Here is a 71,612-nt window from a genome sequence, read left to right as displayed (position 1 = left end):
TCTTTTGGAAAAGACTTTGATTTTGCGTGCCTATTATTCCGGCTGCACCCTTAGGCGACTTTTGCATGGGGAGTCTTTTGGAAAAGACTTCGATTTTGCGCACTTGTTGTGCTATTTCGGCTGCACCCTTAGGTGACTTTTGCACGGAGAGTCCAGCTGCACCCTTAGCGACTTTTGCACGGAGAGTCTTTTGGAAAAGACTTCGATTTTGCGCACTTATTGTGCTAGTCCGGCTGCACTCTTAATCGACTTTTGCACGGAGAGTTTTTTTGGAAAAGATTTCGATTTTCCGCACTTATTGTGCTAGTCCGACTGCACCCTTAGGCGACTTTTGCGTGGAGTGTCGCACGCGAGGGTAGTCAGTCAGCGCTGCCCCTCGCGGTGACTTCGGTGTGGTCGAATGCCGAAGACCATCGATGCGGTCTTTTTCGACATGTTGTGTCTTAGTTTTTACGGGGGATTTTTGCGGGTATATTACATGGCTCCGCCTCATTAAAAACCTCACCCCCAGGAGGAAAAGAGTGCGGGCCAGAATGATACTGTTTGGTGAATTACAAGGGCGTGTTAGCCCTGAGGACTCAAACAAAAAATTTGCGGAGATTATCGATATTCCAAGAATGCTTTAGGTCCTCGCCGGATGGCGTTGTTAGTCTGTACGCGCTGGGGGACGCCTTCGTCTTGACGATGAAAGGACCCTCCCACTTTGGCTCCAGCTTGCCTCGTGACTCTGTCCGAGTTATTCGGACGAGTACGAGGTCCCCTTCGTCGAATTCTCTTGGGACGACTGCGCGGTCACGCCAGGCCTTCGTTTGAGCTTGGTATTTGTTGAGAGCCTGTAGGGCGAAGACACGGTCTCTGTCGATGAGGTCTTTGGACGTTGGTTCGTCTACGTCGAGGACAGTTGAAGCGCTTGTCCGTGGTGACCCATGTTTGATTTCCTACGGGGTCATGGCCTCCGATCCGTATAGCAGGCGAAAGGGAGTGAATCCAGTCGCCCAGCATTCGGTCATGTTCAGCGCCCAGACTGCTTCAGGTAGCAGGTCGGCTCATTCACCTTTCTTGTCGTCGAGAAGCATTTTTCTTGATGGCAGTGAAAATCTTGCCGTTGGTGCACTCCACGACACCGTTAGATTGTGGGTGATATACTGAGGTGAAGGCAATCTTGGTGCCAATGGAGAAGCAAAAGTCCCTGAAGTTCTGGCTATCAAACTGTTTGCCATTGTCGATTGTGAGCTCTGACGGGACTCCGAATCGGCAGATAATGTTTTGCCAGAAAAATTTTGGGGCAGTCTTCGACATTTTTGTGAATACTGCCCTTGCCTCGATCCACTTGGTAAAATACTCGATGACGACGAAGGTGAACTTGAGGTTCCCTTGGGCCGTGGGTAGTGGCCCGACAATGTCTAGCCCCCAGCGCTGAAGTAGCCATGTGTGGGCGATCAGCTTTGTGACTGCGAGGGGTTGCCCGAACGGGGAGAGAACTTCTGGCAGGCTTCGCAAGACCTCGTGACTCGATTTGCGGCGCAGATTATAGCGGGCCAGTAGAAACCTTGATGGATCACCTTGGCAGCGAGGTCCCTGGGCCCTGAGTGGGACCCACAAGTGCCGCTGTGGACTTCGCGTAGGATCTAGAGGCCTTCGGTCTCTGTGACACATTTGAGCATGGGTTGACTGATCCCTTTCTTGTATAGTTGGCCCTCAATAAGTGTGAAGTCCCAGCTTCGGTGTTTGAGGCGCTTGGCCTCGTTGACATCACCTGGATGGTAGTATCCTTGCAAGAACAGGGTTATTGGGGCCCGCCAGTCTTCGGCCATGATGAGGTTGACAATGCGATGGCCCTCGGCGTTGGTGGTTATTTGCAGACCCTTTGGGTTGCGGACGGCTGGTGTGCCAATGACGTGGTAGAACACGTCGGAGGGCAAGGCTTCGCCTCTGGCTGCTGCTTTGGCTAACATGTCGGCTTCTTCGTTCCTAGCACGGTCTGCATGCTGCAGGGTGAAACCCTTGAATTGTTTCTCAAGACTGCGAACGGCCAAAAGATACTGCAGAAGTGCAGGGTCTTTTGCTGAATAGTCTTTTTTGATCTGGCCAGCAACGACTTTGGAGTCTGTCTTGATTATGCAGGTGGTCACACCGAGTGCTTTCAGCTTGCGAAGGCCCAGAATAACGGCTTCGTATTCTGCTATGTTATTTGTGCACCTGTCGGATTCCAGAGCGAAGCTGAGGCGTGCTGCGTATCTGTGCTTGACGCCGGTGGGTGATGTGATAATTGCGGCCACGCCTGCCCCCGCATGGCACCATGCGCCGTCACATTGGATGGTCCACACCTTCTGAAAATCGCCTAGAGGGGGGTGAATAGGCGGAATCTGAAAATTACAAACTTAAGCACAACTACAAGTCAGGGTTAGCGTTAGAAATATAAACGAGTCCGAAAGAGAGGGCGAAAAACAAATCACAAGCAAATAAGAATGGATGACTCGGTGATTTGTTTTACCGAGGTTCGGTTCTTGCAAACCTACTCCCCATTGAGGTGGTCACAAAGACCGGGTCTCTTTCAACCCTTTCCCTCTCTCAAACGGTCACTTAGACCGAGTGAGCTTCTCTTCTCAATCAAATGGGACACTAAGTCTACTACAAGGACCACCACACAATTGGTGTCTCTTGTTTTGATTACAAGTGTTATGGAAACAAGAATGAGGAAGAAGAAAAGCAATCCAAGTGCAAGAGCTCAAAAGGACACAAAAGTCTCTCTCTCTAGTCACTAATTTGTTTGGAGTGATTTCGGACTTGGGAGAGGATTTGATCTCTTTGTTTGTGTCTTGTATTGAATGCTATAGCTCTTGTATGAGGATTGAAGGCTGAAAACTTGGATGCATTGAAGTGTGGTGGTTAGGGGGTATTTATAGCCCCAACCACCAAAAGAACCGTTGGTGAGGGCTTCTGTCGAATGGCGCACCGGACAGTCCAGTGCGCCACCGGACACTGTCCGGTGCGCCAGCCACGTCACCAGGCCGTTGGGTTCCGACCGCTGGAGCTCTGACAATTGGGGCCACCGGACAGTCTGGTGGTGCACCGGACAGGTCCTGTAGACTGTCTGGTGCGCCTTCTGACGCCTGCTCTGACTTCTGCGCGCGCAGGCACACACTGTAGCGCATTTATTGTTCTTCTGTAGACGACCGTTGGCGCGAAGTAGCCGTTGCTCCGCTGGCACACCGGTCAGTCCGGTGAATTATAGCGGAGTGGCCTCCTAAATTCTTGAAGCTGGCAAGTTCGATTGAATCCTCCCTGGTGCACCGGACACTGTCCGGTGGCACACCGGACAGTCCGGTGTGCCAGACCAGGGCTGCCTTCGGATGAACTTTTCTCCTTTTATTTGAACCCTTTCTTTTGACTTGTATTGGTTTGTTGTGAACCTTTGGCACCTGTAGAACTCATAATCTAGAGCAAACTAGTTAGTCCAATAATTTGTGTTGGGCAATTCAACCACCAAAATTCATATAGGAAAATGTTTGACCCTATTTCCCTTTCAATCTCCTCCTTTTTGGTGATTGATGCCAACACAAACTAAAGCAAGTATAAAATGCAGAATTGAACTAGTTTGCATAATGTAAGTGCAAAGGTTGCTTGGAATTGAAACAAATATACTTATTTCAATAGATATGCATGGATGGTTTTCTTCTTATTTAAAATTTTGGACCACTCTTGCACCACAAGTTTTGTTTTTGCAAATCCTTTGTAGAATTCTTTTTCAAAATCATTTTGCAAATAGTCAAAGGTACATGAATAAGATTGAAAGAAGCATTTTTCAAGATTTGAAATTTTCTCCCCTGTCTCAAATGCTTTTCCTTTGACTAAAACAAAACTCTCCCTAAATAAAGTACTCCTCTTAGTGTTCAAGAGGGTTTTGCAAGTTTTGAAGATACTACTTTCTCCCCCTTTTTGAACACAATAAGATATCAATTTGAAAAACTTCATTTTGAAAATTCGGTGGTGGTGCGGTCCTTTTGCTTTGGGCTCATACTTTCTCCCCCTTTGGCATGAATCGCCAAAAATGGATACTTGTGAGTGAAATATAAGCCCCTTTTCAAACTTTCTCCCCCTTTGGCAAACACAAAAACATGAGTGAAGATTATACCAAAGTGGAGAACGATGCGGAGTACCGGCAAATACAATTGGAGTTGAGTGGAAGCGCCTTCTTTGCCGAATACTTAATTTCCCTTTCAATATCTATGACTAAGCATAATAATACACTTGAAAACATATTAGTCATAGACATAAAAGAGATATGATCAAAGGTATATAAATGAGCTATGTGTGCAAAGAATTAATCAAAATTCCTAGAATCAAGAATATTTAGCTCATTCCTAAATTTGGTAAAGTTTTTCTCATCTAAAGGCTTGGTAAAGATATCGGCCAATTGACCTTTGGTGTTTATATAGGCTATCTCGATATCCCCCTTTTGTTGGTGATCTCTCAGAAAGTGATACCGAATGGCTATGTGCTTAGTGCGGCTGTGTTCAACGGGATTATCCGCCATGCGGATTGCACTCTCATTGTCACATAGGAGAGGGACTTCGCTAAACTTGTAACCATAGTCCCTAAGGGTTTGCCTCATCCAAAGCAATTGTGCGCAACAATGGCCTGCGGCAATGTACTCGGCTTCGGCGGTAGAAAGAGCTACTGAGTTTTGTTTCTTTGAAGTCCAAGACACCAGGGATCTCCCTAGAAACTGACAAGTCCCTGATGTGCTCTTCCTATCAATCTTACACCCTGCCCAATCGACATCGAAATATCCTAATAAATCAAACGAGGATCCCTTGGGGTACCAAAGACCAAACTTAGGTGTTTGAACTAAATATCTCAAGATTCGCTTCACGGCCCTAAGGTGAACTTCCTTAGAGTCGGCTTGGAACCTTGCACACATGCATATAGAAAGCATAATGTCCGGTCGAGATGCACATAAATAGAGTAAAGATCCTATCATCGACTGGTATACCTTTTGATCTACGGATTTACCTCCTGTGTCGAGGTCGAGATGCCCATCGGTTCCCATGGGTGTCTTGATGGGCTTGGCATCCTTCATTCCAAACTTGGTGAGAATATCTTGAATATACTTTGTTTGGCTGATGAAGGTGCCCTCTTGGAGTTTCTTCACTTGAAATCCTAGAAAATACTTCAACTCCCCCATCATAGACATCTCGAATTTTTGAATCATGATCCTACTAAACTCTTCACAAATAGATTTGTTAGTAGACCCAAATATGATATCATCAACATAAATTTGGCATGCAAACAAATCATTTTCAATGGTTTTAGTGAATAAAGTAGGATCGGCCTTGCCGACTTTGAAGCCATTAGTGATAAGAAAATCTCTTAGGCATTCATACCATGCTCTTGGGGCTTGCTTGAGCCCATAAAGCGCCTTAAAGAGTTTATAGACATGGTTAGGGTACTCACTATCTTCAAAGCCGGGAGGTTGCTCAACATAGACCTCTTCCTTGATTGGTCCATTGAGGAAGGCACTCTTCACGTCCATTTGGTAAAGCTTAAAGCCATGGTAAGTAGCATAGGCAAGTAATATACGAATTGACTCAAGCCTAGCTACAGGTGCATAGGTTTCTCCAAAATCCAAACCTTTGACTTGTGAATACCCTTTGGCCACAAGTCGTGCCTTGTTCCTTGTCACCACACCATGCTCATCTTGTTTGTTGCGGAAGACCCACTTGGTTCCTACAACATTTTGGTTAGGACGTGGAACTAAATGCTATACCTCATTCCTTGTGAAATTGTTGAGCTCCTCTTGCATCGCCAGCACCCAATATGAATCTTGAAGTGCTTCCTCTACCCTGTGTGGCTCAATAGAGGAAACAAAAGAGTAGTGTTCACAAAAATGAGCAACATGAGATCGAGTGGTTACCCCCTTATGAATATCTCCTAGGATGGTGTTCACGGGGTGATCTCGTTGGATTACTTGGTGGACTCTTGGGTGTGGCGGCCTTGGATCTTCATCATCTTCCTTGTCTTGATCATTAGCATCTCCCCCTTGATCGTTGCCCTCCTCTTGAGGTGGCTCATCTTCTTGATCTTCTCCTTCATCATCTTGAGTCTCATCCTCATCTTGGGTTGGTGGAGATGCTTGCATGGAGGAAGATGGTTGATCTTGTGCTTGTGGAGGCTCTTCAAATTCCTTAGGACACACATCCCCAATGGACATGTTCCTTAGCGCGACGCATGGAGCCTCTTCATCATCTAATTCATCAAGATCAACTTGCTCTACTTGAGAGCCGTTAGTCTCATCAAACACAATGTCACAAGAAACTTCAACTAGTCCAGTGGACTTGTTAAAGATTCTATATGCCCTTGTGTTTGAATCATATCCTAGTAAAAAGCCTTCAACAGCCTTAGGAGCAAATTTAGATTTTCTACCTCTTTTAACAAGAATAAAGCATTTGCTACCAAAGACTCTAAAATATGAAACATTTGGCTTTTTACCGGTGAGGAGTTCATATGATGTCTTCTTGAGGATTGGGTGTAGATATAACCGGTTGATGGCATAGCAGGCGCCGCCTCGGCCCAAAACCGATCCGAAGTCTTGTACTCATCAAGCATGGTCCTTGCCCTCTCCACTACATTTTGTTGTGGCGTGTAGGGAGAAGAAAACTCATGCTTGATGCCCTCCTCCTCAAGAAAGCCTTCTATTTGTGAGTTCTTGAACTCCGTTCCGTTGTCGCTTCTTATCTTCTTAATCCTCAAGCCGAACTCATTTTGAGCCTATCTCAAGAATCCTTTCAAAGTCTCTTGGGTTTGAGATTTATCCTGTAAAAAGAATACCTAAGTGAAGCGAGAATAATCATCCACAATAACTAGACAATACTTACTCCCACCGATGCTTATGTAAGCTATCGGGCCGAATAGGTCCGTGTGAAGGAGCTCGAGTGGCCTGTCAGTTGTCATGATGTTCTTGTGTGGATGATGAACACCAACTTGCTTCCCTGCTTGGCATGCGCTACAAATCCTGTCTTTCTCAAAATGCACATTTGTTAGTCCCGAAATGTGCTCTCCATTTAGAAGCTTGTGAAGATTCTTCATCCCAACATGGGCTAGTCGGCGATGCTAGAGCCAACCCATGTTAGTCTTAGCAATTAAGCAAGTATCGAGTTCAGCTCTATTAAAATCAACTAAGTATAGCTGACCCTCTAATACTCCCTTAAAAGCTACTGAATCATCACTTCTTCTAAAGACAGTAACACCTATATCCGTAAAAAGACAGTTGTAACCCATTTTACATAATTGAGAAACAGAAAGCAAGTTGTAATCTAAAGAATCTACAAGAAAAACATTTGAAATAGAATGGTCAGGTGATATAGCAATTTTACCCAATCCTTTGACCAAACCTTGATTTCCATCCCCGAATGTTATAGCTCGTTGGGGATCTTGGTTTTTCTCGTAGGAGGAGAACATTCATTTCTCCCCAGTCATATGGTTTGTGCACCCGCTGTCGATGATCCAACTTGAGCCCCCGGATGCATAAACCTACAAAACAAATTTAGTTCTTGATTTTAGGTACCCAAATAGTTTTGGGTCCTTTGACATTAGATACAAGAACTTTGGGTACCCAAACACAAGTTTTTGATCCCTTGTGTTTGCCCCCAACATACTTGGCAACTACCTTGCCTGATTTGTTAGTTAGCACTGTAGGAAACGGGTGACGCCTAAGAGGGGGGGTGAATTAGGACTTCTAAAACTTTTACTAAACTAGGCCACAATTAAATTCCTAGAGCAAAACCTATGCAAATAATCAAACTAGAATGTGCAAACTAGGTTTTGTCTAAGTGTTGCTATCTCTACCGCAAAGGCTAAGTTTCAATCTACACTAGATAAGTATGAATACAAGATTGAAACTTAAATGCTTAATATAAATGCGGAAACTAAAAGAGCAAAGTAGAGAAGCAAACTCTCGTGGATGACGCCGATATTTTTACTGAGGTATCCGGAACCACGCAAGGTCCCGACTAATCCTCGTTGGTGCCCCTACGCAAAGGGAAGCCCACGCGAGGGCCAAGCACCACGATCGAGTAACTCCGTAGAGAGCCACGAGCCTTTCTCCATGCACAAGTGGTGCTCCGCTTTCGGCTCCTCGCGGACGCTCCCCGTTGTCTCCACTATCGAGCTTCCGGCCGAAACGCCGCGGGCCTCGTTCCCTCCGGTACACGGTGGCGGCCGTGACACAAACGCGGTTGTCACGGTCTCGCAAGACTCTCGCCCCACTCGGTACAATTACAATGACTCACGCAAGAGCCGAGGGATTGTGTGGTTTTACAAAACTCACTCAACTAACTAGGGTTCACCTAGAGCAAGCGCTAAAGCGGTCTAACTAACCTAAGCACTTCGCAAAGCACCTACGCTAATCACTGAGTGATTCTATTAAGCACTTGGGTGTTTGAGCACTTGGAAATATGCACTATGTGTCTTGGTATGTTGCTTGGGCTCTCACCCTTGAGAATGGCTGGTTGGGGTGATATTTATAGCCTCCAATCCCCAAACTAGCCGTTGGACAGAAAGCAATAGCTTTCTGTCGTCGGGTGCACCGGACAGTCCGGTGCACCACCGGACAGCCACTGTGCAGTGTTTGGTGCACGCCACGTCAGCCGACCGTTGGCGCCTGTAGCAGTCGACCGTTGGATCCGACCGTTGCCATCTGTCCGGTGCACACCGGACAGACCGGTGCTACAGCCAGAGAGCGCCTGTCTGTGGCCTCTCTGCACAGACTGTCCGGTGCCACACCGGACAGTCTGGTGCACACCGGACAGCACTGTCCGGTGCGCCACGAGGCGCTTGCTGACAGCCCGCTTCTTGGGTCTCTTCACAGATTTCTTTGGGCTTCTTTTGTTCTTGAGTATTGGACTCCTATGCACCTTTTTATGTCTTCTTTTGAGGTGTTGCATCCTCATTGCCTTGGTCCAATTCTCTTCGCATCCTGTGAACTATAATTATAAACACTAGCAAACATATTAGTCCACAGGTTGTGTTAATCATCAAACACCAAAACTCAATTAGCCAAAAGGCCTGGGGTCCATTTTCCTTACAATCTCCCCCTTTTTGGTGATTGATGACAACACAACCAAAGCAAGCAAATAATACAAGTATTTGAATTAAAATATGCAATCTACTTGCTAGGGTGCATGTTTGTCCCTACAATGTGATATTATGGACTTAAGCCTCCCCCTAACTCCATAATTCACTTACTTCCTATTTTTGGACCAAATAACCAAAACCACTTGAAAAACCATTTGTAGATATAAAATTTTAAATTGGTGGTGATTGGTGTTTGATATGGTTTTCATTGCTTTGGTCCCTAAACTTCTCCCCCTTTGGCATCAACCACCGAAAAGGAAGACATTAAAAGCATGTAGGAAGTAAATAAAAGCTTGCCCTCATCAAGAATTCTATCAAATGATACCACTAGAAGGATATTAAAATAAAACCACATGAATGATACCAGTTGAAAGAATTACTCCCCCTAAATGAGTGTTCTCTTTAGAAAGAAGTTTCTCCCCCTTTTTAGAGACGAAGAAATACTCCCCCTGACATAGATCCTCTACTTAGGAAAAAGCATGTGAAAATTAGAGGTGCAAGACATGATTTTTGAAAAGACTAACTTCCCTTATGCATAGGTAACAGAATATGAGTTAAGTACTTATGCATTTTTAGCAACATGGAAGCATATGATATGAAATATAGTCTAATCAAATTTTGGAGAAGACATGTAAATGATACTAGATATATTCTCAAAAGATACCAATTGAAAGTCAATGGCGAGCTTGAGAGACATGAGAGTTCTTGGAGATTTTGCAGTGGAAGATTGTTGTCTTTCTCCGGGGACCTTATTTTCCTTACAATGAGACTATCATAAGAAATAGACTTGAAAAGGTGTTAGTCTCAAAGTATTAGATTATAGAGTAACCTCCCCCTAAAGGTGTGCATACAAGTTTTGAATACTTGTAGGAGACATGCACTTTGATTTGATATCAAGAGGGGCAAATTATCCATAATCCGAACTTTGGCACATATAAGTTAAATGATACAACTTGTAGAAATCAAAAATTTTCAATTGATGCATCATTTACTATGGAGTGATATAAAAGCTATGTGTCGTGCTTTAACTGAACATTTTAAACCATGTAGGTTTGCTTAAGTATATGAATTGAAAACAAGCAATCCTACCATATGATTTACCTAGTATGCATGATTTTAAACAAAAGTACATAACAAATGTAATACTAGGTAAGAAAGGTAAACTAGATACAAAGTAAATAGATACTCATATCTAAAAACAAGAGATACAATAAAACTAGTTACCTTAGTCATGGGTGGGAAATTTGGGTCCAAAATTTTCACTAATCCACTTGGCAATAAACTTGATCCAATATGATGTATCCCATGATATACATCCCAACTTTGCCAAGTCTCCAAATTTCCCGAAGACCTTCGGTCCACTCACTTCCCTTTCGGGATCCAAACCTTCTTGGTGCTTTTCATGGTTGAAATTATCTCCTTTGGCACCCAGATGCGCTTGGTCCCTTTTCCTTTGTTGGCTTGCTTGTTGGCCTTGATTGCTATCACCTTTCCATTCTTTTTCTTCTTGATCAAATATGGTGTAGCATCCTTTTTGTTCACCTTTTTTATGTAGGTGTTGGAGATTTTGCTTGATGGCTTTTGCTTGAGCTTTTGCCTTTGTTTATCCCCGGTCATCGCCTTGCATTGGAAATACTTGTGACCTTCCATGTGGCATAGCCTACAAATCACAGTTTCTCCCTCTACAGGCTTGTTCACTCCCGCAGTGGTGTTATCCTATGGAGGTTGGATTTGTTTGGCTTTGCCTTTCTTGTCATACAAAGCCTTACCAAGGCGAGCCACTTCTTGCTTTAATTGTTCATTTTCCTTTGCAACCTCATCCGAACATGTCTTTACAACAATATTCTCAACTACTTGGTTGCAGGGGTTAGAATCATCAATTAAATCAAAGCAGGAAGTAGAAGCATCTTTCTTAATTATTTCAGGTATTTCAAATAAAGATGATGCTGGGGTGCTACCAATGTTTTCTAGCTTAGTAGTTAGCTCATTATTATGTATGCTAAGAATTTCCATTTTCTCTAGCAAATTTTCAATAGCCTCTTGAGAGCTAGCTAACTTAGCCTTAAGTTTTTCATTCTTTTTAATAAGGCTATCATCGGTAGCAGTGGATGGAGCACTAGATTCTAATAGCTCAATTTTAGTTGATAGCTCACTATTTAAGTTTGCAAAAGTTTCAAATTTTTCATGCAAACCTTTGTAATCATTTTGAGAGCTAACCAACTTATTTTTCAAAGTTTTAAGTTGAGCTTTTTGCTTAGTGCAAACATCCTGGAAAAATTCTACGGCTTCCGCAAGCTCATCTACAGAGGGCTTTCCCTCACCTTCATCATCACTACTACTTTCATCACTAGAGGACGGAATGCTTTTGTTACCTCTTGTCATAAGGCATTTGTGTGATGACCGTGATGAGCGTGATGAGGATCGGTAGCGGCGTGTCCTTGGAGGTTCATCTTCACTTGAAGAATCATCCCAAGTTCTAACACTTGTTAGCGCCTTGCCTTTGCTCCTCTCCTTTTTGGGTTTGGCCATATTTGGACAGTTGTCCCTGAAGTGGCCCTTCTCCCCACATGCGAAGCATCCTCTCTTCCTTTGCTTTTTCCTGTCAATATTAAAGAGAAGATCCTCGACCTGTAGGGGCACATCCATTAGATTAATCTTGCGGATCATCCTCATTACTTTTCCGACGCGTCAGATTGTTTCTTCGTCCTCGGAGGATGATGAGCATGGTTGATTATCTTCATCATCATCACTTTCTTCTTTTTCCTCATCTTCACTTGAGGAACTTGGAGTGGGAGCCTTCTTTTTGCCCTTCCTTTCATCACATGCAAAAGCATATGGTCTTGAAGAAGTTGGCTCCTCTCTCCGACTCATTTTTCGCGACATCTCAAAAGCCGCGATTTTCCCAATCACAATGGTCGGGGTCATGTTGCTCAAGTCCTCCATGTTGTGAAGGATGGTGATGATGCTCCCATATCTTTGTTGTGGTAGCAGGGAGATACTCTTCCTCACAATGTCTGCATCACCTAGCTTATTAATGCCAATAGAATTGAGCTCATTGATAATTAGATTCAAATGAGAATACATGTCTCTAACAAGCTCATCATCTTTCATAGCAAAAGTATTATACTCATTTAAGACTAGGCAATGTTTTTGCTCACGGACATTGGAAGTGCCGTCATGGAGCTCATGCAATTTTAGCCAAATCTCATTAGTAGTTTTCAAGGTAAATACTTGATTAAAAATATCCATGCTAAGAGATTCATACAAGCAATTTTTGGCTCTAGCATTTAAATGAATTTCTTTTTCCTCACTCGTGGTGGGTTTCTCGGGATTCTTGAGGGGTTTCATCCCATCATGAGTGACTCTCCAAACACCTAGATCAACGGCCTCTAGGTAACAAGCCATTCTAGCACTATAATATGGGAAGTTAGTGCCGTCGAAATGTGATGGCCTATGGGTATCCATCCCTTCCTCTAAAAAGCGTCGGCTCTTTTAGCGGTGAAGCTAAAATGTTTCAAATGAGCCAAACCGGGCTCTGATACCACTTGTAGGAAACGGGTGACGCCTAAGAGGGGGTGAATTAGGACTTCTAAAACTTTTACTAAACTAGGCCACAATTAAATCCCTAGAGCAAAACCTATACAAATAATCAAACTAGAATGTGCAAACTAGGTTTTGTCTAAGTGTTGCTATCTCTACCGCAAAGGCTAAGTTTCAATCTACACTAGATAAGTATGAATACAAGATTGAAACTTAAATGCTTAATATAAATGCGGAAACTAAAAGAGCAAAGTAGAGAAGCAAACTCTCATGGATGACACCGGTATGTTTACTGAGGTATCCGGAACCACGCAAGGTCCCGACTAATCCTCGTTGGTGCCCCTACGCAAAGGGAAGCCCACGCGAGGGCCAAGCACCACGGTCGAGTAACTCCGTAGAGAGCCGCGGGCCTTTCTCCACGCACAAGTGGTGCTCCGCTTTCGGCTCCTCTCGGACGCTCCCCGCCGTCTCCACTGTCGAGCTTCCGGCCGAAACGCCGCGGGCCTCGTTCCCTCCGGTACACGATGGCGGCCGTGACACAAACGCGGTTGTCACGGTCTCGCAAGACTCTCGCCCCACTCGGTACAATTACAATGACTCACGCAAGAGCCGAGGGGTTGTGTGGTTTTACAAAACTCACTCAACTAACTAGGGTTCACCTAGAGCAAGCGCTAAAGCGGTCTAACTAACCTAAGCACTTCGCAAAGCACCTACGCTAATCACCGAGTGATTCTATTAAGCACTTGGGTGTTTGAGCACTTGGAAATATGCACTATGTGTCTTGGTATGTTGCTTGGGCTCTCACCCTTGAGAATGGCCGGTTGGGGTGATATTTATAGCCTCCAATCCCCAAACTAGCCGTTGGACAGAAAGCAGCAGCTTTCTATCGTCGGGTGCACCGGACAGTCCGGTGCACCACCGGACAGCCACTGTGCAGTGTCCGGTGCACGCCACATCAGCCGACCGTTGGCGCCTGTAGCAGTCGACCGTTGGATCCGACCGTTGCCGTCTGTCCGGTGCACACCGGACAGTCCGGTGCCGACTGTCCGGTGCCCCACCGGACAGACCGGTGCTACAGCTAGAGAGCGCCTGTCTGTGGCCTCTCTGCGCAGACTGTCCGGTGCCACACCGGACAGCACTGTCCGATGTGCCACCAGGCGCTGGCTGACAGCCCGCTTCTTGGGTTTCTTCGCAGATTTCTTTGGGCTTCTTTTGTTCTTGAGTATTGGACTCCTATGCACCTTTTTATGTCTTCTTTTGAGGTGTTGCATCCTCATTGCCTTGGTCCAATTCTCTTCGCATCCTGTGAACTATAATTATAAACACTAGCAAACATATTAGTCCACAGGTTGTGTTAATCATCAAACACCAAAACTCAATTAGCCAAAAGGCCTGGGGTCCATTTTCCTTACAAGCACATAAGAAGCATCAAAAGTTTTGAATAAAACATTATGATCATTTGATACAGTAGGAGTTTTCTTCTTAGGCAATTTAGCATGAGTGGATTGCCTAGAACTAGATGTCTCACTCTTATACATAAAAGCATGATGAGATCCAGAGTGAGACTTCCTAGAATGAATTCTCCTAATTTTGTGTTCGGGATAGCCGACAGGGTACAAAATGTAGCCCTTGTTATCCTGAACCATGGGAGCTTTGCCCTTAACAAAGTTAGACAATATTTTAGGAGGGGCATTAAGCTTGACATTGTCTCCCTGTTCGAAGCCAATGCCATCCTTAATGCCAGGGCGTCTCCCACTATAGAGCATACTACGAGCAAATTTAAAATTTTCATTTTCTAACTCATGCTCGACAATTTTAGCATCTAATTTTGCTATATGATCATTTTGTTGTTTAATCATAGCAATGTGATCATGAATAGCATCAACATTAATATCTCTACATCTAGTACAAATGGTAACATGCTCAACAGTAGATGTAGAGGGTTTGCAAGTATTTAACTCAACAATCTTAGCATGCAAAATAGCATTCTCGTCTCTAAGATTGGAAATGGAAACATTGCAAATATCTAAATCCTTAGCCTTAGCAATTAATTTTTCATTTTCAATTTTAAGGCTAGAAAGAGAGGCATTCAATTTGTTAATCTTAGCAATTAAATTGGCATTATCATTTCTAAGACTAACAATTGAATCATCACAAACATCAAACTTTTCAACCTTAGCAATTAATTTTGCATTTTCATTTCTAAGGTTGGAAACAATGTCATGGCAAGTGCTTAGCTCACTAGTTAATTTTTCATTTTTCTCTACCTCCTGAGCATAAGCATTTTTAGTTTTAACATGCTTTTTGTTTTCTTTGATAAGGAAGTCCTCTTGGCTATCCAAGAGATCATCCTTCTCATGAATGGCACTAATCAATTCATTTAATTTCTCTTTTTGTTGCATGTTAAGATTGGCAAAAAGAGTAAGCAAGTTATCCTCCTCATCACTAGAATTATCCTCATCACTAGAGGTTGCATATTTAGTGGAGGATTTTGATTTTACCTTCTTCTTCTTGCCGTCCTTCGCCATAAGACACTTGTGACCGACGTTGGGGAAGAGGAGCCCTTTGTTGACGGCGATGTTGGCGGCGTCCTCGTCGGAGGAGGAGTCGGTGGAGCTCTCGTCGGAGTCCCACTCCCAGCAAACATGGGCATCGCCACCCTTCTTCTTGTAGTACCTCTTCTTTTCTCTCCTCTTTCTCTTCTTGTCGTCGCCCCTGACACTATCACTAGATAATGGACATTTAGAAATGAAATGATTGGGCTTACCACACTTGTAGCAAACCTTCTTGGAATGGGGCTTGTAATCTTTCCCCTTCCTTTGTTTGAGGATTTGGTGGAAGCTCTTAATGATGAGCGCCATCTCCTCATTATCGAGCTTAGAGGCGTCGATGGGGACCCTACTCGGTGTAGAGTCTTCTTTTTTCTCCTCTGTTGCCTTGAATGCAACGGGTTGTGCTTCGGGTACGGAGGAGGAAGCGCCTTGCTCGATGATCTTCTTGGAGCCTTTGATCATCAATTCAAAGCTCACAAATTTGCCTATGACTTCCTCGGGAGACATTAGTTTATATCTTGGATCACCACGAATTAATTGAACTTGAGTGGGGTTAAGAAATACGAGTGATCTAACAATAACCTTGACCATTTCATGGTCATCCACTTGGTGCTCTCGAGGTTGCGCACTTGATTCACCAAGGTTTTTAGCCGGTTGTACATGGCTTGCGGGTCTTCTCCTTGGTTTAGCATGAAGCGACCAAGCTCCCCCTCGATCGTTTCCCTCTTGGTGATCTTTGTCACCTCGTCTCCTTCGTGCGCCATTTTGAGCACGTCCCAAATCTCCTTGGCACTCTTCAATAATCCTTGCACCTTGTTATACTCCTCTCGACTTAGAGAGGCAAGGAGTATTGTGGTGGCTTGTGAATTGAAGTGCCGGATTTGGGCAACTTCGTCCGAATCATAGTCCTCATCCCCTACGGATGGTACCTATACACCAAACTCAACAACGTCCCAAATACTAGTGTGGAGTGAGGTTAGGTGATGTCTCATTTTATCATTCCACATGTTATAATCTTCAACGTAAAAACCGGTGGTTTGCCTAATGGAACGGAAAGCAATGGAGTACGTTTAGAAATGCGAGGGTAGCGTAGGGGAATCTTACTAAACTTCTTATGCTCATGGCGCTTAGAAGTTACGGACGACGCGTCGGAGCCAGAGGTGGATGGCGACAAAGAATCGGTCTCATAGTAGACCACCTTCTTCATCTTCTTCTTTTTGTTGCCACTCCGATTCGACTTGTTGTGGGAGTGTGATTCTCCCTTTCCTTTGGAATCGGACTCCCTTGACGGAGCCTTCCCGAGGCTTGTAGCGGGCTTCTCGCCGGTCACCATCTCCTTCTTGGCGTGATCTCCCGACATCACTTCGAGCGGTTAGGCTCTAATGAAGCACCGGGCTCTGATACCAATTGAAAGTCACCTAGAGGGGGGTGAATAGGTGAAGTCTGAAAATTACAAACTTAAGCACAACTACAAGTTGAGGTTAGCATTAGAAATATAAACGAGTCCGAAAGAGAGGGCGAAAAACAAATCACAAGCAAATAAGAATGGATGACTCGGTGATTTGTTTTACCGAGGTTCAGTTCTTGCAAACCTACTCCCCGTTGAGGTGGTCACAAAGACCGGGTTTCTTTCAACCCTTTCCCTCTCTCAAACGGTCACTTAGACCGAGTGAGCTTCTCTTCTCAATCAGATGGGACACTAAGTCCACTACAAGGACCACCACACAATTGGTGTCTCTTGTTTTGATTACAAGTGTTATGGAAACAAGAATGAGGAAGAAGAAAAGAAATCCAAGCGCAAGAGCTCAAAAGAACACAAAAGTCTCTCTCTCTCTCTAGTCACTAATTTGTTTGGAGTGATTCCGGACTTGGGAGAGGATTTGATCTCTTTGTTTGTGTCTTGTATTGAATGTTATAGCTCTTGTATGAGGTTTGAAGGCTGAAAACTTGGATGCATTGAAGTGTGGTGATTGGGGGGTATTTATAGCCCCAACCACCAAAAGAACCGTTGGTGAGGGCTTATGTCGAATGGCGCACCAGACAGTCTGGTGCGCCACCGGACAGTCCGGTGCGCCACCGAACAGTCCGGTGCGCCAGCCACGTCACCAGGTCGTTGGGTTCCGACCGTTGGAGCTCTAACAATTAGGGCCACCGGACAGTTCGATGGTGCACCGGACAGGTCTTGTAGACTGTCCGGTGCGCCTTCTGGCGCCTGCTCTGACTTCTGCGCGCGCAGGCGCGCACTATAGCGCATTTATTGTTCTCTACAGACGATCGTTGGCGCGAAGTAGCCGTTGCTCCGCTAGCACACCGGATAGTCCGGTGTTACACCGGACAGTCCAGTGAATTATAGCGGAGCGGTCTCCTAAATTCTCGAAGCTGGCAAGTTCGATTGAATCCTCCCTGGTGCACCGGACACTGTCCGGTGGCACACCGGACAGTCCGGTGTGCCAGACCAGGGCTGCCTTCGGATGAACTTTGCTCCTTTTATTTGAACCCTTTCTTTTGACTTGTATTAGTTTGTTGTGAACCTTTGGCACCTGTAGAACTCATAATCTAGAGCAAACTAGTTAGTCCAATAATTTGTGTTGGGCAATTCAACCACCAAAATTCATATAGGAAAAGGTTTGACCCTATTTCCCTTCCACCTTCTCTGAGGGCTCTTCTTGCTGCTGTGCCGGCCTTGTCCAGTCGACGATGAAATCTGCGAGGACTTGCGACTTGATTGTTGTCCTAGGCTCGAAGGTGATGTGGTATTCAGAGAGTTCGGCTGCCCATTTGGCGATACGGACGGACGCCTCCGGATTTCTGAATAATTCGCCGAGTCCCCTGTCCGTGGTGACCCGCACCTTGAACGCTTCGAAGTAGTGGCACAACTTGCGTGATGCCATGACGACTGCGTAGGCATTTTTTTCCAACTCCGTCATGTTGCATTTGGAAGTCGTGAGGACTTTGGAGACATAATAAACTGGACACTGCCGAGTTGTGCCCTCTCCGTCCTGCTCTTGGACCAACGCTGCGCTGACTGCGTGTGGCGAAGCTGCGATGTAGAGCAACAAAGGTAGCGAGGGGTCGGGGCTTGTAAGGGTTGCCAACTCTGACAGGTGCTGTTTGAGTGATGCGAAGGCTGTCGCTTGCTCTAGTCCCCATGCAAAGTCTTTTGCACCGCGTAGTGTCTTGAGGAAAGGTAGGCTTCGCTCTGCGGACTTGGAAATGAATCTGTTGAGGGCGGCCAATCTGCCTGTCAGGCGTTGGACGTCTTTGGTTGACTGCGAAGGCATCATGTTGATGATAGCCTAGATCTTGGTCGGGTTGGCCTCGATCCCACGGTGTGACACCAGGTAGCCCAGTATCTTCCCCTGGCGAACTCCGAAGACACACTTTTCGAGGTTTAGGCGAAGTCCTGCTTCCCGCATGTTCGCGAATGTTTCTGCGAGGTTGGCTAGATGATCCTCTTTGTTTTTGCTGGCGATGATGATGTTGTCCACATACGTGAAAATGTTCCGACCTACTTGGCTCTTGAGCACCATCTTGGTGAGGCGAGAGTAGGTGGACCCAGCGTTCTTTAGTCCCTCTGGCATTCTGACGAAGCAATACGTGCCGAAGGGCGTGATGAAACTGGTACTGGCCTTGTCTTCCTCCTTCATATATATTTGGTGATAGCCAGAGAAGCAGTCGAGGAGTGACATGACTTCGCATCCGGCCGCACTATCGACGATCTTGTCGATCCGAGGCAGCGGGAAATTATCCTTGGGGCAGGCCTTATTGAGGCTGGTGAAATCGATGCACATCCGCCACTTGCCACTCTTCTTTTGCACCATGACTATGTTAGCGAGCCACGTAGGGTAGGCGACTGGTTCGATGAAATTGGCCTCAAGCAGGCGGTGTACCTCGGCTTTGGCGGCTTCTGTTTTTTCATCAGACATTTTGCGTAGCCTCTGCTTCTTCGGTCGCACCGAAGGGTCGATGCCCAGACTATGTTCGATGATAGTGCGACTGACTCCAACCAGGTCGTGGGCAGACCAGGCGAAGACGTCCTTATTTCTGGAAAGACAAGAGATGAGTCTCTCCTCGTCTTGCGAAGTTAGGTCTTTGTTTATGATGACCATTTGCTTGGGCGTTGCCTGGTCAAGGGGAACTGTCTTCGTTCCATCGTTGCTCTGCAGCTGTGCCTTTTCATGCTCGTTGGCAGTTGGGCGGGTAGCCTCGGGGACTTCGCGCTGCGTCGTAAGACATTGTACGTTCCGTTGCCCTGGAACGAAGTCTCTTTCAATGTTGTGCGCGGTCTGCTGGTTGCCATAGACTGTGATCACGCCTTGCGGACCCGGGATTTTCATGCACAGGTAAAGTCCATGAATGGCCGCTTCAAACTTGTTGATGGAGCCCCGACCCATTATGACGTTGTACGGGTATACCATGTCGACGATGTCGAAGGTGACCTGCTCACTTCGTGCATTGGGTGCTACACCAAAGGACAAGGGTAGCTCTATCTTGCCCACAGGAAAGGTGCCCTTGCCGCCGAAGCCATATAGGGGGTTTTCTGAAGGCTTAAGTAAATTGTGGCTGATGCCCATGCGGTAGAAGGCGTGGAGGAAAATGATGTCCGCCTGGCTGCCGTTGTCAACTAAGACTTTGTGCAGGTCCCAGCCTGCCACACTGCAGTTGATTACCATGGCGTCAATGTGGGGTGCGCTGCGCAGGTCGACATCTCTGGCGTCGAAGGTCAGTGGCACGTGGGACCACTTCGTTTGCACGACTAGGCCGGTGACGGCGACATGGTTGATGCTTCGGTAGTGGTCCCTCTTCTGTTGCTTCGTATCGAAGTCGACGCTAGACCCCCAGTGATCATGTGAATGACTCCACAATACGACTGATCAGCGAAGTCTTCTTGTTTTGGTGCTTGGGGGTGATTTGGGTGGTGGATGTTTGGCTGATGTGGGTGCGGAGGCGGTAGTGGAGGTGGTACGACCTGTACCTCCTGGTGGTTTTGGTATGCGTGGTTAGGTGAATGATGAGCGGGGCCATGGTTGTATGGTTGTGGGAGGTGGTGTTGATATGTGTGCGTGACAACTCTTGGGTTGTCGGTTGGTTGCGCCCGAGACATCCTGTCCCTGGTGGCCTTCGTTTCCGGGCAGTCCCTCGTTGGGTGCGCGCAGTCTTCGCCGTGAAACAGGCAGTAAAATCTGCACGGCTGCTGTGCCCGTCCTAGGCCCCGACCACGGGTGCCATTGCCGCGGCCCTGGGGGGATAATCTTGACGGCGAGGGACCTCACCGGCGGGGTGCTGGTTGGCAATGTTATGCACCTGCTGCTGACTGCGGCTGTCCCGACCGGAGTCTGACTCCGAAGGTCTTGTCCATGTTCGGCTGGACTGTGGAGGGTCCTTGGGTTTCCTCTGGGACTCGACCTTGCGCTGGTGGAGCTCTTCGGATCTGGCATATTTTTCAAACAGCTGATAGAGCTCTTGGAGGTTCTTGGGTGGGTCCCTGATGCAGTGACTGTAAAGGACGCTAGCCCGAAGGCCACTGATGGCGTAGTGAATGGCAATTTGGTCGTCGACTGAAGGCAGTTTTGACTTAAGAGTCAGGAACTTGCGGTAGTACTCCCGCAGGGTTTCTTTCTCCAGCTGCTTGCAGAGTGACAGTTTGGCCAAGGCATCGGTGTCTAGGCGGTACCCTTGGAAGTTGAGCAGAAATTTGTCCCGGAGACTTCTCCAGGAGTCGATGGACAACGGGGGCAACCTGGTGTACCAGGTTAGGGCCGGACCTTCGAGGGCGATGATGAAGGACTTGGCCATCGTGGCGTCATCCCCTCCGAATGATGCGACACCGACTTGATAGCTCATGATGTACTGTGCTGGGTCGGTGCTGCCGTTGTACTTGGGGTAGGTCCTTGCCCTGAAGTTGGCGGGCCATGGTGACACTTGCAGTTGCGGCGCCAGGGGACTCCGCTCATCAAGGTAGTTGACGCCTTGGAATGCTGCGGCGTGCGGGATGAAGGGTCCGCGCTGAGGAATGAATAGGTCTCCGACTGGCACACGCTGTTGGAGGGGCGGGCCGTGCTGCAAATCATGTTGGCCTTCACGCTGCATGAGCGCAATCTCGTTCTCAAGTTCCTGAGCCCTCTGCTCCTCGTCTCGTATCATCTGGCGCACCTTGGCCTGTGCGGAAACACATTGGCACTTGGCCTCGAGGATTTCTTTCTGCTTCTGGAGGTTGCGGTTCTTGGGCCCACAGTTGTAGCTGTTCTTCTGCTGAAACGCCGATGACTTCGCCGTCCTCTGTGGCGTCCTCGCCCTCTAGCAGAGCAAAGCCTAGGGGTGGTTCTTGTGGCTGTCCTTCGGAGCTGCAGGTGCGGAGGCTGCCCTCGGGAGTTGGTTGGTCGTTGCGCTGTCTCTTGTTGATAGCGTCGTCTTCGCAGGCTTCTTGATTGGTAGTGTCTGCAAGGGCCTTGCCCTTTTCTCGGCTAGCAGCGCCGCCTTCGCTGCTTCGTCAACGGATGGGGCTGCCTTCGAGCTAGCTCTCTTGGGTGCCATCGCGGGTGGTTTGTTCGTAGCACGAACGGTGGGCGCCAAATGTTGGAACTTGCTCTCCCGGGCAAGATGATCCAACAGGGGAGTGAAAGGAATGCAAACAAGGTTTTAACTTGAGATGGTGATTGCTCTATTAATCCAGCCTCTCAAGGGCACTGTACGGGGGTATTTATAGGTGCTTGAGCGCCCAACGTCTTGATGTAAGGACGCATGTGCCCTCAGGCACCTGGACTATCCCCGGAATATTCCCATAAGGGAGGGTTACAGACTGTCATTACAGAAAAGCCATTACAAATCAGGCTCGTAACACACTTCTCCGTGCGGGGCCTGTTACAATGGGCCGAATCCCACGTGGGCCTCCATGTTGGGTAAGGACGAGGGAAGGGGCAACTCCGTCGTAGGCCTTCGTCTTGCAGTGTAGAGGATGAAGGGTGGACCTCGCCGGTGGACCTCGTCGGTCGTTTTGCTTACGTTGGTACAACGAGGTTGACGAAGGCTTGGAGCGAAGGGTAGCGTCTTCGCCTTTGCCCCAACAGCTCAACCTTCTCAAGATAACCGTGATCACATGGTGAAGAAGCTTGAGACGGGAACAACCGTGGCATACACTAAGTCCCTTGAAGAAAATGTCAAGGACTTGAGGATTGTCAAGAGGAAGGAACAAAAGATGAAAATCAATGTCTCCTCCAAAAGCCTCAACCACGCCTCCATAAAAGGTAACATCCAAGGTAATGATCAAGCCACACTTCACACTAAGAGAAGTAAGAAGTGTAGTGAATGCTTTGAAAAGGGGCACTCGATTAGGTTATGTCCCTATATTAAAAATGACTTGATTATCAACAAGGATGATAAAGTTTGTTTTAAATGCTCCAAGAAGGGACACTTATTTAGAACTTGTCCTCATATAAAAAAAGGCATAATGTTAGAAAAGAAAATATTCACTAACCATGTAGCAAGCAAGAAACAAGGAAGGAAGAAATCTTCAAGACTTGAAGATCGCCTATGCTACATATGCCGAAAGAAGGGACATCAATGCAAGGATTGTCCCATTGGTAACACTTCCACTCCTATCTTGTTAATTAATTCTCTTGTAACTAGGCAACCCAAAATTGCAACTTGTGTTAGAAAGGTAATGAGTTTACCTAGTGCTAACACAAAGGACGTTTGGGTTCCTAGATCTTTGTTGACTAACCTTGATGGACCCATCAAGAGATGGGTACCAAAATATGCTTGACTAGCTTTGCAGGAGAAGGAGATGATATGAAGCTTTGGGGGTGCTTGAGAGAGTCAATTCAATTAACTCAAGCTATCAATCTTCAATGATCCATATATCCAAGATTGACCTAAAGTTATTTAAATTTATTATATTCAAAACACATATCATCTCGGAAAAGATATTGATGTTGTAGAAAATAAAAAGAATTACCCTGTGTGAGAAAGATCAAGACCTACAACATGGAGGAAAGCCAAAGGATGGTAACAATTATGTTTTAGGTGCACACATCTTAAATTATGTTTTCTCATGTGTCTTGTGTAGTCACATAGAAAAAGAAGCACTTTAAATGTCCTTAAAATTATGTCACCATTCTTTGAAGAAATTCCTCTCATATGGTAGATTGCATATTCATCATTTTTATTCTATGGCAATCTACATGCTTTAAATTATTGCAAGATCCTCATGGCATGTTTTACACTATTTATCATATTATTGCCATGATTCTAGATATATAGAGATATTCCAATTTCTTAAAAGAATAAAGTGTCATGTAAGGAATTCAAATCCTTAGGACACTTATAAAAGGAAAATTCTCTCTATAACTAGAATAGTGAGACTAATGCTTTTATATAAGTAACCTAAGTAGTCTCACTTGTAGAGAATAAGTTTCTCTTTGGAAGTGTGTAATCTAATATAAAAGGAAAAATTAATCCAATGATTTATGGTGTATTTCTACTTGCTTAAATTGAATATGATTCTTCTACATTTATCGCTCTCCATATTATGAACTAGAGTTGTTCCATAATCTTAAGAAAATATTTATGCTTGTTTTATGAGTTAAAATTGAGCACAACATCATCTATAGGATAATCTAGCTTCATGCTATGAAGTTTCCATGTTTAGTAATCTATCTTTTCATTCCTTATCAAAAATAATTACAAAAATGGAAACTAGTGATTGTGTTACTAACGACGTATCTCTTGAGCTTACCTATGAAAATCGACAAAAGAGAAAGTACACAAGCCTCAAGGGTTGCTCTTCACCTAAAGGAAGAAAGGTAAAAGCAAAGGTATGGAACTCTTTTTCCCATCATTGGTTATTTGCTCTAAATTATCATATTCTATCCATGTGAAGAATAGATTCTTTATTGGACTTAAATTAACTAGCATAATGCGCTTGTCCATTAGAATCTATTTCATGCCTTTGCTATACATGTTCTCATATTGATCTGCTTCTAAGTAATGATTAATAAAATCAATATGAAGAAGTAAATTTCCTATGATTGATCAAAATGTTTAAAAGGTGCATATTCCTCTTTTCTAATGATGTGCACTATCGTTAAGGAATTTACTTCATGTATATGTGAATTATGGATGATGAATTATGTTTATTTCCTATCTAAAGAAATCATCTTTCATTATATACTCCCTTGTGCTATTAACATCTTTCTTAAGTATTTTCAATAAGTTTGGAAGGAAAAAGAAGCCACTGCAAAGGGAGGACTCTCAAATGAAAGAGGAGGACATCAAGAACAACACCACCTACTTCTACAAAACAATTAGTGGTGTGGTTGTGAGTATTCTAAATCCTTTTCATTGTGAGAATATCAGGCATAAGTTGTTTATTGCAAATCTTATAAGCCTTGATCAATATGTACAATGCTTCTCCCTACACGTCTCTAAAATAAATGCATCTATTCATCTCATTCAAATTCTTGATGCATATCTCTAGGGGGAGTCTATTTCTGTATCTTGATCATGTTGAGACCAACACTTTATCTTAGTAATCTCATATAGTCTCATGTTTGAGAATAACTTTCTCATGAAGTATGCTACTACATATCAATCCAACATGTTAAAATAATGTAAGTTTTATCAAGGATTGTTGCCTTCATTACTAAAGTAGCATATTTATTGAATTCTCCTATATTTACCTAATGCATATGTTGTTCTTTTGATCACATCTGTTATTTGTTTGATCATTGAATAACTTCAATCAACACTTATGTTTCTTAGTGCCGTCAATCGATATCTCTCTTGATATGCACTAAGTTAAAAGGAAAATTCATGATACATTTATGCAATTTGTGATCCATTTGATATATGCTAACAATGACTTGGAGAAGGATCACTAGTTGTAGAACTCTCTCTTGTGCAAAAATATTTCCATATATTGTCTTGAGTATAGGTCTTAAGCATCTAAGACTAAGGACAAAGCACAATGAAGAGAGCGTCTCTATGTGAAGGTACAAAAGGGTAAAACCACTTCATCTCATTTATACATGTACCTAAATCTTCCTTGTATATACATTCTTAGAATATCTTGTATAAAAGGAAGAGAAAGCATGTCCATGCATTATCCCTGCTTCATACCTAGTTTAACCTCTTAAAATTTCATTCCTGCATTAATGCATCTTTGTTGAAACTAGGTGAAGTAATTTTATTGTCAAAGAGCTTAAAGCTTAACCTTGTAACGAGGATAAGCTACCTTTGTTTCAAAGGTGGATGGTCCTTAAGTCTCTTTGAAATCCTTAAGGGAAAATGCTTAAGATGTTTATAACATGCTTTCATAAGTGCATAAACTATCATGAGCATCACACTTATACTATGACACAACGCACTACACATTCTCTATGATATAGAATTGTTCTCATTAACCTAATTATGTGCAATTGGCATTTAAGGCCAAAATATGTACTTCTCTCCATGCACATACTTAGGGGAAGCAATCTATGTTATATAGAACTATGATTATGCTTAATTGATATATATTTTGATCATATCTCTTTATGTCTATGACTAATGTGCTTTCAAGTGTAATCTTATGCTTAGTCATAGAATTGAAAGGGAAATGGAGTATTCAGCAAAAACGACGCTTCCACTCAACTTCATTGGTATATGCCGGTATTCCATATAGTTCTCCACATTGGTACAATCTTCACTCATATTTATTTGTTTACCATTGGGGAGAAAGTGAAAGGGCTTATATTTCACTCAAAAGTATCCGTTTTTGGCGATTCATGCCAAAGGGGGAGAAAGTATGAGCCCAAAGCAAAAGGACCGCACCATCACCGAATTTTAAAAATGAAGTTTTTCAAATTGATATCTTATTGTGTTCAAAAAGGGGAGAAAGTATCTTCAAAAATCTGTAAAACCTTCTTGAACACTAAGAGGAGAATTTCATTGAGGGGGAGTTTTGTTTAAGTCAAAGGAAAAGCATTTGAAACAGGGGGAGAAAATATCAAATCTTGAAAATGCTTTTTTCAATCTTATTTATGTACCTTTGACCATTTGCAAAAAGCTTTTGAAAAGAATTTTACAAAGAATTTGCAAAAACAAAACTAGTGGTGCAAGCGTGGTCCAAAGTTTTAAATAACAAGAAGAAAAACATTCATGGATATCTAGTAAAAATAATATATTGGTTTAACTCCAAGCAACCTTTGCACTTCCTTTATGCAAACTAGTTCAACTCTGCACTTATATATTTGCTTTGGTTTGTGTTGGCATCAATCACCAAAAAGGGGGAGATTGAAAGAGAAATAGGGTCAAACCTTTTCATAAATGATTTTGGTGGTTGAATTGCCCAACACAAATAATTGGACTAACTAGTTTGCTCTAGAATAAATGTTCTACAGGTGCCAAAGGTTCACATCAAACCAAATACAAAGTCAAAAGAAAGGGCTCAAAAGAAATGAGCAAAGGAAACCGAAGTGCTCTCTGGTCTGGCGCACCAGACTGTCCGGTGTGCCACCGGACAGTGTCCGGTGCACCAGGGAGGATCGACCTCAAACTCCTCAGCTTCGGGTTTCTCAGGCACAGCTCCGCTATAATTCACCGGACTGTCCGGTGGGCCACCAGACTATACGGTGTGCCAGCGGAGCAACAGCTATCTGCGCGCAACGGTCGACTTTGACAGTGAACAGTGCAGCACAGTGATCGCAGCAGAAGTCAGAGTAGTTGGTCAGAGGGGCACCGGACTGTCCGGTGCCGCATGAGGACAAAGCCTCCAACAGTCAACCAGCTCCAAGCCCTAACGGGAGGATGACGTGGCGGCACACCAGACACTGTCCAGTGGCGCACCGGACAGCATCGCCAGCAGACTTCTCCAACGGCTACATTTTGGATGGTGGCTATAAATACCACCCCAACCGGCCACTTCAAAGTGGGGGAGCCCAAGCAACATTCCAAGTCATCTAGTTGACATACTCAAGCCCTCCCAACCACCTCTATTCATTGATCCATCCTATACACAAGATTTAGACCACTACAACCAACACAAGTGTCACAAAAGAGAGAGCAAGAAATAGAGAGCTACTCATTTGAGTTTAGCACTAGTGCCTTGTGAGATTTATTGAGAGATAGTGTGTGCTACATCTTTGTGTTCATTTGCGCGTGGAGTTTTGACTCCCATTGAACTTCCTCCAAAGTTTTGGAGGCTTGTAAAGCTAGCAAGAGACACCAAAGAGTGTGGTGATCCTTGCGGGATCTTAAGTGATCCTTGAGAAGAAGAAGAGCTCGCTGGTCTTTGGTGATCGTGGAGAGAGGGAAAGGGTTGAAAGAGACCCATCCTTAGTGGACTCCTCAACGGGGACTAGGCCTTCGAGGGCCGAACCTCGGTAAAACAAATCACCCGTGTCTCGTATGCTTATTGCTTGTGATTTGTTTGTTCTTTCCCTCTCTAAGTTTTCTTGCACTATTCTTTGCTAATATTATTTGGTATTACTTCAAGTTAAATTCTCATTTAGTGAAGCAACACCTTGTAAGAAAAGAACTTGAGTTATTGCTCTTCTTATCTAAGCCCTCTTGCTTTATTCTCATAGATCTTCTAGTTGCATTGATTTATCAATACCGCATTATTTGAAAGCAATGCTCTTTACAAGCAAAGGACTTAGTTTTTATACTCCGATAATTGTGCATCTTGTTCTAACAACTAATCAAGGGATCTAGTTGGGAGATAAAGTTTTAATTTTCAGTTTTCACCTATTCACCCCCCCTCTAGGCGACTTTCACGAACAAAAAAAGAGGGTGATGCACTCATGGAACTTGAAGTAAGGAAAGTCGATGCAATATAGCGCAATGTCTAGATACAACAGAGGATGTTGCAGCTGAGGGAGGAAGATGAGATAAACAAAACATTGGAAAACTGCCACCTCGGGTATGTGGCTATTACATTGAGAGACAAAAGAAGATTGCTATCAGGACCTCCAGCAGTGAGGGTAATGGTCAAGAATGATGATTGTTATGATAATATGTTGAAGTTGGTTATGTTGAGTACTTTTATCGAACTTTTAGCATTACTCAAACTTGTTGTAATTAAACTATGTCGTTGTCAATGTGTTAAGTACTTTTATCGAACTTTGCATATTTGTCGAACTTTGATATAATTGAACCATGCTATCGTTGATCATTAGTGTTTAGAAGAGATGATTGTTTATGACATGGTTTGTTGGAAGTCAATTTTTTTATGTTGTTCATGGAGATTACACCGTTCCTGTTGTAAATATTGATGAACAACATTTTGACTTTTGTAATGGGATTTTATCAGTAAATCCCGCATCTTAGACAAATATTGATGTAACCACTATTCTCCTTTTGAGAAGTTCAAATCTCGATATATGGTTGAGTTGAGGGTTTTTGCCTTTAGCATTTTCGAGAATTTGGTTACTTATTTTCACCCTATTTAGCGCATTCAGGTGATAAACTATAGGGGAGTGGCATAATCATAGTTGGGCGCGAGATTATAAAGGCGAGCGATCCTTTGACGACGACATGGGAGTATCAGTTGCAAGGGTGGCAGGCATACAAGAGCAGTGATTGCCACATACAATTCAGTACATTGTTTCACTTGCCCAGTAGGTACAACATGCTGAAGAAGTGCACAAACAACATCAACTAACAGATGCATCTGCTGTACTTTGCTTTGTTGTAGTGCAACAATGACTCCGAACATGTGCAACATGAATGGGAGCATCTACATCTTAGCTAGTTTCCCATCCAAGTAGTAGTACATGAACACTACCTGCATCATGTTTTACAAAAAAACAAATTCAAATTCAGACCATAACAATTGCATGTGTTAGTGTAGAAGTAATTACATTGACTGGCCTATTGTCCACCAAATTGATTCCAAACATGGTCGACGAGTTCCGCTTGTAGGTTATTGTGTGCTTCCCTGCTTTGAATGCACAAGTATTTTTTAACCAAAATTTGAACTTCTAGCTTGTTTTTGTTGGGGGAAATACCATGGGCCTAAGGCTTGATCATAGTCCTTAAGCTAAGCTGATCCATGTCTCTCTCGTGATCGATACTCATGTTGTGTAATATTACAACACAGTCAACAATGTTTTTGAGGTTTACTTGATCCCATACCCGAACAGGGCCCTTCATCACGACATACTTCGCTTGTAGGACCCAGAAAGCATGCTCCACATCCTTCCTATATTGTGTTGTTTCTTTATGAAATATTTATGGTTGTTACCCAAGGAGGGTAAATGCCATTTGCAAGGTAGTACCACATGTTATATTAATATCCATTTACCATAAAGTTTACAACAGGCCCTATCCCTCTAGCTAGAATATTGAAGACAAGAGACCGATGGAGCGTGTTTATGTCATTATGAGAGCCAGAAATACTAAAGAAAGAATGCCAAATCCACAAATCATATATGGTTACAACCTCTAGTATAATGGTTGGTTTCTTGTAAGGGTCCCTGTACATACTATAGATGTCCAAACGGGCGGCACGGCCCAGCCCGAGCCCGACTCGGCCCGGCCCGTTTGAGCCCGGCACGGTTAGGCCCGGCTACTTAATCGTGCCGTGTCGTGCCGCCCGACGGGCCCAAACCTCTTCCCGAGCACGGCACGGTGTAGGCCCGACCGTGCCGGGCCGGCCCGAATAGCACGACCCATTTAGTGGCCCGTGCTAGCCCGAGCCCGCGTCGATCTGGCATCCCTGCACGACACCACGGGCAAACAGTGGGACTTCCGCCACGTCTACCGCGGCTGGAGCAAGTTCGTCAACGCCAAGCTGCTGGTCGCCGTAGTCCATGATGTGCACCTTCTTCCTCCCACGGCTGTGCACCTTCTTCTTGCAGATGGCCAGGTTGGAGACGCCGCCGTGAGCTGCTGGGTCCCCGTGCCCGCGAGCCGCGCCTCTAGCCCCTCGGCGAAGCAGTGCGCTAGCCTATGCGTGGTGTCTCCCCTCGGCGAGGAGCGCTGAGAGCACCTAGAGGGGGGGTGAATAGGTGATCCTGTAACACTTAAAACTTAGGCCACAAAAACTTGGTTAAGTGTTAGTGCAATAACCGCCAAGTGGCTAGAGAGGAATCTTCAACAAAACACAATAACCAACAAGAGATCAATCACAGAGATGGCACGGTGGTTATCCCGTGGTTCGGCCAAGACCAATGCTTGCCTACTCCACGTTGTGGCGTCCCAACAGACGAGGGTTGCAATCAACCCCTCTCAAGCGGTCCAAAGACCCACTTGAATACCACGGTGTTTTGCTTGCTTTTCTTAAACCCGTTTGCGAGGAATCTCCACAACTTGGAGCCTCTTGCCCTTACACTTGAAGTTCACAAAGAAGCACGAAGCAAGGGAGGGATTAGCAACGCACACAAGACACAAAAATCAGAGTGTCACCACGCACACAAGTCGCAACAAGAGCTCGCAACGCAACCCAATGAGTTCACAACTCCACTAGAGCTCTATATGCTATCACAAAGAAACAAATGCGCGGAATCGAGGTCTTAGTGCTTAGGAATGTTGTAAGAATGCTTGGTATACTCCTCCATGCGCCTAGGGGTCCCTTTTATAGCCCCAAGGTAGCTAGGAGCCGTTGAGAACATTCCTAGAAGGCAGATCTTGCCTTCTGTCGACTGGCGCACCGGATAGTCCGGTGCACCACCGGACATCCACTATTCACTGTCCGGTGCAGATTGCTTTCCTTATTTGCCGAAGCCGACCGTTGGAGTCTGAGAGCCGTTGGCGCACCGGACACTATCCGGTGCACACTGGACAGTCCGGTGCACCAATGTGACCGTTGGCTCGGCCACGCGTCACGCGCGGAATCCTCGGCCGACCGTTGCCCCGGCTGACTGTTGACTCACCGGACAGTCCGATGCACCACCGAACAGACCGGTGAATTTTAGCCGTACGCCGTTGATGGTTTCCCGAGAGCGACGAGTTCGCCTGTGAACGGCTCACCGTACAGTCCGGTGCACCACCGGACAGTCCGGTGAATTATAGTCGTACACCGCCGTCGAAGTCCCGAGAGCAGCCTGTTCGCCCGAGCCAGCCTGGCGCACCGGACACTGTCCGGAGCACCCAGACTGAGCAGACTTTGGCTGAACAAAGCCATCTCATTTTCAATTCAACTTTTCCTGTTTCCAGCACTTAGACACAATACATGAGTCCATAAAACAATGTACTAAGTCTAGAAACATACCTTTTAACATGATTTTCACTTTGTCCACCACTTTGCATAGATTAGCATAAAAGCACTTGTGTTGGCACTCAATCACCAAAATACTTAGAAATGGCCCAAGGGCACATTTCCCTTTCAATCTCCCCCTTTTTGGTGATTTATGCCAACACAACATAAAGCAACTAGAATACGTGCAATATCAATGCAAATGAAAACTCAAGGTTGTTTTGAATCCTATTTGACATATATGGATCACTCTATGCCACCACTTGGTTTGTTTTTGCAAATCAAACTCAAATTCCTATCTCTAAGTCAAATCCACTTGTAGAGACATAAAGAGAGGTAATCCAAAGAGATTGATCAAGAATCTCAAAAACTCCCCCTTTTTCCCATAATCAACACTTCTCCCCACAAGAGGCCAACTTTTGACAAAAAAGACAATAAAAGAGTTTTGACAAACCAAAAGCTCTAATCTACTATTTTCAAAAAAATTTCAAGTGGTAGCTGATCCATCTATTGCTTTGGCCTTTATTTTCTCCCCCTTTGGCATCAAGCACCAAAACGGGATTAATCTTGGCCCTTAAACCCCATTGCCTCACCAAAATCTTCAAATAAGAACACAAAGGCAATAAGAGTACATGAGATGAACTTGGAATAAGTTACCCTCTCATCGGAGTGCAGTGGAAGTCTTTCATGGTCCAAGTCCACCTTTTCCCTTTCAAACCTCCTTTGAGACTAAAACAAGCAAACTCAAGCATATGGTTAGTCTCAAAGGGTCAAGTTGTAGCACAACTCCCCCTAAATATGTGCATCATTTGCACAAGGACTTGTGAGGTCCGGGGAGAGATTGTACAACTTGAGCACCATAGTAAGCAACAAAATGCATAAGGAACATGATCAAAGGCATAAACACATGTATGCTATAAATCAATCCAAGTTCCGCGAATCTAGGACATTTAGCTCACTACGCAGCCTGCAAAAGGTCTTTTCATCTAAAGGCTTAGTGAAGATATCGGCTAGCTGGTTCTCGGTGCTAACATGAAACACTTCGATATCTCCCTTTTGCTGGTGGTCTCTCAAAAAGTGATGCCGGATGTCAATGTGCTTTGTGCGGCTGTGCTCAACAGGATTTTTCGCTATTCGGATAGCACTCTCATTGTCACATAGGAGTGGGACTTTGCTCAGATTGTAGCCAAAGTCCTGGAGGGTTTGCCTCATCCAAAGTAGTTGCGCACAACACTGTCCTGCGGCAACGTACTCGGCCTCAGCGGTGGATAGGGCAACGGAAGTTTGTTTCTTAGAGTTCCACGACACCAGGGACCTTCCTAAGAATTGGCACGTCCCCGATGTACTCTTCCTATCGACCTTACATCCAGCATAGTCGGAATCTAAATATCCAATCAAGTCAAAGTTAGACCCCTTTGGATACCAGATCCCGAAGCAAGGCGTAGCAACTAAATATCTTAGAATTCGCTTCAAAGCCACTAAGTGACACTCCTTAGGATCGGATTGAAATCTAGCACACATGCATACGCTAAGCATAATATCCGGTCTACTAGCACATAAATAAAGCAAAGAACCTATCATGGACCGGTATGCTTTTTGATCAACGGACTTACCTCCTTTGTTGAGGTTGGTGTGTCCGTCAGTTCCCATCGACGTCTTTTCGGGCTTGGCGTCCTTCATCCCAAACCGCTTTAGCAAGTCTTGCGTGTACTTCGCTTGGGAGATGAAAGTGCCGTCCTTGAGTTGCTTCACTTGGAACCCAAGGAAGTAGTTCAACTCGCCCATCATCGACATCTCGAATTTCTGCGTCATCACCCTGCTAAACTCTTCACAAGACTTTTGGTTAGTAGAACCAAATATTATGTCATCGGCATAAATTTGGCACACAAAAAGATCACCATTGCAAGTCTTAGTAAACAGAGTTGGATCGGCTTTCCCAACCTTGAAAGCATTAGCAATTAAAAAGTCTCTAAGGCATTCATACCATGCTCTTGGGGCTTGCTTAAGTCCATAGAGCGCCTTAGAGAGCTTACACACGTGGTCGGGGTACCGTTCATCCTCGAAGCCAGGGGATTGCTCCACGTACACCTCCTCTTTGATCGGCCCGTTTAGGAAAGCGCTCTTCACATCCATTTGGTACAACCTGAAAGAATGGTGAGCGGCATATGCTAGCAAAATACGAATTGATTCTAGCCTAGCCACAGGAGCGAACGTCTCCTCAAAGTCCAAACCTGCGACTTGGGCATAACCTTTTGCCACAAGTCGAGCCTTGTTCCTTGTCACCACCCCGTGCTCGTCCTGTTTGTTGCGGAACACCCACTTGGTTCCCACAACATTTTGCTTGGGACGAGGCACCAGTGTCCAAACTTCATTGCGCTTGAAGTTGTTGAGTTCTTCCTGCATGGCCAACACCCAGTCCGGATCTAGCAAGGCCTCTTCTACCCTGAAAGGCTCAATAGAAGAGACAAAGGAGTAATGCTCACAAAAATTAACTAATCTTGAACGAGTAGTTACTCCCTTGCTAATATCACCCAAAATTTGGTCGACGGGATGATCCCTTTGGATCGTCGCTTGAACTTGGGTTGGAGGTGCCTGAGGTGCTTCTTCCTCTTCACTTTGAACATCCTGTGCTCCCCCTTGATCATGCGCCTCCACTTGAGGTACCTGTTCGTCATCTTGGGTTGAGGGATGCACCATAGTTGAGGAAGACGGTTGATCTTGCTCCAATTGTTCCTGAGGCCGTACATCTCCAATTGCCATGGTGCGTATCGTGGCCGTTGGAACGTCTTCTTCATCTACATCATCAAGATCAACAACTTGCTCTCTTGGAGAGCCATTAGTCTCATCAAATACAACGTCGCTAGAGACTTCAACCAAACCCAATGATTTGTTGAAGACCCTATACGCCTTTGTATTTGAATCATAACCTAATAAAAAACCTTCTACAACTTTGGGAGCAAATTTAGAGGTTCTACCTTTCTTCACAAGAATATAACACTTGCTCCCAAATACACGAAAATAAGACACATTGGGTTTGTTACCAGTTAGCAGCTCATATGAAGTCTTCTTGAGGAGGCGGTGAAGGTAGACCCTGTTGATGGCGTGGCAAGCCGTGTTCACGGCTTCCGACCAAAAGCGCTCGGGGGTCTTGAACTCTCCAAGCATAGTCCTCGCCATATCGATGAGCGTCCTGTTCTTCCTCTCTACCACACCATTTTGCTGAGGTGTGTAGGGAGCGGAGAACTTGTGCTTGATCCCCTCCTCAAGGAACTCCTCCACTTGAAGATTCTTGAATTCGGACCCATTGTCGCTCCTTATATTCTTAACCTTGAGTTCAAACTCATTTTGAGCTCTCCTGAGGAAGCGCTTGAGGGTCCCTTGGGTTTCAGTTTTATCCTGCAAAAAGAATACCCAAGTGAAGCGGGAAAAATCATCAACTATAACAAGACCATACTTACTTCCTCCTATACTCAGATAGGCGACGGGTCCAAAGAGGTCCATATGAAGCATCTCCAAGGGTCTTGATGTTGTCATCACATTTTTGGTGTGATGAGAGCCTCCCACCTGTTTCCCTGCTTGACAAGCTGCACAAGGTCTATCTTTTTTGAAATGTACATTGGTTAGACCTATCATGTGTTCTCCCTTTAGAAGCTTGTGGAGGTTCTTCATCCCCACATGTGCTAAGCGGCGATGCCACAACCAGCCCATGCAAGTCTTAGCCATTAAGCATGCATCTAGACCGGCCTCTTCTTTTGCAAAATCAACCAAATAAAGTTTGCCGTCTAGTACACCCTTAAAAGCTAGTGAACCATCACATCTTCTAAAGACAGACACATCTATATTTGTAAATAGACAATTATATCCCATTTTGCATAATTGACTAACAGATAACAAATTATATCCAAGCGACTCAACTAAAAACACATTAGAAATAGAGTGCTCAGATGAAATAGCAATTTTACCTAACCCTTTTACCTTGCCTTGGTTCCCATCACCGAATATAATTGAATCTTGGGAATCCTTGTTCTTGACGTAGGAAGAGAACATCCTCTTTTCCCCCGTCATGTGGTTTGTGCATCCGCTGTCGATAATCCAGCTTGAACCCCCAGATGCATAAACCTGCAAGGCAAATTTAGGCTTGGGTCTTAGGTACCCAACTCTTGTTGGGTCCTACAAGGTTAGTCACAATTGTCTTAGGGACCCAGATGCAAGTTTTATCACCCTTGCATTTTGCCCCTAATTTCTTAGCAACTATCTTCCTATCCTTTCTACAAATAGCAAAGGAAGCATTTAAAGCATGATAAATTGTAGAGGGTCCATTCATAACTTTCCTAGGAACATGAAGAATATTCTTTCTAGGCACATGATGAATATTTTTCCTAGGCATATCTCTACCATGCATATAGGAAGAACTGGAAGCAAACATAGAATAAGAATCATAGGCATGTGAATCAAAAGCATTACAACTCCTATGAGACTGTCTTCTATCATTGTACATAAAAGCATGGTTCTTTTTAGTACTACTTGCCATAGGGGCCTTCCCTTTCTCCTTGGCGGAGATGGGAGCCTTATGGCTCGTTAAGTTCTTGGCTTCCCTCTTGAAGCCAAGCCCATCCTTAATTGAGGGGTGTCTACCAACCGTGTAGGCATCCCTAGCAAATTTTAGTTTATCAAAATCACTTTTGCTAGCCTTAAGTTGGGCATTAAGACTAGCCATTTCATCGTTTAACTTTGCAAAAGAAGCTATGTGTTCACTACAAGCATCAATATCAAAATCTTTACATCTATTGCAAATAACAACATTTTCTACACAAGTTGTTGATTTACTAGCTATTTCTAACTTAGCATTCAAATCATCATTAATGCTCCTTAAGCTAGAAATTGTCTCATGGCAAGAAGATAATTCACAAGAAAGCATTTCATTTCTTTTAACTTCTAAAGCATGAGATTTTTGTGCTTCTACAAATTTGTCATGTTCTTCATACAACAAATCCTCTTGTTTTTCCAAAAGCCTATTCTTATCATTCAAGGCATCAATCAATTCATTGATTTTATCTACCTTGGTTCTATCTAGGCCCTTAAATAAACATGAATAATCTATTTCATCCTCATCACTAGATTCGTCCTCACTTGAAGAAGCATAAGTAGAGTTTCGAGTACATACCTTCTTGTCCCTTGCCATAAGGCATATGTGACGCTCGTTGGGGAAGAGGGATGACTTGTTGAAGGCGGTGGCGGCGAGTCCTTCATTGTCGGAGTCGGAGGAGGAGCAATCCGAATCCCACTCCTTTCCTAGATGTGCCTCGCCCTTGGCCTTCTTGTAATTTTTCTTCTTTTCCCTCTTGCTCCCGTGTTCCTGGTCACTTTCATTATCGGGACAGTTAGCAATAAAATGACCAATCTTACCGCATTTGAAGCATGAGCGCTTCCCCTTGGCTTTGGTCTTGCTTGGCTGTCCCTTGCGACCCTTAAGCGCCGTCTTGAAGCGCTTGATGATTAGGGCCATTTCTTCATCATTTAGCCCTGCCGCCTCAACTTGCGCCACCTTGCTAGGTAATGTCTCCTTGCTTCTTGTTGCCTTGAGAGCAACGGGTTGAGGCTCATTGATTGGACCATTCAGTGCGTCGTCCACGTACCTCGCCTCCTTGATCATCATTCGCCCGCTTACGAATTTTCCAAGGACTTCTTCGGGCGACATTTTGGTGTACCTGGGATTCTCACGAATATTATTCACCAAATGAGGATCAAGAACGGTAAAGGACCTTAGCATCAATCGAACGACGTTGTGGTCCGTCTATCGCGTGCTTCCGTAGCTCCTTATTTTGTTGATAAGGGTCTTGAGCCGGTTGTATGTTTGGGTTGGCTCCTCGCCCCTTATCATCGCGAATCGTCCTAGCTCGCCCTCCACCAACTCCATCTTGGTGAGCAAGGTGACGTCGTTCCCCTCATGAGAAATCTTGAGGGTGTCCCAGATCTGCTTGGCATTGTCCAAGCCACTCACTTTATGGTACTCGTCCCTGCACAAGGAGGCTAACAACACAGTAGTGGCTTGTGCATTTCTATGAATTTGTTCATTAATGAAAATAGGACTATCCAAGCTATCGAACTTCATTCCACTTTCCACAATCTCCCATATGCTCGGATGGAGAGAGAACAGGTGACTACACATTTTGTGGCTCCAAAATCCGTAGCCCTCTCCATCAAAGTGAGGAGGTTTGCCAAGTGGAATGGAGAGCAAATGAGTATTTGTACTTTGCGGAATACGAGAGTAGTCAAAAGAAAAGTTCGAATTAACCGGTTTCCTTCTCTCGTAGTCGTTGTGGTCGTCGTCCTTTTGGGAAGAAGATGACTCGTCGCTGTCGTCGTAGTAGACAATCTCCTTGATGCGCCTTGTCTTCTTCTTCTTCCCATCTTTGCGTCTATGGCCCGAGCCTGAGTCGGTAGGCTTGTCATCCTTCGGCTCGTTGACGAAAGATTCCTTCTCTTTATCGTTGATCACGATACCCTTCCCCTTAGGATCCATCTCTTCGGGCGGTTAGTCCCTTTGTGAAGAGAACGGCTCTGATACCAATTGAGAGCACCTAGAGGGGGGGTGAATAGGTGATCCTGTAACACTTAAAACTTAGGCCACAAAAACTTGGTTAAGTGTTAGTGCAATAACCACCAAGTGGCTAGAGAGGAATCTTCAACAAAACACAATAACCAACAAGAGATCAATCACAGAGATGGCACGGTGGTTATCCCGTGGTTCGGCCAAGACCAATGCTTGCCTACTCCACGTTGTGGCATCCCAACGGACGAGGGTTGCAATCAACCCCTCTCAAGCGGTCCAAAGACCCACTTGAATACCACGGTGTTTTGCTTGCTTTTCTTAATCCCGTTTGCGAGGAATCTCCACAACTTGGAGCCTCTCGCCCTTACACTTGAAGTTCACAAAGAAGCACGGAGCAAGGGAGGGATTAGCAACGCACACAAGACACAAAAATCAGAGTGTCACCACGCACACAAGTCGCAACAAGAGTTCGCAACGCAACCCAATGAGTTCACAACTCCACTAGAGCTCTATATGCTATCACAAAGAAACAAATGCGCGGAATCGAGGTCTTGGTGCTTAGGAATGTTGTAAGAATGCTTGGGATACTCCTCCATGCGCCTAGGGGTCCCTTTTATAGCCCCAAGGCAGCTAGGAGCCGTTGAGAACATTCCTGGAAGGCAGATCTTGCCTTCTGTCGACTGGCGCACCGAACAGTCCGGTGCACCACCAGACATCCACTGTTCACTGTCCGGTGCAGATTGCTTTCCTTATTTGGCGAAGCCGACCGTTGGAGTCTGAGAGCCGTTGGCGCACCGAACACTGTCCGGTGCACCAATGTGACCGTTGGCTCGGCCACACGTCACGCGCGGAATCCTCGGCCGACCGTTGCTCCGGCTGACTGTTGACTCACCGGACAGTCCGGTGCACCACCGGACAGACCGGTGAATTTTAGCCGTACGCCGTTGATGGTTTCCCGAGAGCGACGAGTTCGCCTGTGAACGGCTCACCGGACAGTCTGGTGCACCACCGGACAGTCCGGTGAATTATAGCCGTACACCGCCGTCGAAGTCCCGAGAGCAGCCTGTTCGCCTGAGCCAGCCTGGCGCACCGGACATTGTCCGGTGCACCACCGGACAGTCCGGTGCACCCAGACTGAGCAGACTTTGGCTGAACAAAGCCATCTCATTTTCAATTCAACTTTTCCTGTTTCCAGCACTTAGACACAATACATGAGTCCATAAAACAATGTACTAAGTCTAGAAACATACCTTTTAACATGATTTTCACTTTGTCCACCACTTTGCATAGATTAGCATAAAAGCACTTGTGTTGGCACTCAATCACCAAAATACTTAGAAATGGCCTAAGGGCACATTTCCCTTTCAACCGCGCCCTGATCTTGCCCAGCAGGTCCGCGGCGCTGGGGCGGTTGCCGACGGCCACAGCCTGCGTGCAGTGGATCAGCAAGGAGGAGCGACGAGCCCACCATGGAGGAGCGAAGACGGAGAGGCCGAGAGCGCAGAGCCGGAGCGAAGACGCGAGATCGCGAGAGCAGCGGAGAGGAGCAGGCGAGTGGTGCGCGACGCGTTAGGATTACGGCGGCTGGGTTAGGGTTACGCCCGCTGGATTTATGCTGCTGGGCCGCTGGGGCGCGCTGTGGGCCGTGGCCGGCTTAGGCCGCTAGGGCACTGTGGCCGCTGGGGAAGTGGGCTAGCCACTGTAGCGGGCCGGTTTCTAAGCCCACCAAATATCGGGCCGTGCTCAGGCTAGCCTAACGGGCCGAGATGGCTGTCGAGCCCGGACCCGAATTAACTCGTGCCGTGCCGTGCTCGTGTCGTGCTAAAAACTCGTGCTTCGTACCGTGCTAACGGGCCACGTGCTTTCTGGACATCTATAGTACATACCGTGCCAAGCCGTCGAACATTACTCCTACTCTCAGTTGCATGCAGTCTATGCTCCTGACCATGCCTAAGAACCCACTTTGCCCAGCCTTTGCCAGTAGCTTACCAATGTGTTGGTCGTTGCAGGGCCTAAGGTAACGTTCCCCAAACAATGCCACAACTGCCCTTGTGAATTGCTGAATTGTTTCTACGATTGTGGATTCCCCCATTTGAAATACCTCATCCAATAATCAGTCATGCTTTAGTACGAATAATCACCTGCAAAAGATATGCAACATACTTTAGTACATTAATCACCTGCGAAAGATATTGACGTCATATATAGGATTATCGTCGAAATAATCAGTCATCAACTTTAGATGCCCCACAAATCGGTCTATGTGAACCACTTGATGGCCAACAGCTGAGCCACTGTGAGTCTCAACTTCATCATCGTCTTGCTGCGATATATGAACAATTGTAAATTTGATGGTTTTAACAAAACTGCCACCTCCACAAAGATAAACGCATCCTGTCAAACTTTAGCGACAAACTATCCTTGTTGGAAGAGCTTCTAGCTAGAAAGTGATCTTTGCATGCCACGTGATTTCCGGTGCTAGATTCTCCTTGATTATCTCTCATTAGCAAGGTTCCACGGGATAGCGACATTTTCGCACGCACAACCATTATGTAGCGTCAGAATAAGGTTCCTTTGATTTCTTAACTGATATGCTGAACATTATTATTAGAATCTGGTGAATCCAAACACGCCCAAACTTCGTGAGGCTCTCAAGAACCGAACGCTTCATTGAATAGTTATCAGATTCTTCCCTTCCCTTCCCTTTGTTGCAAATAACATTACCCAGAGCTTTTTTTTCTTCCTGTACTCCTACTGTCTACTAATGATACTGCTTAATTAAGCCCGAATAACATGGTGATGGAGCAGAACATTCGACTGCTCCGCATGGAACCGACGTGTGGGCTGCTCTTAGAGCGTTCTTGGCTTGCACACGATGGTGGAATGCTTCAAGATGTGGAGACTGAACTGGCCTCCCTTCTCGGTGGTGTCGACCTTGTCCTGCCCGGGCGGTGGGAGCAGCTCGAAGTTCTGGACGAGGCGGCCGATGGTGATGCCGAGGATGGGCAGGGCGAGGATGATCCCGGGGCAGCTCCTGCGGCCGACGCCGAAGGGCAGGTACCTGAAGTCGTTGCCGTTGGCCTCGACGTGCTTCTCCTCCTCGAGGAATCGCTCGGGCCGGAACTCCTCGGGCCGCCTCCAGCTGTCGGGGTTGTTGGCGAGGTACCAGGCGTTGACGAGGATCTTGCTCTCGGCGGGGATGTCGTAGCCGCCGAGCTTGGCGTCGTGGAGGTTCATGTGCGGCACCAGCAGCGGGATGGCCATCCGCAGCCGCAGCGTCTCCTTGATCACCGCCTGCAGGTAGGGGAGGTTGTGCGTGTCCGGCTCCGTGATCTGGTGGCCCGGCCCGAGCACCGTGTCCAGCTCCTGCCGCAGCTTCTGCTGGATCTCCGGGTGGTTCACCAGCTCGGCGACCGCCCACTCGATCGACCACAGCGTGGTCTCGATCGCTGTAGACGACAAACACAAACTTAGTCTTGACTCTTGGAAGCATACGAGCATGGCGCGGCGCGACAGAAACTTTCAGACTTAAATTTCAGCGACAGTCTTTGTCATACTAAACCTGAAGCGAGGTTAACTTAGTCTGAAATATAATTTACCTGCAACGTTAATGTTCTCGACGATGAAGAGCACGTTGTCCTCGTTGATCTCACCTTTTTGCTGTGCCTCCAGTATGTGATCAATGGCGCACTTGAGCCCGTTGCTGTCCGTGGCCTTGGTGCTCGCCAGCTTCCTGCAGAAACACGCAAGCGGAAACGGACAACCACCAAGTGAGCACATTACAAGCCCACCCAGTCGACAAAGAGAAGCAAACGAAACCAGAAGAAATCCTTGAAGAGCCAGGTGTAAGTATGTAACTCACTTCCTCTCCTCGAGGAAGAAATCCTTGAAGAGCTTGAGGCGGGTCTCCTTGACCTCCTTGCAGACCCTGAGGTAGCCGCGGAGGAACGGACGGAGGATGGGGATGAAGTCGCCGTAGTTGTACTCGAAGCTCTGCGCGAGGCGGCTGCGCTCGCCGTTGAGCGCCCTGAGGCGGAGGAAGAGCGGGTCGTCCATGCTCTCGAAGCGCCGGTCGAACATGATCCGGTATATGTTGTTGTACATCATGAGCTGCAGGCGTCGGCGGAGCACGATTCCGTCGGTGGCCGCCTTGGGGTCGAGGCGCACGTCGTCGACGACGGCGGCGGCCTCGGCCTCCCAGCCGTGGCGGTACTGCTGCACGACCTTGTTGGTGAAGAAGGGCACGGTCATGATGCGGCGCATCTTGCGCCAGTGGTCGCCGTACACGGTGAACACCATGTCCTGCCCCTTGTCCGTGAAGATGTCGAAGACCACGTTGCGGGTGCGGGAGCCGAACTCCACGCCCTGCGTGTGCAGCACCTCCCGCGCCAGCGGCGGCGACGAGACCACCACCAGGTTGCGCTGCCCCATGCGGAGGAGGAAGACGTCGCCGAACTTGCGGGACAGCGCGGCGAGGTTGCGGTGGTTGAGGTCGTCGCCGACCTGCAGCCAGTTCCCGAAGACGGGCACGGGGACGGGGCCGGGAGGCAGCCGGAGCTTGCGGCCACGGATCTTGGACACCGCGATGGCGACCATGACGGACGCCAAGAGGCCGACCAGGAGCTTCTCCACGAAGAGAAGGACCATGGCGACGGGGCGGAGATGGAGGGAGGGCTTGCTGTCCTTTCTCACTGAGTCACTGCTTTTTGTGTGGCGTGGCGGCGGTTCTTCCTGCCTTCCTGGAGATCTCAACGGACATGTCCGTGCGCATATATATAGGAGAAACGGCGGGATGGGGAGTTGGCGGTAAAATTGATGGACATGCAGTAGGTAGGGGGCGTAGAACCGTCGTGGAGGGACCGGAGAGCCGGCGAAGGTTTTGGTCGTTGGTGAGTCCACAGTAGCGGTTGGGCGTCGCCGGCGGTGAGTGTCAGTGCTCTTTGGTTGGTTGGGCCTCGACTTTGATGGGTCGATGTGTACGTGTAGGCCAGACGTGGCGGAGGTACGTGAATATGCGGCCTCTACGATTTTGAGGGCATGACTAAGCGGAAGAAAAGACAGAACATGTTAGACAAAATTACGTGTGTCACGCTGAAAAAACGTTAATTAAAATTTCTGTTTTCGGCAAGACTGTCCGCAAGAGTTTTCCATTTTCGACACACACAGACACACTGGTTGCACAATGCAGCGTTTGGAGCAAGGGAGACGTTTTTTTTCCCTCCAAGAGTCCAAGTCGAACGGGAAGGTGGGCAGATCGAGGCGGTCCCCCGTCGGGCAGCGCAGCGCATGGGCACGAGGGCAGCCATGTGGCACCGTGGCCAGCCACATATCCCTTTTCGCGTTTCAGTTTGCCGTTTGTAACTGAGTACAGTGCACGCGTGATATTAGAGCAAGCCTAATGATAAAGCTAGTTACGTATTTAGGGCCCCTTTGGTAGGGCTTATTTTTCAGCTTCGGCTCTGGCTCATGCAAAAGTTGTGCCAAACATCTCTTTTTCAAATGGCTTCACCAGTGAAGTGCTTTTCCAAAATGAACTAGAGGGCATGAGCCAAAAAAAGTGGCTCACCCGGCTTCAGCTCACGTCATTTTTGCACAATAGCCCTCCCACCAGTCCAAATTATTTTTTTGGTCCTGCCCTCAATCCCTAGCCACGTACAGGAGAGATCGACCAGTATCGGTCTTTCTCCCACAAAGGCGCCGCCAGCAACCAGCGCTGGCCCCTTGTTGCGCGTCCCCCCTCCCGTCCAGCTCGCCGGAGCAGCTCCCCGCCGACCCCCGTCGTGCAGTCCGCCACCAGCCCTCCGTCCAGGTCGCCGTCACGCCAGCCGCCGTGGAGGGCGCCGCCACCTCCGTGAAGAATGCCGCCACATCCGTGAAGGGCGCCGCCAGGTACTGCTCCCTCCCTCCATTTTGCCGCAATCCACCCTCAAGACATCGCCATCCCTTGGTGTCCAGATCTCTCTCCCTGCAGCTGACCATCATTCTCCTCCTTGTAAGTCGCCATGAATCCGCTACGTCGCCAACTGTTGCCGCCGTCTGGCCGAGGCCAACCATCCAATGCCGGAGTAGGTCGTGGTTCCACTGGTGCTGTGGTCGAGGGTGTGGTACCAACAAGTGCCGGGTCTTTGGATGCGAATTGGGCTACTCACGTCGACACATCAGCTGTACAAGACGATGGGTGGCTTGCCGGCATTCTTGGCACTGCCACAGACATCCTTCAATCACCTTCTGCTGAGATGCACCGAGCACCGTCTCCCGCTGATGTGCGACGTCCTCCTACTGGTGATGTGCGACGCCCTTCTCCTAGTACTGAAACTCGACGCCCTTCTCATGCTGCAACCTCTATGGACACTGATGTGGAAATTACTGATGCTAGGTGATTATTTGATTCCTAATCCTTTATTACTCATTGTTATGCTTGCTGCAACTTGAATTGTTATGCATTGTTTGTCCACATTGGCGTGTACAGTACGGCGACATGGGGTGACGAATATACTAGGATAGTTTGTGAGATTTTTGCAGATGAAGTGATCAAAGGAAATCGGTCAAATACACATTTGAATAAAGCTGGATATCAGAATGTGATACAAAAATTCAAGGATAGGACTGGTATTGTGTACAATAGAAAACAGTTTAAAAACAAATGGGGTCGACTAAAACTTGATTATGGCATTTGGAAGCAATTGACTCGGCAAACAGGATTAGGATGGGATGCTAATGGAAATATTGACATGCCTGAGGATTGGTGGAAAAGAATGGCAAAAGTGAGTATTCATTTCAGTTTTGAAGTTATTTTTCAAGTAATTCAGGTAATATTCACATGCTAATTGAATGTTTTTTATTTGTCCTTCAGACTATTAAAGGATCACTACGGTTCAGGCTTAGAGGCCTTCAAAATGAGGACAAATTGGCAATTATGTTTGAAGACCTTCGCAATACCGGTGATGACCATTGGAGTGCCGGTAGTGGTGTTCCTCCATCCCAGCCGAACATATCTATGGACAATTCACATGTTGAAGTGGATGGAACTGAAGGGGATGAACATGTCAATGAAGATGAAAGTGAGGCTGAAGAGGTAACACCGACCAGTAACAAAGGAAAGAGAAAGATGGCTAGCGGCTCCAAGGAAAAGAAGAAGAAAATGGTTAGAGCAAACTGGGTTGCTGAAGGTTTTGATCAAATTCTCGAAATGACCAAGAGAACTACGGAGTCATGTGAGTCTATTGTTAGGAGAGAGGATACATCAGGTTGTTCAATCAAGGAAGTTATGACTTTGGTTAAAGAGTGTGGAGCAACTATTGGTACAAAGGAGCATTTCATAGCTACTGTCTTGTTCACCAAGAGAGCAAAAAGATGCCACAAAGGTCATGTGCATTGTGGAGCAACTATTGGTACAAAGGAGCATTTCATTGCATTGTGTGGTGGCCATGTGCAAAGCATATATAAGACCTATTGATCCTAATTTCTCAACAACACATAGTAGGATTACTGATGATGATAGAATGATGCCACATTTCAAAGATTGTATTGGTGCACTTGATGGATCTCATATTATGGCAACACCTCCACCAGAAGATCTCATTAGGTACATTGGAAGAAGTGGTAAAGCAACTCAAAATGTTCTTGTTGTAGTTGATTTTGATATGAGATTCATATATGCTTCAGTAGGGCAGCCTGGGTCTATGCATGACACCAATGTGCTTTTCCATGCATTGAAGAATGATAGCGATAATTTTCCCCACCCTCTGGTAGGAAAATATTATTGTGTTGATGCGGGATATCCAAATCGTCCTGGATATTTGGCACCATACAAAGGTCAAAGGTACCATATACCGGATTGGAGGAGGGGGCCAGCTCCTAATGGTGAGCAAGAACATTTTAACCATTTGCATTCGAGTATTCGCAATGTGGTGGAGCGTGCATTTGGAGTTTGGAAAATAAAGTGGAGGATACTTTTGAAAATGCCTACCTACAAGATGGAAGTGCAAAAGATGATTGTTGCAGCTACAATGTGTCTTCATAATTTTATTCGAGAGAATCATGCTTTAGATAAAGATTTCAGTAAGTGTGATCGGAATCCAGATTATATCCCTACTATTCCAGAGAGATACGCAAGATTTCAGCCTTCTCAAAATGCTTCGGATACATCAACTACTCAATCCAATGATAGGACTATGGATAGATTTCGAGATGATATTGCTAAGGCAATATTTCTTTCAAGATCATCGGGAGCATAGATGTACTTTGTTTTGTAATCGAATATTTATTCTCGAATTTGAGTTTATAATGTTTGCTTGTGTCTTCTATAATGATATTTCAGCTATACATATAAAAGTATCTATAAAAAGTAAACTATACAAGGGTCTTTCTGAAAAACAACCTATAAACCATTTTGCCAAATGATTTTTCAGAATGGCTTTGGCTCATCTAAAGAAGTGGCTTCACCTCGTGAGCCAGAGCCAAAGCCGTTTTTGGAGAAGCCAGAGCTCTGCCAAAGGGGCCCTTAGTTATTAGTCAAGTTTGAAGAACTAAGCCATACAACAACGATCTCTTGCTCTCTCCGAGTCCAAAGAAAGCCATTTGGGCGTCATTTCTTATACCAAGGAATGATTAATTAGGGTATAATTTACCTATCATGTTTATACTAAATACGGTCTGGTGTATCTCCTAGTCCTACTCAAGTTTGCTTCGTATTCCTAAGTGGTAGGGCCACAAGGCTCGAAGCTATCCACTACTACCGTAATACGAGTTCGATTCTGCTTCTGCCCACCTACCCGGGTTCAGTTCCTATCTGTGGCGTGGGATAAAAGTACGTTGGACTTGGACTCTTGTGCAGAAAACGTCTCGCTTGCTCCAAACGCCCCCTGCACACGTCTCGAATACTCGAACGACGCAATGCTGATCTCATCCATCGGACTCTGCTCAGTATTTGAGCTTGCATTGGCTACAGATGTCTTCTTTGTCTAGAAACACATCCTTCTTTGTTTTACAGTGGGAGGTACAGAGCAGGGTAAAATATAAGGCTGTGACCGGGCTAGGGCTGGGGCTGCCTGTTCTCTTCTATTTAGATATATACACAGTAGGGGTTTTGTTTAGTATGGTCTGAAAATAGCTTTGGTTCTATCTTTTACTAGAAAACAACTTATGTAAAAGCCAGTAATTATAAATCGTTTGGCAGCAAACAACAATTTATCTAGTAAAATACTCCATCTGTCTCAAAATAAAACTCGTTTTAGATAATTAATATATTCATACAATATTTGGTGTATATGTTTTATATATGTGTCTAGATTCATCATCATCCATTTAAATATAGGTATAAAAATCAAGAGCTAAAATGAATAGTCTCGTGGATCGGAGGGAGTACAAAAATTATGAAAAAACTGGCTGAACCAAAAGGCCGTTTACTCCTAAGCGTTCACTCACTGTCCCAGCTACAGTAACACGTTACTGTTCGCCGTCTCCACCAAACCACTGTTCTCCAGCATCCAAATGCGATACATCTTTATATACAAAAATTACTGGAGAACCACTGTTCTCCAGTATTCCTACCAGAGAAGACGCCGTCAACAGAGCTAAGTCTGTTAGATTAATGTTTGGGTTTGTTAGGATATCTGCAGAACAGTAGCAGAATTCGGTTAGTTATTCGAGTTTGCTTCAGATCCAGATTAGTAGCAAGTTTGTTAGATTCAGATTAGTAGCAGATTCAGTTATGGTTACCCAGGTTTAAAGGGTCCGTTAGAAGGACTATATATAGAGGAGAACCCGGCTACGGTGGTATACTGGTATTCCACCCTCCTCCACAGCCATCGTCACCACCACACCTCCATCATTCTCTCACCATGCGTCCCTGCCTAACCCATACATACCACCACCACCACCCTATCCGCCCCATCCATTCCACTACCAATCTCTGAGATCTCATTTCCTCATTCACCATCACCCATTTCCAGGGGCGGAGAGGCCTAATATTGCTAAGTGTTGCTTGAGCAATACCTTAGCCTAATCACAAGAAATGATCAACAATAAAAAAAATCCTAATGTCTAACCTAATTAACGCTCGTCTGTTCACATGTCTGTCCCGTACTCCCCCTCTGTCGAGTGACGCCGCCAAGCGAGCCGCTGACGAACGGCCACCTGAGCTCTACGTCGAGCCGCCACGACTCTATGGCCTATTTCACGTCCGCTCTAGCCGTCCGACACACGTACGCACTCCCCCTCCGCGCTTCGGCCCACTGCCGAGCCAGTAGCCACCGACGCTCCAGTCCTATCGAGCTCTAGCTAGGGCCGCTGGCCGAGCTCTACTCCGCAGTCGTGCCTCTTCCTACGCCCAGGCTGAGCTTGTCTCGGCTCATGTTGCTTCCAGCTAGCCACATAGGTCGTGCTCCACCAACGCCCAGGCGTTGCTTCCGGCCAACCACATAGATCGTGCTGCACCAACGCCCAGGCCTAGGCATCTAGCTCCGCCAACTTTGGTCGTGTCCCACCGTCTGTGCCTTTGCACCACAGTCCATTTACGTCTGCACCACAGTCCATTTACGTCTGCACCAAGCTCTACAACTCTACTGCTCCGCACGTTGATCAAACATAGGCAAAGAAGGTAATTTTCCACATTTATCACTTATTTTGTAGATATAAATTACTTTAAACTATACTATAAATTTTCTTTTGTCATCGCTGCACTCCCCACTAGACCAACCATAGCACGCCGTTCCCCACTACCATGAGCTGCCTTTTCCCACATTCGACGGCAAGGAAGATCCCTTGGGCTGGTTGAACAGATGTGACATATTTTATATTCATAGACAACAGCGTAATAACTATTCGATCTGTGCTCCTTTCATTGACGATTCATCACACAAATGAGATGTTCTATTGCAATACTTGCTATTAGGGTTAACAATGATTTTTTTACTGGAGGATATAATTTCTGATTAAAGAATAAACAAGCTGTCACATAGTGCTGAAACTGAAGCAAAAGTAAAAGTACAGATTATTGTGGACATAATTCCTCTTATGCATGACTATTCTGATCATAATTAGACTTATCCATGAGAGACTCTGAGCTAAGTAGGTGACCAACTAGATCAGTTCCTATTCTATCGTGCAATCCTAACCTGTAAACAAAAATTATAACTAACCCACCACAAGGCAAATAAGCAAACAAAAACACACTATAATACTAAATAATCGAACAACATCCAGACCTTCAGTGCAAGGCAAGCAAGCTATCCTGCATGAGCTATTGAAACTAAATCATCAAAGGGATCCTAATCATTACGGATGCAAGCAGTCCTGCCTGCAGGCAACCTGCGGGCCACCAATCCAGCCACTGACAGAAATTGCAAACCCTGCAATGCAAGAGTCCGCTTTTAATGCCGCAATCACCTGCCAGGTAGCAAGAAGGCATGTATGTGCTTGCATCCCTATCAATCCTTATCTCAATACAACAGTAAATGAAGTTTGCAGAACATTCTAAAAGCAATTCTCCCACCTAAAATGTCAGTAACACATAGATTCCTTTTTCTTAAAGTGAGATAGTGCCCGATGCTTATACTAAAATAACAATACATGAGGCTACAGTAAGACAATCAAAGGATTCAAAACAATCTGCATCATTCAGATGTGCTTTCAGTAATTCTAATTCTAATATGAAAACCATACAAATGCATATGCATATGATGCCTAAGGGATCTTACCTAACTGTCTAGCAGTCAGAACGACAACTATGTGGTCTGTATTCTCTCCCAAAATTCATCCCCTAATTTTTAGTTTCATGTTGCCTTCATCTCGTACAAATTTCACAAAACAAAAGGCCAAACACAATCACATTCTCCTATATCTCACACACCTGTTATGGGTCCTCTTCGCTACTGAGTTCCGACCTAATCCCAAGCCTCCGATGCTTCCATGGCGACGCCACGCTACCTCCTGCTTCTCTTCGACACCCTTGCCGCCCTCACCCTCGCCTTCGTTCTCTTGCAGGTAGTTAAGTAGCTAGTGGATGCACTTCGTTCTCTTGCAGGACGAGCTGCGACGAAGCTTCGAAATCTTTTGGAAACCAACCTTTAGTCACATTTTTCCTTGGTCTCCTTTTTCTGCATTGTCAATAATAAATAAAAGAATTAGAACACAAATTTATTCAATAAACTACTAGGATTATCAAGTACATACCTTTTCTTTGTTCCATTGAAAGGACATTTATAGCTTGCTTTCCTGTGGCCAAATTCACCACAGTTTGGACACTTAAACCTCCCACGAATCATTTTCTTACTTGTGACATTTTCATTTTCATTGGCTTTCTTACCACTTCCTCCTTCTACGCACCCTTTAATCTTGTTTTTTCTTTGACGACCATCGCCCCGCATTCCAATTGGTGCACCCACCTCCTTTGCAAATGGCACTCTTGGCCAAAAAGATTTGTCACCAATTGGCTCTACTACCCTTGAGTACACCTTCACGAACTTCTCCACTGAGTAGTAGTCATCCACAAAATCCTCTATTCGAACATCTTTAAATTGTTGTGTTGTTGTTAAACAAAGTGCGTGATGACATGGTTTCCCTGTATGCTGCCATTCGTTGCATGAACATTGTCTCAACCCAACATTCACTATGTGCTTAGAATGCACATGATTATTATCCCTCACCTCTGCAACATAATTGTCGACTTTCTTCACTGTCAAGTGTCCTAAACCTATAGTCCTGGCATGAAGGATATGAACCACAGATGGCAGTATCCGACCTTGCAGTCTCTGTCCTATCCTCCTCCTTCTGTGAAACAACTCCATGATTTCCTCCCTGATCTTGTCTGCCAACTCACAAACTGGTAGATCTTTCCAATCTTTAATCCAATTGTTGAACACCTCTGCTATGTTGTTGGTAACATAGTCACACTTGATGGCTGTATTAAAACCACTACGGTACCACAAACTGTCATGATGCTCAACTAACCAACGGGATACTTTGGGAATTTCTTGGACACTAGAAAAGTAATGGTCGAACACCTCTCTCCTATAGGCTCTGGCTGCAGGATACATGTGCTCGGACCCAGCAAATTGCTTGACATAGTTCTGCATGAGATTTCTGAAACATTCCCTCTTTTCAGCTTGTGGGAATACATTGTTCATAACATTTTTTAGCCCTTTACAAGCATCTGAACATAAAGCAAGTAGAGGGAGATCTCCCACAACCTTATACAATTGCTGAAAGAACCATGTCCAGTTTTCTGTTGTTTCTGCCTCAAAGAATCCATAAGCAACAGGGTACATCCAATCATGTCCGTCAACACCTATGGCACAACAGAGGTGACCATTCCATCTTCCATTAAGAGCAGTTGAGCCAACACTAAGATAAGGTCTGCAACCCTCTTTGAAACCACTAATGCAAGGACCAAGTGCACAAAAAAACTTGCTGAAAAAAGGTCGGGCCTCATCCATTTTGACATCCAACTCAATAATACTGTCTGGTGACTTCTGCATAACTGCTGCTCTCCATGACCATAGAAGTTGAAAACTCTCTTCCCAACTGCCAAACAGCTGCTTTAGAGCTTTCTTTTTCCCATGCCATACAGTGTCATATGTAATAGTGCATCCAAATGTATCTTGCAATGTACTTTGTAATTCCTTAGCACCCATATGAGGTTTCTTCATGAGTAGTGGAAGAGCCCTTGCCGCGACCCAAGCACCAGTCGGTGTCGTCGTCTTGTGTCTCCCACTCGAAGCACAAGTGTGCTCATCGTTTAACACAATAACCTACATAATTTGGACAAGAAGTGTTTTGTCATTTGTCGTACAATAGAATAATTTGTAAAACTTATGAAAGATGGACTTTGGCAATACTTGAATAGTGGATGAGCCTTTCATCTCCGATCTTGCATGTATTCTCCAAGGACAATCAGGACCTTTACAATACCCTCTGAATCTAATCTTACTGGTAGCCTCAATGCCCAGCTCAAATTCTTTATTTATGGCGTACTGTCTGATTGCAAGTCTAAATTGCTCCATTGAGGCATACAAGCTACCAGGCTCCATTACCGGATTGTTCATATCATATACTACCCTTGTCTCATCTAGTACAAAATCAGAACAAGGCATGGCCGCTGAAGCTTCATCGTCAAATTCTTTCCTATTATTTCCAACACAACAAGTATTGCCAGCATCTTCACTTTGCTTTAATTCCCTCTCATCATCATTATGCAATCCGAGCTGCATATAAATCGCTTGCTCACTAGCAACATCCTGTCTACCTTCCTCATTCCACCTATCTTCTACTTCTATTGAATCCCAATCGATCCAATGAGTTGAATGCAAATTTGCCTAAGAAGTAAACAATATTTGCCTTTATAACTTACTATAATCATAAGTAAACAAGTGAACTAAATACGATAAAAAAGTATACTCACCGAGCTAGCGAATGCGTCGGGATCATCCTGGCCGATGGATGCCAATGCCCATTCTTGTTCATGGCCAAGCAACGCATTTGTATCATCAACGGTGGACGTGTGCCGGCCAGCCAAGGCCGCAGGAGTCCTGACATCTGGCGACAAGGGTGCACCCACCCCATCCATAACCTGTAAGCTCTAGTGTTGTATTTTAGCACAGATTAAAATGAGCATGAAATACGAAAACCAAAAGTTTTTGTGATGACCACCTGGCCGTGGGAAGGGGATTTCCACTCCTGCGTGAGATTTCCAGCGACGGTGAGGTCACTGCGGCGATGAGCCGAGGACGTCACCAGGTGAGTCAGTTAGGTAAGTGGACTTCGATATTGGTATTTGGTTGTATTATTCTTGTTATTCGTTCTCAATCACCAAGTACAAGTATTTATAGGAGTGATTCTCCCTTACAAGGTCGATTAACAGGCCCTAATCCTAGCTCACTGACAACTAATCTTTCTGACAGTTAACTAATAGCTTATTAACAGCTCACTGACAGCTCATTAATCCCTGACACATAGATCCCCAAAGCACATGCATTACCTAGGCTTCTGACATCTTCCCCTCGCCTGGAGTTTGATAGTCCCAATCAAAAGCAGTAGGAAACCTGGTCTTGAGCACATCATAGTCCTCCCATGTAGTCACTGCATCAGCAAAATGAGACCACAACACCTTCACTTGGACAACTGGATGATTGCCACGACGCACCAACCTCCTTTCCAGTATCTTCATAGGTTTCACATCCACTCCAGACAAGTCCACAATCTGAGACAAGTCTGAATACACAGGAGTAGGAGTAAAAGCCTTGAGTTGTGAAACATGGAACACTGGGTGAATTTGGGAGGAAGGTGGAAGTTCCCGTTTGTAAGCCACCAATCCAATCTTCTGAAGAATCTTGAAAGGACCAAAATATTTCAAAGCCAATTTAGGGCAAGGTCGACTAATAACTGTAGTTCGCACATATGGCTGAAGTTTTACCAACACAAATTCACCAACTTGGAATTCTCTATCAGTCCACTTCTTGCCAGCCTGTATTTTCATTCTGTTCTGGGCAGAAGCCAACTTTTGCTTAAGTAAAGCAGCATAAGCTTGCCTTTCAGCCAACCACTCCTCCACCAACTGATCCCCTTCTTTGGCCACCCCAGGAGAAGCAGCAAACACAGGTTCATACCCATATAAAGCTTTGAAAGGTGAACACTTCAGAGCTGAATGGTATGAGGAATTGTACCAGAATTCAGCTAAAGGAAGCCACTTCTTCCACCGTGTTGGAGAATCAGAAATTGCACACCACAAATACATCTCTAAACACTGATCAACTATGTCACTTTGGCCATCAAACTAAGGATGATAAGCTGTGGTAAGAGCTAATTTGGTGTTGAGTGAGGAAAAGAGAGCCTTCCAAAAATTGCTAGTGAACATCTTATCTACCAGAGACCTGGGTGTACCATGCAACTTCACAATATTGTCCAAAAACACTTGAGCCACTTTGGTTGCAGTAAAGGGATGTTTGAGTGGAAAAAATGTGCATACTTAGAAATTCTGTCCACCACAACTAGAATAGAGTTATACCCTTCTTATTTGGGTAATCCTTCAATAAAATCCATTGTTAGATCTTGACATGCACCTTGAGGGATTGGCAAGGGATGAAGAAGAGCTGGGGTGTGAATCCTCTCTACCTTAGCCTGCTGACACACTGCACATTGCTTAATAAAGCACACTACATCAGCCTTCATGCCTTTCCACCGAAACAACCTTCTCACTCTGTGATAGGTGGCATGTCCCCCAGAATGCCCCCCCCCCACAATACTATTATGTAAGGCATCAATGATTTTAGTCCTCAAGGTAGAATTGTTAGGCACCCATATCTTGTGGCCCAGTCACATTGCATTGGACTAAACTGCCTAAGCCACTCATAGCCCAAAATGACATCAAATGCACTCAAGGGTAGGACTCTCACATCAGTACAAAATGAAAAACCCTGAGAGCACCATTCCACTCCTCTTACCATTCTATCACACACCATAGTTTCACCATTAGCCACCTTCACCTTAACTGGAGAACAGACCACCTCTACTAACCCCAACTGATGCACCATGTGAGCACTGATGAAATTTGATGAACTTCCTGAGTCAATCAACATCACTAAAGTCTGTTTGCTCACAGTTGCATTTAACACCATGTTGTTCTCATTATCCTTACCAACCATAGCTTGCAAGGACACTTTGCAACATATCTCTTCCTTCTCATCCTCCTGCTCCAATTGTCGTAGAACTTCATCAGTTAACACTGTGGAATCTTCTTCAGTAACTACCACATTTAGTTGCGTTGTCCCCTCTTGGTACATTTAGCAAGATGACCAGGTTTGAACTTATCTCCACAAGCATAGCACAACCCATTTAGTTTTCTAAACTCCCTCATTTGTCTTTCTTTGGATAAATCAGCACCTCCTGTTTGAGCCCTTCCTTCACCTCTAACTCCAGTATTCAACATTCTGCCTCCCACATATGGCCTTGTTACCTTCATCTTACCCCTCTCTAGCACCTCTTGTTGGGTTTGGGCCAATAGAATGGCTCTATCCACTGTTGAAGGCAGTTGTACCTCTACCACACTTTATATTTCAAATTTGAGGCCCCTAACAAATTGGGTCACAAAATATGTTTCATCAAACTGTGGGTTGTAAACTGTGACACCATATCTGGCTTGCTCAAACTCTAAAATATAGGCAGCAAGACTTTCAGTTTGTTTGAGCGACATCAATCTCCTTAATCCTTTGGATATGCGGTAGCCCCAAACTTAGCTGTTACTGCCCCCTCAAACTCCTCAAACTCCTGCCAACCTCCAATTCCGTTTCTCAATTTGTAACTCTTTCACCACTGAGGTGTTATGCCTTCCAAATTCAGAGGCCACAGAAACCCAGATAGACTCAGGCACACGGTAGATTGTGAAATACTCTCTGCACTAGTCCAACCATACAACAGGATCGCCCTCCAAGAATTTTGGAAAGGGTAGTTTGGGTATTGCTTGATTACCTGAATCAGCAGACTGACGAGGATCACCTCTCATGCCTCGTTGTTGGTTCCCACGACCACGATCCTGATCACCACGAGACTGTTGTTGATTCCTTCGAACATCTCCACCATGTTCTTGAGTAGAGGTCGATGTTTCGCCCAACTCTCTTCCCATCTGCTCCAACCTCAACTGAGACACTTCTCGTCCTGTTTCCTCCAATTTCCAGTACAGATCATTCCTCTCAACAGTGGCTTGTTCCGCTACCATTGCCGCTAGCTCTGACTGCATCAATAACTGCTACTGGACTGTCATGTGCGGGCGCACATATAGGCGCCGTCGTGACGCACGCCGCGCTGCAGAGTGCGCTGAACGCGCACAGGAGGAGGCCACAACCAGTGGATAGATTTAGAAATAAAGATAAGGCTAGAGAATAAGATTGAGATGAGAGAATCGTGGAGAGTTAGTTGGCAGCAGATAAGTCCAAGAAAATAGGAGTTAGTTGAGAGTTTATAGGAGAAGTTGGTTAGCCATAGGGCTATTTATAAGCCACATGGCAGCAGGGAATAAAGCAAGCAAGATTATTATTTCCTAATCTCTCTCTCTAAAACAAGCCGACGGTTGAGGGGAAAAACCTCACCGGCGACGACAGACCGTGGCTACGAACTCCGTAGTCAGGGGCCAGCTACCCTAGGTCGGGAGGTCCTTGACAACCTGGTATCGCGATCCAGTCGTTCCTCGACTTCTTCCACCCAGCCGCAATCCCAGCCAAGCCCACCAACCTTGCCGCCTTACGCCGACACCACCTCTACCATGGCCGAGCCAACCACCTCTGATTTGGCCAAGATAATCGAGACCCTGACATCAACGGTCGCCGCCCTCCAATCCTCTGTCGCCGAGCTCCAGAGGGGAAAGACCTCGTCGGGCGGCCATGGGACCAATGATGGGCAGCACCACAATGATCGACCGCCGCGCTTTCAAAAGATGGATTTCCCCCGCTACGATGGGAAATCTGATCCACTGATTTTCACCAGTCTGTGCGAATCGTATTTCCATCAGCAGCGCATCATGGAGGAGGAGAAGGTATGGATGGCCTCCTACAACCTTGAGGAGGGCGCACAGATGTGGTACCTTATGGTCCAGGAGGACGAGGGCACACCTTCCTGGCGCCGCTTCACGGAGCTGCTGCACCTTCGGTACGGGCCGCCCCTGCGTTCCGCGCCGTTGGCCGAACTAGCGGAGTGTAGGCGCACCGGTACGGTTGCCGAGTACCAGGACCGGTTCTAGGCCCTGCTTCCTCGCGCGGGACCACTCCAGGAGGCGCAGCGGGTACAGCTCTCCGTCGGCGGACTCCAGCCGCCACTCAGCATCGACGTCAGGATCCAGAATCCTCAGACGTTGGTTGTCGCCATGAGTCTGGCGCGCCAATTCGAGTTGCGCGAGCAATTCGTCGCCCCGGCCGCGCGCGCTCCTGGGCGTCCTCTACTGCCGGCCCCTGCCGCCCGGCTGGCCCTACCCGCGCCGCCAGGAGCCAAACCGGCTGCGCCGGGGACCATTACCGTCGAAGGCCGCACCATCAAGCGCCTCTCACAGGCAGAACAAGAAGAGCGCCGCCGCCTTGGCCTCTGCTACAATTGTGACGACAAATTCACAAGGGGCCACAATCGCATCTGTAAGCGGCTGTTCTTACTGGAGGGCCTTGAGGAGGAAGATGAGGCTGTCGAGGATGTCGGGACTGAGGAGACCCCGGTATTCTCCCTCCAAGCTCTTGCGGGCGTGGCGCTCACCGACACGATGCAGCTGCAGGTCACGCTGGGGGCCACCTCCCTCGTCGCCATGCTGGATTCGGGCAGCACCCACAACTTCATATCAGAAGTCGCGGCTGCACGCACGGGCCTGCCCCTCGAACACCGGCCACGCCTCACGGCAATGGTCGCGAATGGGGAGCGCGTCGCGTGTGTGGGCGTCATCCGCAACGCACCACTGGACATCGGCGGCCACTGCTTCCCTGCTGACCTATACGTCATGCCTTTGGCGGGCTACGACGTGGTCCTGGGCACCCGATGGCTGGCAGCGCTGGGACCGATCATGTGGGATTTCAGCAACCACGCGATCTCCTTCACCTTCCAGGGCAGGGCGTTCTGCTGGCAGGGGCTCGCGACCTACCGACCGGCTGCTGTCAGCACAACCACCGCCACCAGTACGCTCCTCGACGAGCTCTTGGCGGACTTCGACGACGTTTTCAGCGAGCCTCGCGGCCTACCTCCCCCACGCAGTCGGGACCACAGCATCACCCTGGTGCTGGACTTTGTGGAGGCGCTACCCCGCGTGAATGGGAAGATGGTGATCCTATCCGTGGTTGACCGCTTCAGCAAGTACTGCCACTTCATTCCACTCGCGCACTCGTACACGGCAGAGACGGTGGCACAGGCATTCTTCACCGACATTGTGCGCCTCCACGGTGTTCCGCAGTCCATCGTCTCCGACCGCGACCCCGTATTCACCTCGACGTTCTGGCAGGAGCTCATGAGGCTTATGGGTACTAAGCTTCACATGACGTCCGCTTTTCATCCCCAGTCGGACGGCCAGACGGAAGCCGCCAACCGAGTCATAGTGATGTACCTGCGCTGCTTCACTGGAGATCGCCCCCGCCAATGGCTGCGCTGGTTGCCGTGGGCTGAGTACACCTACAACACCGTGTACCAGACTTCGCTTCGGGACACACCGTTTCGAGTGGTGTATGGCCGGAGAGCCACCTTCCATCCGCTCTTATGAGCTGGGGGAGACGAGGGTGGCAGCCGTCGCCCGGGACATGGAGGCTCGGGAGGCCTTCCTGGAGGAGGTCCGGTACCGCCTAGAGCAGGCCCAGGCGACCCAGAAGCTTCACTACGATCGGCACCACCGTCAAGTCTCCTACCAGCCAGGGGATTGGGCCCTCCTTCGTCTTCGGCAGCGGGCAGCTTCTTCAATGCCCAGGACCACCACGGGCAAGCTCAAGCCTCGCTTTGTGGGGCCCTACCGCGTCGTCGAGCTCATCAACGACGTCGCCGTTCGCCTGGCCTTGCCGCCAGGGGCGCGCCTCCATGATGTGTTCCACGTGGGTGTCCTCAAGAAGTTTGTCGGCGTTCCACCAGCGTCCCCGCCTGCCTTACCAATCATCCACAACGGCGTCGTGGTCCCTGAGCCGATGCAGGTTACTCAGGCACGCTTGGCGCGAGGCGTGCGTCAAGTTCTCGTCCACTGGAGGGGCGAACCGGCCGAGTCTGCTTCCTGGGAAGACCTCGACGAATTCCGCAGCAAGTACGCAGACTTTCAGCTCGAGGACGAGCTGGGTCTCGAGGGGGGGAGAGATGTCATGTGCGGGCGCACATATAGGCGCCGCCGTGACGCACGCCGCGCTGCAGAGCGCGCTGAACGCGCACAGGAGGAGGCCACAACCAGTGGATAGATTTAGAAATAAAGATAAGGCTAGAGAATAAGATTGAGATGAGAGAATTGTGGAGAGTTAGTTGGCAGCAGATAAGTCCAAGAAAATAGGAGTTAGTTGAGAGTTTATAGGAGAAGTTGGTTAGCCATAGGGCTATTTATAAGCCACATGGCAGCAGGGAATAAAGCAAGGAAGATTATTATTTCCTAATCTCTCTCTCTAAAACAAGCCGACGGTTGAGGGGAAAAACCTCACCGGCGACGACGGACCGTGGCTACGAACTCCGTAGTCAGGGGCCAGCTACCCTAGGTCGGGAGGTCCTTGACATGGACTCTCTCCACCTCCTTCAGTCTTTCAGTCACAAACTCCATAGACTCAAACATACAGTCCCAATTCCCTTGCACTGCTCGATCTCTCATCCCTGGCTTCCAGTAGAAACCGGGTCTGCACGGATGGTTTTGCAGAGGGAGCCGTTGCGTCTTCTCTTCAACGATCGCCGGCTCCGATGGCTTTGATACCAGATGTGATGACCCCCTGGCCGTGGGAAGGGGATTTCCACTACAGCGTGAGATTTCCAGCGACGGTGAGGTCACTGCAGCGATGAGCCGAGACGTCACCAGGTGAGTCAGTTAGGCAAGTGGACTTCGATTTTGGTATTTGGTTGTATTATTTCTGTTATTCCTTCTCAATCACCAAGTACAGGTATTTATAGGAGTGATTCTCCCTTACAAGGCCGATTAACAAGCCCTAATCCCAGCTCACTGACAGCTCATAGATCCCCAAACCACATGCATTACCTAGGCTTCTGACAGTTTCAAAATTTGCAGGGGACGAAGCCAGGCGATGGTGTGGAACAAGAAGCCCAGGGACGCAAGCGAGGCAGCGAAGGAGATTTCCCGGCGAGGAAGAAGACGGCTCCTTGCCAGCAAGCAAACGTCAAAACAGTCAGGCGCGCGTCGGTGTCCGCGAGGAGGATGATAAGGGAGCTAGGCGGGTGGGCGCTGGGGCATGCGAGTCGTATGTGTTGTGCTTACCAGTAGACAAAGCCGGCAAGGCGATGAACCCGTGACTGGATCGGCAGGATCTGGACGGGCGGCGGACTCGCCGGGGCCTCTCTCTCCTCTGGGATCTGGAAGGGCACCTGATTTTGACAGCCCCAACCTCGGTGGAATGTGCCCCCTCCGCCTGCACGTCGACGGGGAAAGAGATCAGTTGGTGTGGCTTGGTGCTGCGCAAATCGAGAACGTTTCGTGTGGCAAAGTTCCAGTTATTTCGTCTGTGGTGGTTACATCTGATCACGGGCTCAGAGCATCTCCAGAAGAACCCTTAAACCAACCTGAAAATCGATATTAGGAAAAAATCCTTTTTTTCTGATCCAACAGACGCCTCTTCTTCACCCCAAAATATTGGCGACCCGCATCGAGCTCCTCCCTTGCCTTATATTTTCGCGTGCACCTTTCTTCCCCAATCTGGGCACCCGCGCGCGTTTTTTCCTGCTGCGTACGTTGTTTTGGTGGCGGAGGTAGGAAGCGGTGGTGGCAGAGGGAGAGATTCGGCTACGTTGGAGCCTGGAGGTGGAGGGCATGTCGGTGGCTGAGATGTATTCCTGCCGCTACAAATCTGTCAGCCTAATCACGCTGTCACTGCCAGGCCTTGCGGGAGGTGGTCTGCATCGGCGACAGCCTTCCGCAGTGGCGCAGCAGTGGAGGCCCTTGCGACATACTATCCAAGTTGCCAGATTTGAGTCTGATCCAGTTGCATCCTCCTATGGAGGCAGTGATGGTCGTCATGTTTTGTTCGATCTTCCAGCAAACAGTATGCTAGTTGAACCGTACTTTCAAGAAATGTACTTGCAGTTCATGTAATCTGACATTCTTTGATTTTTTTCCTTTTTATCCTGTCGACATTCTGTCATTTGAGTTTGGAATTACATTATCTTCAGTTACTAGGTTGGTGGCAGCTGTTGTTCAGCAGTACTAGGGAGCAAGATGGTCCAGCTAGTAGCAGGTTCTACCTGTTTTGTTCTTGCAAGTGGCACTGCTACCTTGAGCATGTTTATGGGTTCGTTTACCTTGTTTTTATCTTCTTTCACTATATTACTCTTTATGATTCTGACATGTGTTTTTGTTTCTCAGTTTTTTTTGCATTCATCAAATTCTGGGTGGAGGCCGACATTCCTTCATCATTTTGGAACTTGAAGTTGCTGTGTTTCATAGAGTTTGAATGCATTCATCAGTTTCTGGGTCTGAGTACTGTTAGATTTCATTTGTCTCACATAATTAGAAACTGTTAGCTAGTGTCGATATTTCATTTACCTAGTGTATCAAAAACTTGTGTCTCAGATTATCCTGGTTTTTATTCCTTTGTTTGCATCAAAAGCTTTAGCTGATTATCCTGAGTGTTTATTCGTCTGTTTGTACTGAGATACTGAAACATATGATGCCTGAATCCTGAACTCGTGTTTCTCATGTATGCTGACCCAGTTTTCATTTTTTGGGGAACTGCTGGAGTAAAATTGTATTTGGCCGCTAATAAGTTTTTGTCTGCCGCTAATAATCAGGTTTTGGGGAAAAAAATTAGTTTCCTTTTGGAGATGCTCTCATAGGCCACTCGATCCATCTGATCCGATCAATACATGGGATAAGTATGATTGTATGAACTATAGTTTTTGACGCACAACAATTTATGAATCAAATATGGATCTTGATTTTTTAACCTGATCCCACCTAAAAAAATCCAACTCAAAACAAAAAACCAACCCAACCCAAAAATCCAACATGACACATCAAACAGGAAGATATGGACCACGTTGACCCGACCCAATACTAGGCACGTGTTGAATATGGATCGTGTTAAATGAACTACGATCCGATTCAAACTTGATCTAACCCGACTTTTGAACAGGTCTAGTAGTGCTGTCATTGAAGCTTCATCTCCTTCAAAGAAGTAAAGGTTCCTTAGATATATGTTATTATAAAAATCGAGTATTCTAAAGATGTTACTATAATTTATGATACACATTGATTGTCATTATTCATTAATCGATAAAAAAAGGTTTGTGCCATTATCTACATTCACGCGTATAAGATTCGTCTGAGAAGACGAAAATGGCCATAGACTTCATTCTACCTCAAGTCTCTATCGCACGGTCACACTGATTTCCTCTAATCTTTTTGTCCCCAATAGCTGACGCACTGGCCTCGTATCCAGCACGGGGTTGACATGGAACACGCTCAACAGGGAGAGAGAAGAGCAGTGAGGAAGAAGGGTAAAAGGGACAATACTAATGTAGAGTACACGTGTGATCATAGATAATGGTTGGGACCAAAATTTTTATCGAATAATGACAAACATCGGGTATCATGGATTATAATGACATCTTTAAATTACTCAATTTTTATAATAACATATATCTAAAAACCCAGAAGAAATGTATGGTGCATGGAGAGAAATGGGAACAAGGCGATACTATTTTGAAATATTTTAAATGGCAAAGGTGTTTCCGATTCAGGAGTGAGCATGGAAGATATGACAGAAAAAGAGATGAAATAATATCCATTTTACTATTGAGTTCATTGACATTGACATTGTTATATCATATATGCTTATGATCTATGGATCGTGTATGTCTATGGTTTGTAGATATAATGATAAAATTTTGAATCACTGATAATAATAACAAAATAACAAATTGAACGACGAAGATGGGTACCATAAACAGGAATAACCCACGTGTGTTGAGTAAGAATTTGGTAACTCTTGTTGGCTCTATTCTAGTCTCGACCCAATTGGCTTGTTGGTAAGGTTATCGGTGGGGCAAAATACTGTACCCACTGATAATAATAGCAAAATAAAAAATTAGGCGATGAAGATGATGCCAAAATGGGAAGAGTCCACACGTGTTGAGTAAGAATTTGGTAGCGCTTATTGGCTCTGTTCTAGGCTCAACCTAGTTGGCTTGCTGGTAAGGTTCTTAGGGTGGCAAAATTCTGAAACCACTAATAATAATGGTAAAATAACCAATCAGGTAACATAGATGATGCCAAAAATGGGAAGAGCCCACGCGTGCTGAGTAAGAATTTGGTAACACTTGTTGACTCTATTCTAGGCTCAACCCAATTGGCTTGCTCGTAAGGTTCTCGCGTTGACAAACTATCGCACACATTTGCGTCTCTTCTTCCGCAACATTGTTGTTCTTCTCCTTTAGGGCACCCTAGTGGGGCAGTCATCAAGGAGATCCTAGTGCCACCGAGGATTTGTCCATGTCCACCAACCATAATGTACACAAGTTGGTTTACGACGGTTGCACCTTGTTGTTTAGGTAACTCTATTCTCTTATATCATATAAGTAACAGATACTACTGAGAGCACCTAGAGGGGGGGGTGAATAGGTGATCCTGTAAAATTAAACACTAAATAGCCACAAACTTGATTGTTAAGGAGTTAGTGTAATCAAATGGCTATGGAACACACTCGTGCAAACAAAGCAATCACAAGAAGCAACACACGAGGCACGCGATTTTTATCCCATGGTTCGGCCAAGTAACACTTGCCTACTTCCATGTTGTGGCGTCCCAATGGACGAGGGTTGCACTCAACCCCTTTCAAGTGATCCAATGATCAACTTGAATACCACGGTGTTTTATCTTAGAGTACTCTTCCCGTTTGCGAGGAATCTCCACAAGTTGGAGCCTCTCGCCCTTACAATATAGATCACAAAGAGAGCACGAGAGTAAGGTTAGGAGAGCAACACACACAAGACTCAAATACGCAGCATAACCACGCACACAAGTGAAGACTTGAGCTCAAAGGACAACACAGGGAGTTCACAACTCGAATGAAGCTCAAATCACTAACACGATGAATCAAAAGTGTGGGAGCGGAGTCTGGATGTCTTAGTATGCTTAGAGCGTGCTTGGTGTTGTGCTCCATGCGCCTAGGGGTCCCTTTTATAGCCCCAAGGTAGCTAGGAGCTGTTGGAGATCAACATGGAAGGCTCTCTGAAAGGGAAATAAGGTCAAACCTTTTCCAATAAGAATTTTGGTGGTTGAATTGCCCAACACAAATTATTGGACTAACTAGTTTGCTCTAGAAAATGTGTTCTACAGGTGCCAAAGGTTCACAACAAACCAATACAAGTCAATAGAAAGGGTTCAAACAAAGGGAGCAAAGTTAAACCGAAGTGTGCCCTGGTCTGGCGCACCAGACTGTCCGGTGTGCCACCGGACATTGTCTGGTGCACCACCGGACAGTGTCCGGTGCACCAGAGACTCCAACTCCGAACTGCTCACCTTCGGGAATTCTGGGAGCCACTCCGCTATAATTCACCATACTGTCCGGTATAGCACCGGACAGTGTCCGGTGGGGGCACCGGACTGTCCGGTGAGCCAGCGGAGCAACGGCTACTTCGCGCCAACGGTCGACTGCAGAACGCATTCAATGCGCTACAGTGTGCGCCAGTGTCAGAGCAGCGCCAAAAGGCGCACCAGACAGTGCACAGTGACTGTCCGGTGCACCACCGGACTGTCCGGTGGCCCAGAAGACAGAAGCTCCAATGGTCGAACCCTAACGGTCGGGTGACGTGGCTGGCGCACCGGACTGTGTCCGGTGCGCCATGCGATAGACAGCCTCCCAACGACCACTTTTGGTGGTTGGGGCTATAAATACCCCAACCACCCCACCATTCATTGCATCCAAGTTTTCAGACTTCCTACACCTTACAAGAGCTATATCATTTAATACAAGACACACCAAAGAGATCAAATCCTCTCCCAAGTCCAAAGTTCATTCCAAATCAAATAGTGACTAGTGAGAGAGTGACTTGTGTTCATTTGAGCTCTTGCGCTTGGATTGCTTCTTTTCTTTCTCATTCTTTCTTGTGATCAACTCAATTGTAACCGAGGCAAGAGACACCAATTGTGTGGTGGTCCTTGCGGGGACTTAGTGTCCCGTTTGATTGAGAAGAGAAGCTCACTCGGTCTAAGTGACCGTTTGAGAGAGGGAAAGGGTTGAAAGAGACCCGGTCTTTGTGACCACCTCAACGGGGAGTAGGTTTGCAAGAACCGAACCTCGGTAAAACAAATCACCGTGTCACACTCTTTATTTGCTTGTGATTTGTTTTCGCTCTCTCTCTCTCGGACTCGATTTTAATTCCAACGCTAACCTCGGCTTGTAGTTGTGCTTAAACTTTGTAAATTTCAGATTCGCCCTATTCACCCCCCCTCTAGGCGACTTTCAATTGGTATCAGAGCCCGGTGCTTCATTAGAGCCTAACCGCTCGAAGTGATGTCGGGAGAACTGAAAGGGAATTAGGCTTTCACCTATTTCCTAATTGATTTAGGTGGTTTAATTGCCCAACACAAATAATTGGACTAACTAGTTTGCTCTAGTTTATAAGTTCTACAGGTGCCAAAGGTTCACAATAAGCCAATAAAAAGACCAAGAAAAAGGGTTCAAACAAAAGAGCAAAGGGACAACCGAAGGCTCCCTAGTCTGGCGCACCGGACTGTCCGGTGTGCCACCGGACAGTGTCCGGTGCACCAGGGGACTCCAAGCTGAACTCTTCACCTTCGGGAAATCTCAGAGGCGCTTCGCTATAATTCACCGGACTGTCCGGTGCACCACCGGACAGTGTCCGGTGCTCCAGAGGAGAGCGACTCTGAACTCGCCAGCTTCGGAAATTCGCTCTGCTAAAATTCACCGGACCGTCCGGTGAGTCACCGGACAGTGTCCGGTGCACACCGGACTGTCCGTTGTGACGGCGGAGCAACGGCTAGTTCGCGCGTAACGGTCGACTGCAACGCATTAAATGCGCGCCTACGCGCGCAGAGGAGCAGAGCACGCGCGGGTGGCACACCGGACAGCCTACAGGGCCTATCCGGTGCACCACCGGACAGCCAGACGAGCCCACAAGACAGAGCTCCAACGGTCGGAACCCTTCGGCCAGGTGACTTGGCTGGCGCACCGGACTGTCCGGTGCGCCATGCGACAGAAGCCTCCACCAACGGTCAAGTTTGGTGGTTGGGGCTATAAATACCCCAACCACCCCCACATTCATTGCATCCAAGTTTTCACCTTCCAACTACTTACAAGAGCTCTAGCATTCAATTCTAGACACACCAAAGAGATCAAATCCTCTCCCAATTCCACTCAAAGCTTTAGTGATTAGAGAGAGTGATTGTTGTGTTCATTTGAGCTCTTGCACTTGGATTGCTTCTTTTTCTCATTCTTTCTTGCGATCATCTCAATTGTAATCAAGGCAAGAGACACCAATTGTGTGGTGGTCCTTGCGGGGAAGTTTGGTTCCCGGTTGATTGAGAGGAGAAGCTCCTCGGTCTGAGGGACCGTTTGAGAGAGGGAAAGGGTTGAAAGAGACCCGGTCTTTGTGACCACCTCAATGGGGAGTAGGTTTGCAAGAACCGAACCTCAGTAAAACAAATCATCGTGTCTCGCTCTTTATTCGCTTACGATTTGTTTTGCGCCCTCTCTCTCGGACTCGTTTTTATTTCTAACGCTAACCCGGCTTGTAGTTGTGATTAACTTTGTTAATTTCAGTTTCACCCTATTCACCCCCCTCTAGGCAACTTTCAAGAACATGCCAAGAAGGAGATGGTGACCGGCGACAAGCCCGCTACAAGCCACGGGAAGGCTCCATCGGGAGAGTCCCGCAACAAGGAGAAGGAGAAAGAATGCCCTTCACACAAGTCGCATCTGTAATACTCGAAATTGTATACCAAGAATAATAGAGAGATCTCCTCAACTTTATGTGCCTTATTTGCATCATGAAAAGAGCATACATAAAATTAAGAGTGATTAAATTTAACCAATGACACTAAAATAAAAGAAAGTGCATCATATTGGAGTTTTGTTTGTGCATCAAATAATGTTCACAATAATATTAATAAAAACATAATAATTGACTTGAGATGAAGTTTAAATCCTAACATGAGAATTAGGGTTTGAAAGAGAGGAGGAAGGAGAAGGTACTATACAATACAAAAAAATAAAAATAAATTCATAAGCAGACAAATTTATTCCATAATGTTTTATTCAAATCATATACCCAGAAGTTTGAGTACAATATTCACCACAAATTTGAAATTCAAATTTGGATTAGAAGATGAAGAAAAAAAAGAAAAAGGAAAAAAGGGGGGTGAATGACGCGTGGGCCGAATTCCTGCGTTGGCCCACTGAATTTCTCCTCCACGCGCGCGACCACGGCCCGGTAAGCCTCCGCACGCCACGGGCCTGACATGCGGGGCCCCTTGGTCACTCGGTGAATGCGCGCCCTGACCGGAAGCTTGGCTCACTGGACCCACCTGCCAGTCACCTCGCACTCGAGCTCTGCCACCGGGACCCATACGTCAGGTGCATAACTGATCTCTCCGCGAGGACCGCACCCACCTCGCGCGAGAGGCTCGCTGGCGATCTCGGAGCACGCGCGACCGCCGCGCACCCGCACATCTTAAGGCCACGTACGTCCGCATGACCCGGAGCCCTTGACCGTCTTCGTTCGCTTAAAAACCCGCATGCCAGCCGCCTGCGGCAAGGAGCCGACTTTGGAAGCCGCCGCGGAGGAATCTCCGATTCAATCGTCGTCCGCACCGTCGAGGGTGCCTGGGGTCTTTCTCGGGCTCGGGGAAAGGCTGCCGTGGCCGCTTCACCAAGGATTGGACGCTTGTGGTGCCGGAATTGCTCACCGGAGCTCGGCATCCGCCGCTCACCGTGGGCAGAGCAGGGCGCTTCTAGATTCGATGTGAGCTTCCTTTCCCTGTTATCGTGTAGTTGTTCACTGTGTATTGTCACATTCAATTCGAAGTTCGAGTGGGTATGGCGAATTTTGGCCAGAGCCGGCCATGGCGCCGCCGCAGGAACCCGGGCGCCACCGTGTGCGCGGCATCGGGGGGTGGCGCGTGCGCCGGTGTGCTGTGGACCATTGATTCTCTGCGTAACGGCCAGGATTAGACAAACGTGTACCCGTTCGCGCGATTGATCTGGCGCCGTGGATCCGTGATCCTGCGGTTCATGTTAGAACTGGCTTCATTAAATCTAGACCGTACATTCGGAATCCGATGGTGTCTGGTGAGAGCGAGGGTTTATTAGGGTTTGATCTAATCGTGGTCGTTCACAATCAATCGGATGGCTCAGATTCACCGATACCCTTTCGTCGTGCCCATATTGCTAAAGAGCCCCTCTTTTATTTAAAAACAACACGCGGTCCATACTCTTGTACCGTGTGTCTTTGATTTCTTAGCATCGAGGCCCCTGGACTTTATGATAATTGACGCCTAGTCCAGAGATGTTTAAAAACAGAGAAATAATTATAGAAATTCATTTTTAATACAAAAAACAAATCTAGAACTTGTATAAATCGTAGAAAATCCATTTTTAGTCCAAATTGAGTCATTCCAGTTCCTAAAATTTTGTAATATTATTCTCTATCATTTAGTATCTCTGTTTTGACATGAAAACAGTAAGAAAATTTATTTATCATTTAATCCTATTTTAATCACATTAAACCTTAGGAAATTCATAACTTGAATTCTATAACTCCAAATTTAGTGATTCCAGTTCCTATGATTTCATTTTAATGTGTAGATTTTTACTGTATATTTTATTTACATGTTTGGTGTGATGTTGATTTTGGCTATACTATGTATGTATTGTGTTGATGCGAATAGACGAGCAAGCCACTGTGGAAACTGAGGTTCAACAAGTAGAGATAGCTGAGCAGGAGCTCATTGAAGGCAAGTTGTGCCCTTGATCACTTACTTTTCCCAGCCATGTTCTTATTAATTTTAATGATCTGCATAGGTTAATTTTGATGGGATCCTTTAGGTTGCCCCAGTTTTGGTTATCTTTATACCTTGTTCACCCCTGAAATATTTTTGGGTAGTACCTGCTATTGCTTTATGTGGATTGGGTATGGAGATACACTATTCATGATTATTCGGTTATTATCTTGTTATTATTACTGTTCATGTTAAGATCATTAAATTAATGGGAACATGGAGCGACCACCCGGGAAAACAGTGCTACCACAAGGGTTTAATGGGACGCCCTTGGCTGATTAACTAGGAAAGCTAGTGGAGGTCTTCCTTACCCGAAAGGGGCAAGGGCAGTAGGGGAGTGGTCAGTGTAGGGAGGTCCTTGGGTTGATTTTGCTGCGATGGCGGTCAGGCAAGAACCCTGCACTGGAGCTTCCTATAAACTGTAGCGGGATTTCTGAAGCTAGTGGAACTTTGTAAAGGCCTTGTAGTTTTACCCTACCTCGCCTCCTCGGTAGAGGTGTATGGGATTGGCCGTCTCTTGGCAGATGGGTAACATGACTTGTGGGTAAAGATGCGCAACCTCTGCAGAGTGTAAAACTAGTATACTAGCCGTGCTCACGGTCATGAGCGGCTCGGACCCTCACATGATTAAATATGGAACTTAAATTTAATTTGACATTTGCATCGCATTTGGGATTATTTTACTATTACTTTTCTTTATTATTATTAAGGTTTGATATTTACTTACACTTAGTAATTGCTAATAAAATTTTGACCAACTTATAAAAGCAATGCTCAGCCTCAGCCTTTATTTCATTGATCAGCCTTACACTACATGAACTCCCACCTTTGGTGAGTTCATGCCACATTATTCCCCACGACTTGTTGAGCTATGAACGTATGTGAGCTCACTCTTGCTGTCTCACACCCCCCACAGGAGAAGAACAGGTGGTCGAAGAGGAGCCGCCTAACACTGAGGCATTCGACTTGATCTAGGTGGCGTTTCTCAGTCGACATTGGCGCCGACGATCCTTAGTTCGTTTTATATTTATTCTTTTACTTTGTAATAAGTCTTCCGCTATGTAATAATTACTCTGATGTTTTATGACATTTATCTCTATACAATCTGTTATTATATATGTTGTCTTCTTGGCGCATGTATGAGATGCACCCGGCTTTGTCCTTTAAAACCAGGTGTTACAGAAGTGGTATCAGAGGAAATGTTGACTGTAGGACGAAACCTAGATAGAAATGGTCAAACCCTTACCTACTTATCTTATTCTGATTCATTCTATACTTACCTTACTCTGATTCTTCCTATACTTATCTTGATCCTGTCTCATCTTCTATTGTTCTGCTCTGATCATTCTTACCTTTTCTACTCTTAGACAAGATGGATTTCACACCTTGGAATCCCTACCCCTATGACATTTTTAAGAGATAGGAAGCCTAAGACAAAATTAAAACTATTTTCTCTATTAAAAATGTTGGTTGATTGTTCTGATGATCAATGCCTGATTTGCTTCTTTGATTGACTGAAATATTATATATGGACATCTTAGCAGGTGCCAGCATAAGGTAATAAATTAGCTAAGGTAGGTAAAACATTAAACTGCTTAGCTAATAAATCCCCCAAAGTAACATGATTTGTAATTACTGTCTTGTCTACTGCTCTCTCTTACCATATGTATCTAACTCAGATGGTCAATACCAGGAGGGGTGGTGGAATTGATTTGCCTCCTAATCGACACACTCGAAGGATATATAGACAACCTCAGCCACAGCCTGCAGAGATGAATCCTCCTAATCCTCCACCAGGCGGAGTTGACCCACTGGTTGCTGCTCAGATGGCGGTGATGCAGCAAATGGCGGACACTATGGCTGATATGCGTGCCCAGATGCAGCAAGAACGCCAGGAGATGTGTCAGAAAAGAGAAGATATACGCCAGGAGTTGCGCCAGGAGAGAGAGGAGATACGCCAAGAAAGGAGGGCGCAACAACAGCAGCTGCAACAACAACTTTAACAACAACAGCAACAGCAACAAGTGCCATTGCCTCCACCACCACCACCAGTTCCACTTCGTGATAAGCACCGGGAGTTTATGAGTCATAAGCCACCGACCTTCGTCAGTTCGCCAGATCTCCTTGATGCAGATGATTGGTTGAAGTCAATTGAGAAGATGCTCAACATTGCCCAATGCACAGACCGGGAGAAAGTTCTTTATGCCTCAGGTCGTCTGACAGGTCCCGCTGCTGACTGGTGGGATTCTTATACTGCTGCCCACGATGCTGCTGATACTATTACTTGTGCAGAGTTCAGTACACAATTCAGGAACTACCATATTCCAGCTGGGATGATAAAGATCAAGAAGAAGGAGTTTCTGTCATTGAAGCAAGGCAATATGTCGGTTAGCGAGTACAGAGACAAATTTATTTAGCTGTCGAGATATGCTCCGGAGGAAGTTGCTGAGGATGAAAGGAAGCAGGAGCACTTTATTGAAGGACTTAATGGACCCTTGCAGTATGCACTGGTTGCACACATCTTTCCATCATTTCAGAGGCTACTGGATAAGGCTCTTGCTATTGAACACAAGCGTGTTCAACTGGGTGATTTGAAGAGGAAGGCTATCTCGCAGGGACAGGGTAGCAGCAGTGTTCATCCCCGCTACGTTCCACCACAGGGTACACCGACTCGACTAGGAGGACCGCGCCCAGTTCAGCAATCACCACTGAGGACTCCACCTCCTCGACAGGCTACCCCCATTTTCAACAATCTCCCAGATACTAGGGTGGAGGGAAAATAAATGACTATGCATTTTATGGCTCTAGAAGGAGTAGTCTTCTCCATCAAAGTGTGGAGGTTTCCCAAGAGGAATTGATAGCAAATGAGCATTCGAATTGTACGGAATACGGGAATAATCAAATGAATAGTTTTTATTAATCGTTTTCTTCTTTGAAGAGTCGTCGTCGTCGTCCCTTGATAAAGAAGAAGATGCGTCGCTATCGTAGTAGATGATCTTC

General features: G+C 46.2%; 2 protein-coding genes and 2 long non-coding RNA genes across 5 annotated transcripts; 1 reads left to right on the top strand and 3 right to left on the bottom strand.

Annotated features, from left to right (window-relative positions):
• Nucleotides 1-40,505: 40,505 nt before the first annotated feature.
• Nucleotides 40,506-43,048, bottom strand: LOC103636555 (trans-cinnamate 4-monooxygenase). The gene is made up of 3 exons (XM_008658905.4): nucleotides 41,817-43,048; nucleotides 41,554-41,687; nucleotides 40,506-41,403 (listed from the first exon to the last, which is right to left on the bottom strand). The coding sequence occupies exons 1-3, from the start codon at nucleotides 42,599-42,601 to the stop codon at nucleotides 40,805-40,807; spliced, it is 1,518 nt and encodes a 505-aa protein (XP_008657127.1). The 5' UTR covers nucleotides 42,602-43,048; the 3' UTR covers nucleotides 40,506-40,804.
• Nucleotides 43,049-49,505: 6,457 nt separating this feature from the next.
• LOC103643021 (uncharacterized) lies at nucleotides 49,506-52,695 on the bottom strand. The gene is made up of 5 exons (XM_020543364.3): nucleotides 52,604-52,695; nucleotides 52,356-52,532; nucleotides 51,793-52,269; nucleotides 50,129-51,705; nucleotides 49,506-50,052 (listed from the first exon to the last, which is right to left on the bottom strand). Exons 2-5 carry the CDS (start codon nucleotides 52,518-52,520, stop codon nucleotides 49,944-49,946), a joined length of 2,328 nt encoding a protein of 775 aa, XP_020398953.1. The 5' UTR covers nucleotides 52,521-52,532; nucleotides 52,604-52,695; the 3' UTR covers nucleotides 49,506-49,943.
• Nucleotides 52,696-58,306: 5,611 nt separating this feature from the next.
• LOC109942005 (uncharacterized) lies at nucleotides 58,307-61,293 on the top strand. Of its 2 annotated transcripts, XR_004852278.1 has the most exons (3): nucleotides 59,178-59,441; nucleotides 59,649-60,882; nucleotides 60,957-61,293. It is a non-coding gene; the product is annotated as an uncharacterized lncRNA (long non-coding RNA). The 2 variants fall into 2 exon arrangements; XR_004852277.1 differs by having other exon boundaries at nucleotides 58,307-59,441; nucleotides 59,649-61,289.
• On the bottom strand, nucleotides 59,470-60,574 carry LOC118473185 (uncharacterized). Its single transcript, XR_004852276.1, has 3 exons — nucleotides 60,158-60,574; nucleotides 59,856-60,006; nucleotides 59,470-59,739 (listed from the first exon to the last, which is right to left on the bottom strand). It is a non-coding gene; the product is annotated as an uncharacterized lncRNA (long non-coding RNA).
• Nucleotides 61,294-71,612: the final 10,319 nt, after the last annotated feature.

This window comes from Zea mays, chromosome 8 (assembly GCF_902167145.1).
Source record: "Zea mays cultivar B73 chromosome 8, Zm-B73-REFERENCE-NAM-5.0, whole genome shotgun sequence".
NCBI classification, from domain to species: domain Eukaryota; kingdom Viridiplantae; phylum Streptophyta; class Magnoliopsida; order Poales; family Poaceae; genus Zea; species Zea mays.
The sequence above is the reverse complement of the archived record's forward strand: the minus strand, read 5'-3'. Positions and strand labels throughout refer to the sequence as shown.

Bases quoted from the DNA above. Each gene is read 5' to 3' on its own strand.
- LOC103643021 (XM_020543364.3), bottom strand. From the start codon at position 52,520: ATGGATGGGGTGGGTGCACCCTTGTCGCCAGATGTCAGGACTCCTGCG. The intron at 52,270-52,355 runs GTGAGTATACTT...TTTACTTCTTAG, and splicing joins CCGACGCATTCGCTAGCTCG to GCAAATTTGCATTCAACTCA. The intron at 50,053-50,128 runs GTATGTACTTGA...TTGACAATGCAG, and splicing joins TTCAATGGAACAAAGAAAAG to AAAAAGGAGACCAAGGAAAA.
- LOC103636555 (XM_008658905.4), bottom strand. From the start codon at position 42,601: ATGGTCCTTCTCTTCGTGGAGAAGCTCCTGGTCGGCCTCTTGGCGTCC. The intron at 41,688-41,816 runs GTGAGTTACATA...GTGTTTCTGCAG, and splicing joins TTCTTCCTCGAGGAGAGGAA to GAAGCTGGCGAGCACCAAGG. The intron at 41,404-41,553 runs GTAAATTATATT...TGTCGTCTACAG, and splicing joins CGAGAACATTAACGTTGCAG to CGATCGAGACCACGCTGTGG.